General features: G+C 42.8%; 1 long non-coding RNA gene across 1 annotated transcript; it reads left to right on the top strand.

Annotated features, from left to right (window-relative positions):
• Positions 1 to 39,845: 39,845 nt before the first annotated feature.
• On the top strand, positions 39,846 to 49,660 carry LOC117366510. The gene is made up of 4 exons (XR_004540598.1): positions 39,846 to 39,970; positions 44,566 to 44,631; positions 45,358 to 45,414; positions 49,604 to 49,660. It is a non-coding gene; the product is annotated as an uncharacterized LOC117366510 (long non-coding RNA).
• The last annotated feature ends 22,429 nt before the right edge of the window (positions 49,661 to 72,089 follow it).

Raw genomic sequence — 72,089 nt, 5'->3', positions numbered from 1 at the left:
CCCGGATGCCTCAATCCGTCCTCCCAACTTCCATTGCTTTCAATGGAAGTAAACCTCGGATGTCTCAATCCATCCTATTTTTTCTAGAGCCATATGGTAACCCTAATCTGTCCTCCTCTACACTCTTTCTTGTGACACACCCTCTACTTCATTCTCTACCCTTTCTTCAGCCAGCTGTCTGTATCTCTCTTACTGTGTCTGTCTCTACTGGCAGAAGCAGCACCACCGCTTTCCTTCTCCTCCCTTCTTCCCTGGCTACTTTCTTAAGGCAATCCATTTATAGCAGACATGCCATACACCATCTCCATCCTCTTCAACCCATGACTGATACTTGCTCTCGTGCTGTGATTTCTTCCTGTGGCCTTTTTCATTGCTTAATTCATACTAAAAAAAAAAGGTTCAATAACAAGGTAACAGCATATCAAACCAGGACAAAAGCCCTGCAAGTAAACACAAGTTCTTCTGCTGATTATTAATAATAAACAGGTATGAAGCCAAGACATATTATTTTATTTTGTCACATAGTCTCATGAAGATATTGGATATTGACACTTGTACCAGTTTTGGTGCTTGGATAAAGTCCCAAGAACTTTCAGATGTTGGCACAAGGGGAGCTGTCACCTGAGATCCTGGGCAGAGTGAGGGGGGTAGTCATAGTATATTTATGAGCTCTGAGCACAGGGTTCTCTACCTACATTCTCTTATGTATTGGAGCTCAAGACTCAATATATAACCAATCCAGCCATGAAGATCGCAGTAGCCTTTCTGCTGGTGGCTCTGACCTGCTGCTTCCAGGGTAAGTAACCTTGAAATTATTACAGAACTTTGATCAGAAACCTCCATATTGACTGAGGTCTAAACTTGCAAATTATAATATGCCGAGAACTATATAATAGTTCTTCAAGTATACGCTAATTTGGAGTATAGGTTCCACTCATAAGATTATTTGTCAATGATAATAATGATTTTTAATTTGGAAGTCCTCAGTGTGGATTGCATAAGTCAGATAAACGTTCAATGCTTATCTCAAACAGGAGCACTAGGCTCAATGCAGCACACCATCTTGGACCATCCAGGGTGCATAATTAATAGTGCAAAAAAACACTCAAGAGGTTCAGTTTAGAACTAAGACATTTCTGTATGGAAATCAACATTCAGATGTTCATGTCAACTGAGCAACATAAATCTTTCCACTACTAGGCACATTGTGCAATAAATGCAAAACCTGTGGAAAAAAAAAAGCCTGACTTGGCATATAAACTGCACATTTTTTTTATACCAAAGCAGCACTGATCCTTTGATTCCAACAGCAGGAATCCTGTGAATATGTTTTCTCTCAGTCAAGAAATGCAGTCTGAAAATATCTCATGAATGCCAAAGGAAAGCTTTCTGTGGCTTATTATTTCAGAAAGGCTTTTGACTGTGAATCCTTACAGATGTTTCCTATCTCGAATAAACAAAACAAAACATAAAATCTTTATCTCCTTATGTTTAAACATTTTTATAGAAGGAACAAAGAGAAAATACATTCAGATAATATATAAAGATATTCTGTACAAATGAATTCACATATTTAAAAATTCCATTCCATACAATACATATTATCAAATAATATCATTCCTTCAATCATTTTATATTATAAACCATAATCCCTCATTATCAACCCCCTCTCTCCCCTTCCCTCCTCCCTCCCTCCCCTTTCCCCCATCCATCCTCCCCATCCCCCCTCCTTCCAACCCATTTCCTTCCCCCCCACCATTCCATTCCCCCTTCCCTCCATCCCATTTTCCCTTCCCCCTCCCCAGATGAAAGGTGACCAACCCCCCCTCCCCCCACAAACCAAGATCTGGAATGCAATTAAGACAACCATAGCTTCAATGTAATTAATTGAGAATTAAACTTCTTGCTTTAGGTGAAAGTTTTTGAACATAGGGATCCCAAGTCCTCATAAAAAGACAAATTCTTCTAGAAGATCAACGAACCTCCCAGACCTCAAATAAAAGGAAACGATGCAACTGGTTCCTCCAATGCCCAAAACTTGGAGATTCTTTCTGTAACCAATATTGCATAATACATTTATGCCCAATCATACATGCCTTCTGAAATAAGACATCTCCCTTGACCAAATACCCCACAAGCAGCTGCCTTACCAAAAATGACTCCCCTTGGAGAACCCACAACAGGACTATCCCATAAAGAACCCAAATATAATAGGTTGGCAGACCAGAAAGACTTAAAGGGCACAGTCAAAAAGCATGAGATAATATCCCCTTAACCTTTTGTGTTTTTCCTTTGTTTTATTAATTTTCCCTTTCCCTTATAAATATTGTAACTCATCCTTCTGAATATCCTTTTGTCCCAGTTTGTTTACAGTATCAGTCTCTTTTTTTATATCTTGTACCCACTGTTTTTAACTTTAACTGCCTTGTTTTGACTACAATGCTAAGAAATGCGGTATAGTACCTCCCCAAAATTCGCAGGGGTTACGTTCCAGGAACACCCACAAATTTTGAAAAACTGCGAATGCGGTGTAGGAGCTGATCGAAGGCAGGAGAGGCAGGAGAAGGCAGATGGAGTGCCGGCGGGTGCTGAAAATCATTCTCAGAATTTTCTGACCTCCTCTTCTTGGTACTAAAGTCAGGCTACATCAATCAGGAGCTGCGTTGACATGCCAGATAGCGTGTCATAACAACTCCTGATTGGTGTAGCCTGACTTTAGCACCAGGAAGAGGTGGTCACAAAATACTATGAATTACTGAGTCCGCGATTCACAAACCGTGAATTCGCTGGGGTTTACTGTATATCAAATAAACTAATTGCAACTGTTAGCAGTGAATTTGAGAGACTCTGAGATCAGACTCATTGCCCCTCAGAGTCAGACCCTATTTCCACTCCCCTACTGTTATCCCTCCCATCTGCCATATCCCCAACTATCCATTTCCACTGCAACTGCCCCTGATGCCTTCAAGCATGTGTTGGTTAAGCTGCTTCTCAAAAACCTCTCGCTAGATCTCACCTGCTCTGTCTCCCTTGTTCCGTTCCTATCCAAGATACTCAAGCGTGCTGTCCTCGTCGCTGCCTTGACTTCCTTTTATCTCGACAGACTCTTGATACGCTACAATCAGGCTTTCAACCCCAACACTTCACAGAGACTGCCCTCACCAAAGTCTGGCCAGATCTAAGGGCCTTTACTCATTCCTTTTTCTTCTTGGCCTGTCTGCTGCCTTTGATACTATTAATCACTGCTTACTCCTTGATACACTGTCCTCACTTGGATTTCGCAAATCTGTCCTCTCCATAAAGGGGTAAAATGCGGACCATACGGACCTCATGAATCTAAAACCACACATCCTTAAAATCTTCCATCGTTTACTGACAGGTCCGGTTTCCGATTTCATGACTGCAGGTCCGCCTTTTAGCTTATTCCACCACTTTCCCTGCACACTCAGCTCTGGTCCCTGTTTCTGCCTTCCCTAATGGCTAAGGAGGGAGGAGGCACACCATGGCTTTTACTAATTAGCCTGATCGTCCCATCCTCCAGATCTCTCCCTCCACGCCGATTCTGAGAGCCCCCGCGATATAACACTGGATGGTAAATAGCTGGGTTTTGGGGGTTTTAAAAAAATGTGTGCAAAGGTCTGCCGTACATCTGACCTCGCGGATCTGAACTGCACATCCTTATAAATCTGAGGTCAGTGCCACTTTTAGTCTCAGCATAAGGAGGGAATAGCATTAGAATCCATCAGAGCTAAAGTGTCATAGAGGTCTGTCTAATCTAATCTAATCTAAACCTTAAGAGCCATAACCTATGCTGAGACTAAGAGCCTGTTTTACAAAGCCGCGCTAGTGGCTGCAGCGCAGTAACGGCCCCAAAGCCCATAGAGATTTAAAGGGCTTCGGGGCTGTTGCCACGCAGCAGCCGCTAGCGCGGCTTTGTAAAATAGGCCCTAAAAGTAGCAGGGACCTCAGATTTTTAAAATTAAATCTTTATTCATTTTAAGAACCAACACAAAGTGTAACATATTATCAAACAGTTTACAAAATAGACAGCACTCAATTCCATCAATTGATATAACAAACACATATCCCTCCCCCCCACCCACCCTTTCATACAGTATAAAAACAATCAAGAATAACACAAATGATCAAAGTAAACAAATTTCAATTCAAAAATAAATTAAGTACATATCCCCCCACCTACCCTTCCTGGGTGTATAATCAACGGGCAAAACTAATAATTAATCTTTACAAAATTTTGTTAATGGGTCCCAAATTTCTTTGAATTTCTTATAGTGTCCCAATTGTAATGCACTCATACATTCAAATTTATAAGTTTGGCACAAAGATTCCCACCAAAAACTATAGTTTAACCTGTCCCAATTTTTCTAAATAAGCTGTATGGCAACTCCCGTCATGATAAGAAGTCTATTGTTATGTGAAGTTATTGGACTGTTGGCCATCAATAATGGACCAAACAGCACTCTATTTATTTGACCCCAAATGGATCGCAAAAAATTAAGTATCAAGGGACAAAAGAAGAGCAGATGATCCAGTGTCCCTATATCGAGATGACAGTGCCAGCATCTATTTGACTTAGAACTATCTAATTTTTGTAATCTAACAGGGGTCCAAAAACTTCTATGCAACAAAAAAAACATGTTTGTCTCATAGATGCTGACGCTGTACATCTCAACCTCCAAGTCCAAATTCGTGGCCATTGAGACGCAGAAATCCGCTGCTTTATCTCAATGCTCCAAATGTCTTTAAGACTAGTTTTTAATTTCTTATTAAAAAATTCAGATATTAATTTATACCACTTGGCTGCCTGATGCCCCAGGAAATCTGTCTGGAAGCACGGACCTGGTAAGCTATACTGAGTTTTTAAGGGCTCCTTTTACTAAGCTGCGCTAGCAATTTTAGTGCACGCTAAAATGTTGCACACACTAGATGCTAACGCCTCCATTGAGCTGGCGTTAGTTTTTCCGTGTAGCGCAGGGGTTAGCACGCGCTAACCTTCAGCGCATGCTAGAAACGCTAGTGCAGCATAGTAAAAGGAGCCCTAAGTTACGCCAATCAGGAAACCCCTTCTGAATGGTCTGCTTCAACTGCTATCACTTATATACTTGAGACTTTGCAATACCAAATGTTTGTTGCAGTTGAAAAGTCAAGCATCTTTCCATCTGATAGCACATCATCCAGTGCTTCCAGAGGATTTTAGACTTACCAATTTGAATCTTGGAGTTCAGCCACAAGGACTGACATGTGGATAAATGAATCGGCATAGGTATTAAGTTATTAGTAAGTTTCAATGTCTGCCATGTAGCAAATAAAATTCTATTGTCCTCATAAATCCTAGGTAACTTGTTACTTAAAATATGACACAATCTCAATAGAGACAGGAGTTGCCATTCTAAGATTAACCAATCTGGAAGATGTTCTAAGACTTCAGAAAGATCCAATGGTATCTTATAGAAATTGGGAAAATTTACCCTACCCACTGCAATTGGTTTTTTGCATGGATACTAAAGCAATTCTGATAGTTTTACCCAGCCAAATAAATTTAGTGAGAATGCCATTCAATTTCTTATAAAAGGACCCTAGAAAATAACTGGCAACATATCATTTGGTAGCAAACTATAGGCAGAATCATCATCTTGACAGTTTGGACTCTCCCCCACCAAGAAAATTGTAAAGGGTTCCAATGCTCACACATTTCTTTGACTTTCAGCAATAAGGATTTTTCATTTACTGCCATTGTATCTTCCAATATTTTCTGATGATAATGCCTACATATTTTATACCTTCTTCCTTCCAAAGTAATGGGAATGAATCAAATAATCCTTTCATACAATGCACATTTAGTGGAAAAACCTCCGATTTGCTCCAATTTATTTTTGTATCCAGAGAATTTACCAAATTGATCTATCAATTCCAGTAAATGCAGAATGGTAGATTCAGGATTCTTCAAATGAAGTAAGATATCATCTGCATAAGCAGAGATCTTATATTCCCGACCTGCATAAGGAATCCCCTGTACCTCCTTTGCCTGCTGTATAGCCAACAAGGGTTCCAGAACAATATCAAAAAGTAATGGAGAAAAGGGACATCCTTGTCTAACTCCTCTCCCCAGACAAAAACATTCAGAAAATGTGTCATTAATATATAGCCTGGCAGAAAGGGAACTATACAAGTTTTAAATCATTTGAATAAATCCGGATCCTATACCAAACCAATCCATTGCTTGATACATAAAAGTCCATTCCACACGATCAAAGGCTTTTTCTGTGTCCAATGAAACAGAAAAGGCCAGATCGTCCATTGTTTTTGCTAAATTTAACATATGTAAAGTTAATCTGGTATTATTTGAGGAATGTCTTGGAGCAACGAACCCCATTTGGTGCATACCAATCATATAAGGGAGAGCCTTGGCTAATCTTAAAGCCAATAGCTTAGCCAGAAGTTTTCCATCTACATTGATTAAAGAAATAGGCCTGTAGTTTGAAAACAACATGGGATCTTTATTTGGCTTCAGCAAATCAATGGTTAAAGACTCTGCCTTAGTACTTGAAATACAACCCTTAGTTAGTTGTGACTGATATAAATTGAGAAGATGAGGTAAAAGCATAATTTGAAATGATTTGAAAAACTCAACATCACTACCCGGAGCGGATCCAACACGGAGGGATTTCAATGATGTCTGGAGTTCCTTAAGCGATATAGATGCATCAAGATCACTTTTTATGTGCTCAGGAATTTTTGGCCCTTAAATTAACTTTGAAAATTCTATCCCATCTTTTTCTTTATTTGAATAAAGCTCAGAAGAATATAAAGCCTTGTAATATTTAAAAAATTGTTTTAAAATATTTTCAATTTGGGTATGAGATTGATCATTCTCATCCTTAATGGCCGCAATTTTTACTTTTTTTGCTTTGAGATAATTAGCTAATAATCTTCCCACTTTATTCAAGTTTCCATAATACAGAGCCTGCTGTGACAACAAATCTTTCCTAGCCAATTGTGAGGAAATCTCATTATATTTATACTTAGCTTTCAAAAGGGCCTGCAAAGTACTGTACTCCCATTTTGATGCCAATTGTGATTCTAAATTCAAAATAATTTTTTTCCAGATTAGAAAATTCAATTTTTAGCTGTTTTCTAACATGTGCCAAATAGGAAATTATTTGCCCTCTAGTTGTAGCTTTGAAAGCATCCCATATTATTTCCAATGAGATTTCCTCCGAGGTGTTGAATTGAAAATATTCATTCATTTTTATTTGAATTTCCTCTAGAAAGTTTGAATCCGTAAGCAATGCATTATTAATCTCCAAACAGGTCTAATAGAATCTTGTTTATTAAACTGATATTCAATCCAAATGCCAGCATGATCCGTCAAAGGAATCAGGTCTATGTTCGCCTTTGTAACCTGTTGAATTAGAGTATCAGAGACAAAAATATAATCAATTCTGGAAAATGATTTATGCACTTGAGAGCAAAAAGAAAATTCCTGAGAATTATAGTGAAAAAGCCTCCATATATCTTTTAATCCACATGAGTGCACCATATTATCAAGACCTAGCGACTTTATTTGCTTACTAGGCTGTTTGTCTAATATTGGATGCATGACAGCATTAAAATCACTGGCTACAGTTAATTTATTTGTAGCCAGTAACAGAATTAACTGTTGAAGTTTTGTAAAGAAATCAGCCTGATTTGAATTAGGGGCATAAAATTAAGGGCTCCTTTTATTAAGGTGTGCTAGCATTTTTAGCGTACGCACAAGATTAGCGTGCGGTATAGCGTGTGCTAACTGAAAAACTACCGCCTGATTAAAAGGAGGCGGTAGAGGCTAGCACGAGCAGCATTTTAGCGCGCCTTTGTAAAAGGAGCCCTAAGTAATGTCAGGGTAACTTTTCCTGAAGTCATTTCAACCTGAATCCATCTATCCAAAGGGTCAGCTTTAACCATACCAAATGTAGCAGAACATTGCCTATTAACCAAAAAAGCCACTACCGCCTTTTTCCCCAATGCAGGAGCATAGAAGCATTGCTTAACCCGGTCCCCTTTCAACTTGGCAGCTTTGAGAGATGATAAATGTGTTTCCTGCAAACAGTAAACATCTACCTCTTGTTTCTTAAGAAAATTCAATATTTTTTTTCCACTGTACAGGATGATTGAGACCATTAACATTGTGAGAATACATTTTTAAAGGCATCTTATTTGTTTTTCAAGTAGAACCAAGTGAGCACCCTTCAACTCATAAAGAATTACATTAAATAACCCCCTATATACATCCAGGACCCCAAAACACACATATCCCACCCAACCCCACCCTAATGAATAATTCATGTGAACTTGGATGCACATCCAATAGACCCACAAACCCTCCTCCACCTTGCAAATTATAAAAAACCCATCCACCACTTTTTAATAGGTTCATTCAAATTGTAGGATCACCTCAAATTACCCTGTATTCAATTGCAATAAATAGGAATACATCAAGCAAATTAATAAATATAGCAAGTACATCTATATTCGCCTAAGAACATTACCAGTCATACTTTCCTGAAATTTACTTCACAACTATATTACCCAAATACCCCCTTTCCCATTCATCACTACCCTCAATACAATAGATCCCCATAACTGCCCTGAATAAATTAGCTTAACATATTAAATAAATGCAATTATATCCTCTGTTTAAACCAAATATACTGACATGACCATGTGATCATATAATTAAATTCATAAATCAACTTATAATTTTTTTTATATACAAACTATAGGCTCCTTTTATCAAGCCATGCTAGCGGGGTTAGCGCGCGTGACTTTTAATCACGCACTAACCCCCGCACTGGCCATAAAACTACCACCTGCTCAAGGCAGACATTAGCGGTTAGCGCGACCAGCGGTTTGACTCATGCTATTATGCGCATTAAACCGCTAGCGCGGCTTGATAAAAGGAGCCCTATTACTTTAATTGAGTGGCAATCCAATAATTACAGCTATGAAAAAGAAAATGCTTCAAAATCCCCTATATCCACTCTGAATAATTTAGCTAAACATATTTCATAAATATATGGGTAACCTCAGCACAAATCAAGTATACTGACAGATCCATGCAATTAAATAATTAAATTCATAGATCAACTTGTATCGGTCAGTATAATTTTAGAGCATAGACATAACTTAGCCAAAAGAAAATAAATTCATAATATTACAATTCAATTAAATAAATTTAAATAAATCATGAAATAATAACCTGCCTTGACTAAATGCTTAAGTATCTGAATAAATTCATGTAAACCGTTCTGAGTTCCCTTGGAAGAACGGTATAAAAAATTGAATAAATAAATAAATAAAATAAAATAAATAAATAAATATTAAATGCAATCACCAAGCCAGTTACTTACAGTTTAATATAACAGTAACTACGTAAATATCAAGTTTAATCATGTTGTTTGAATATTTAAAGCGTATCTAATTAATTTAATAAGTTTTTCATTTTCCTCTATAAGCATGTTCCCTCCAGCCCAATGGCACAGGAGTACAGACATGGCTTTAACAAAATTTAGAAATGTTGGTATAATATTCCCATGTCTTTATCTCAATCTTACTAACATGTAATAAAATAAAAAAAATCAAAAATCAATGTGTTGTGGAACAAATGAATAAAGTTAAGAGTGACTCTAAGTTGAATTCAGAAACCCAACTGTCACTCTAACTGTCTAATCAATTCCACTGTTAAGACATTGGCTGCTGTTGATTATTAATAAACTCCTGTAAACTCTTAGGATCCCGATACTGTTTAGTACTGTTATTCAAAGTAACCCTCATAATTGCGGGATAAAGTAGCCCATATTTAGCCCCCAGCTCTCTGAGCTTTGGCCTAAGATCCAAAAATTGTTTTCTGAGATATGCCATGTGCTTCGCAAAGTCAGGGAGAAACAGAAGTTTTTGACCTTGCTAGATTACTGTTTGGCTTGCTGAAACTGCAAGACTTTAAAAATTAAAGGTCTGGGGCTCCTCTGATTATTAGGCAACCTAGATAGCACACGGTGTGCTCTCTCAATCTCAAATGGCTGAGCAAAATTGAGAGAGAAGATTTTCGGAATTAATTCAGTGAGGAAGTGTACTGCATTAATCCCTTCTGCTCCCTCATTCAATCCCAAAAGACAGATGTTTTTACATCTGGATCTCTTATTCGCCTCTTCCAGATCTTGAACTAGCTTAGACATTAAAGGCTCCTTTTACTAAGCTGTGTTAGGGCTTTAACACGCGGAATAGCGCGCGCTACATTGCCACGTGCGCTATACCTTAACGCCAGCATTGAGCTGGCGTTAGTTCTAGAAGCATAGCGTGTGGCAATTTCCTGCATGCGCTAAAAACACTAGTGCACCTTAGTAAAAGGAGCCCTAAATTATGATCTGTGGCAGACTGTGTTACATGCATTTCAGTAGCCAATATTCTCTGCTCTAATTGATCAACTCGAGCATTACTCACTTTAAGCTGTTTTGTCAGGGTAGATACTTCTAGCTAAAGAGAGGTTGGTTTTGAAGTAGTTTGGCTGAGTATATTCTTAATGGTAGAGAGATCTGTTATTACTTGCTCTAAAAGTTCAGTTGTGCCCTTAGGCAAAGGCACCTTTGATGGTGTCGGTGGGTCATGTTTTGATTGTTTTGCTGTTTCTCCAGACCCCATATTTGCCTCCAGTTTTGTTTGTTGTTTACCTGAAGCCATCCTACACTGAAAGTATAAACTTTAAAGGGAAAAAATGCAGTAAAAATCAGCTTTAATCAGCCAATATTACAAGGTAGAGGAGGAACAACTGATTCACAGGTCCATGCCTTACGCTGCCAAGTTCCAGAATCACGGACTTCAGATTTTTAAGGACATGCAGTTTTAGATCCGTGATGTCCTTAAGGTCTGTAAAGTCTGCATTTTATCCCTTCCCATCATCTCCTGGTTTGCCTCCTACCTCTTCAATTGCACCTTTACTATATGCTTTGGTGGGTCCTCCTTTGCTGCTATCCTGCTAGTGGTTGGCATACTCCAAGGTTCTGTCTCAGGACCTCTTCTTTTTTCTGTTTATACCTCTTCCCTCAGTGCCCTGATCTCTTCCCATGGCTTCAAGTATCACCTATATGCTGATGACTCCCAGATCTTTTCTTAGACTTTAGGTGAAAATTTGGGTGTAGAGAAGTAGGTCTGTTTGGCTGACATTACTGCCTGGATGTCTCACCACGATCTGAAACTAAATGTGTCCAAGACTGAGCTGCTCTTGTTTCCTCCTAAACCCTTCACTCCTCTCTCTCCATTCCCCATCTCTGTAAATAATACTACCGTGTTCCCCCCAAAACAAAACACTGTCTTATATTAATTTTGGGTCTAAAAAATGCACTAGGGCTTATTTTCAGGGGAAGTCTTATTTTTTCATGTACAATGATCATCTCTCCCTTCCTCTCTGCCACCCCAATTTTTCCTCTTTCCTTTCTCTCCCCCACATGTGCAGCATCTTTCCTCCCCTCTCACCCATCCCCTTGTGCCTTCCCTTAGAAGCATCTTTCTATCCATCTTATTCCCCCATGCAGCAGAGCCCTTGCACAGCATCTTTCTATCCCTCCCTCCTATCCCCCGTGCAGCAGAACCCATGAGCAGAATCTTTCTATACCTCCCGCCCATCGCCCCTGGCACAGCCGAACCCCACCGACCCTCCCACCGTGAGACCGACATATCTCCCTCCAAACAGCAGCATCGGCAACACTCTATACAGGCTGCTTCCTGACTTTCTCTCTCTGGGGCCTTCCCTGTACTGTGCCTAAGATTCCAGTTATCCCAGGTGTCTAAGTTCCCTACTATGGGAGGGGCTTTAAGCGCCTGGGACAATAAGGGCCTTAGGCCCCTCCTTGGTGCATCCCATGATGCACCAGGAAAGGGAAGGCCCACTATTCAGTTGAAGCGGGCCTGCCAGCTGGAGGGAGTAAGGATCCCTTCAGCCAGCCAACTCAATGAGGTACTTGAGGGGTCCAGATAGGCTTTGGGGGGGGTCGAGGTACTGGAGTCTCAGGGGCTGGGATTTTTTGGCAGGAGGTAACAGAAACATAGAAGATGATGGCAGATAAGGGCCATAGCCCATCAGGTCTGCCCACTCTACTGACCCACCCCCAAGTCTACTATCCTAGGGATCCCACTCCTGCTGACAGGTTCCCTTGGCTTAACCCTCTAAGGGATCCCACATGGGCATCCCATTTGCTCTTAAATTCTTGTAGTGGGCATCCCTCCTGCTGAGGGATGTCTCGGGGTGGGAGGGTTCTGGCAGGAGGGACTGGGCATCCCTCCTGCCGGGGGATGTCTCGGGGTGAAAGTGACAGGAGGAATTGGGCATTCCTCCTGCCGTGGACATTCGTGGATAGGGGTGGGGGGTGGCTTCAGGCTTACCAGCAGGAGGGACTGGGCATCCCTCCTACTGGTAGTCTTTTTTGTATGTGTGTGGGGGGGATGGGTTCCCTGCTTTTAAACTGATCTGATCACAGCAAGGAGATTCCCTTGCTGTGATCAGCTCAGCGGCAACCCGATTCTCTAACTGGTTCCTGTGACATGGATGCTGGTTAGAGACTTGTCTATTTCCTAAAAAAATATGGCCATATCACAGAGGCATACCATGACTCGCACTGGCTTCCAATAGAAGCGAGAGTGCACTTCAAATTCTACTGCTTACTTTACAAGGCTCTCAACGTAGAAATGCTTCTACAAACTCTCGATTTAATAGGAATCTCAGGCAAAGTACTTGCATGGTTCAAAGGATTCCTACAATCAAGAACTTACAGAGTTAAAACAATGCAAGAAAAATCAGAACCATGGTGCAACCCCTGTGGAGTTCCCCAAGGATCACCTCTATCACCTACATTATTCAATATATACATAGCCTCCCTCAGCTACTACCTAGATAATCATGGCATAATTTCATATAGCTACGGAGATGACATCACTATTCTCCTACCCTTCGACCAACCAGAACCCATCATGACAAGCACAATACACAAAACTCTCGATTCAGTTGCAATTTGGATGACAGAGCACAAATTAAAACTTAACTCTGACAAAACAAATTTCATCCTACTAGAAAACAACAAAACTCCAACATTAACTATCTTGTACTAAACTCGATCTCATACCCAATACAACCTACACTAAAATTGCTAGGAGTCACAATTGACAGAGGCTGCACCATGCAACCCCAAATCAACAAAATAATAAAGGCATCGTTCATGATCATGAGAAATCTAAGAAAAATCCAAACATTCTTCGAAAAGAAGCAATTTCTACTATTGGTATTGGGATGATAGACTACTGCAACATACTATACCTACCTTGTTCTGTGACCATGATGAAGCAATTGCAGACAATACAGAATACAGCCCTGAGACTTGTCTATTTCCTAAAAAAATATGACCATATCACAGAGGCATACCATGACTCTCACTGGCTTCCAATAGAAGCGAGAGTGCACTTCAAATTCTACTGCTTACTTTACAAGGCTCTCAACGGAGAAAGCCCAACCTACTGGAATAACCGACTAAATCAATCCTCCTCAACCAGATACAGAAGATCCCACTCACTATTCACTCACCCATCATCCAAAGATGTCAAACGAAAAAAACTTTATGATAACCTAATAGCCTCCAAAGCAGCTAAACTGGACAGACAAATCACCACTCTGTTATCTTTGACTACAGACTACAAAGCCTTCAGGAGAGATATTAAAACCATACTCTTCAAAAAACACATAAAACCTATCCAGCACAACCAATCCCAACCCAATATCCAACACTCTATTTACCCTTAGATCTCTCTAATACTCTTTTATCTACCAAACGTTATCTAAAACCCATAATTTCACCCTATTCTTATCTCCTAAAGACTTCCACTTCCCTTTGGTAACTCTTTACCCAACATATATTACCTTAAAAATTCTATGTCATCGCTTATTTTATTCCTTAAATTTTGAATGTAATTTTTGTTTTAGTTTGGATGTAATCCGCCTTGAACCGCAAGGTAATGGCGGAATAGAAATCACTAATGTAATGTAATGTAATGTAATCATAGTGTTAGGTCTGTGAGGACAGACATGATTCTATATAGGACGCCAGTATGTGATTCTCAAAAGCCACTTAGGTGGCTTCTGAGACCGGGCGTCCTATACAGAATCTGACCCTTAGTTTTCTTCTAAGCTGTGGTTCACATGACTCAGGTGAAGTTTTATTTTAAGAACTGTGCTGATAATGTAGTAAGCATTAGAATTTGAAAGTAGCCACAGAATTATAGTGTTAGTTTAATTTCTACACCAGGTTTCATGCAATGGCAGGGGAAGATGGGGACATTGGTGAGCCATAGTCTAAGGCTGTTGGCCTAAAATAATACATGGTGAACAGCTGAATCATCCCAAATTCCTATGCTAGAAAAGAAGATAATCTCTGAGCAGGTAACAACTATATCAATTAGCAGGATGTCTTTTGGGCTGGATTTGATTTTTATTAATTTATAATAACTTTTATTAATTTATAATAACTTTAATTTTATTCTGTAATACCTCGCAGTTCAGTATGATTTACAAGAATAACTGTGAAAACACAGTGATAATATATCAGGTTACATTATTAATAAAATCACAAATTTCTTAAAATTAACAGATCATTATATATATATATATATATATATATATATATATTTATTTATTTATTTATTTATTTATTTCCCCTAAGGCTTTATTTGGGATATTTTCTTTATCTATATATATATCTTCAATCAAAGAAATCAAATTTAGCACAGAGATTTCACTCTAGTCTGAAGAAATCAAAAAGCAAAATAGGGCTGTGGGCAAACCTTGAGCTAGATGCATTAAACAGATTGGTGTAGTAAGACAAGTAGGTCTGCTCCGATCTTATTTTTGGACAATTCTAAAAGAGCTACTGATACACTAAAAATTTTGCATGCAAATGATTTGCACAGAGATTCATCGTAATCCAAGTCCGATTGATTGCTACGAGAGCAACTCTCACACATGCACAGAGCTGGCAGGGGAAGCCCCAAAGCAGCCTCTTGCCACTCAGCTGTTCAGGGCAGGAAACCTTTTTTTTTAATGGACAAATGTGGTGGGAGTGTTTCACATGCACAATATTTGTCTCATAAAAAAAAAAAGATACAGCATCTCTTCTTTGCTGCTGGTGATGAGCATTGTATCATCTGCATAGCACAGGTTGTTTATATTTCGACCACTGACTTTGAAATCATTGCTCTCTTTTTTCAAATTTGCTTTTCTGATGTCGGCTTCACCGTAAAGGTTGAACAGGTAAGGTGACAAAATGTATCCTTGCCTGATGTCATGTTTTATTGGAAACAAATTACCCTAATCAGACAAATGATAGGGATGAGAAATAATATATTATATTTTTCATCAATTTTTCTTTTTCCTTATATCAATATTCAAAGTGAATGATTCCCTTCTTGAATTTTTCTTCTTTTTTTTCTTTCTTTCTCCGATCTTCTAATGAGTGTTCAATAACTTAAACTATAGATTATATGTACCACTCATGCACCATTCAACCAAAACCCAGGGGATGAAGAAACCTCAAGCGCTTGCAGCAGTTAAAACATTAGAACAAATCTTAATCAAAACTGCCTAATGCAAGCTATCACTGGTTTCAATGATCTCCCTGTAAGCTATAAGTACTATTTATTAGACTTTCTTATGTAAATATTTAAAGTACTTAGCTTATATTGATTTTAAATGTTTCTTGGTCCGATTGGAGTGGTAACAAAGCTATTTTATCAAATCAACTATGATCAAAAGTTGCCCAAAACTCTGGTATGTAAATTTCAAAATATCTTTGGAATCAATTTGGATTGCTATTTCTGATATTGAGTTTTAGGGTAGCCACTGATTTGATATAGAGCCTGCATTTTTGTTTAAAATCCTGTGTTTCAGGGTGGTATAGAGCCTGTATTTCTGACTTACTAGTTTTCAACCACTGTGTCTGCTGATTAGGAGGAGAAGGGTGGGGCTCTGATTTACTACTAAGGTTAACATAGAAACATAGAAAGATGACGGCAGAAAAGGGCTACAGCCCATCAAGTCTGCCCACTCCATTTACCCACCCTATTAAGTCTGAGTGCTAATGACCTAGTTCCTTAACTCGACTGTCGTAGGGATCCCACGTGGATGTCCCATTTATTCTTAAAGTCGAGCACACTGGTGGCCTTGATCACCTGCACTGGAAGTTTGTTCCAGTGATCTACCACCCTTTCTGTGAAGAAATACTTCCTGATGTCACCACTAAATTTCCCTCCTCTGAGTTTGAGCGGGTGCCCCCTTGTGACCGAGGGTCCCTTGGGAAAGAATATATCGTTTTCCACCTCTACACGACCTGTGACGTACTTGAATGTCTCAATCATGTCACCCCTTTCCCTGCGCTCCTCTAGAGCTGCAGTTTGCCCAGTCTTTCTTCGTATGAGAGACCCTTGAGTCCGGCGACCATCCTAGTGGCCATCTGCTGGACCGACTCAGCTCGAAGCACATCTTTCCGGTAATGTGGCCTCCAGAATTGCACACAGTATTCCAGATGAGGTCTCAGCATGGTTCTGTAGAGTGGCATTATGACTTCAGGTTTACGGCTGACGAAGCTTCTATTGATACATCCCATCATTTGCCTTGCCTTTGATGAGGCCTTCTCTACTTGTTTGGCAGCCTTCATGTCTGCGCTGATGATCACTCCCAAGTCCCGTTCTTCTGAAGTCCTAGCTAATGTTTCTCCATTCAAGGTGTATGTTCTGCATGGATTTCTGCTATCGAGATGCATGACCTTACACTTCTTAGCGTTGAAGCCCAGCTGCCACGTCGAGGACCAGTTTTCCAATGTGATCAGATCCTGCGTCATACTATCCTTGAGATTGCTTTCACCTACCATATTACACAGTTTGGCGTCGTCGGCAAACAGTGCTACTTTACCCTGAAACCCTCGGGTCAAGTCCCTTATGAATATGTTGAAAAGGGATGGTCCCAGGACTGAGCCCTGCGGCACTCTACTAGTCACTTCCGATGTCTCAGAGAGGGTGCCATTGACCACCACCCTCTGAAGTCTTCCACTCAGCCACTCCTTGACCCATGCAGTTAGTTTCTCACCTAACCCCATTGATTTCATCTTGTTTAATAGTCTACGGCACAGGTGTCAAAGTCGGTCCTCGAGGGCCGGAATCCAGTCGGGTTTTCAGGATTTCCCCAATGAATATGCATGAGATCTATGTGCATGCACTGCTTTCAATGCATATTCATTGGGGAAATCCTGAAAACCCGACTGGATTACGGCCCTCGAGGAGGGAATTTGACACCCCTGGTCTAAGGTGTGGGACACTGTCAAAAGCTTTACTGAAATCCAAGTACACTATGTCCAGAGACTCTCCCAAGTCCAGCTTTCCTGTCACCCAGTCAAAGAAGCTGATAAGATTGGACTGGCATGACCTGCCCCTAGTGAATCCATGTTGGTAGGGATCCCTCAGATTTCCCTCATCCAGTATTGTGTCTAGTTTGCCTTTAAGTAGAGTTTCCATGAGTTTACACACTATTGATGTGAGACTCACTGGTCTGTAATTCGCAGCCTCCGCCCTGCAACCCTTCTTGTGCAGAGGAACAACGTTGGCAGTTTTCCAGTCCAGGAGGACTCTCCCTGTTCTCAGGGAGAGATTGAAGAGCACGGCTAACGGTTCCGCCAAAACATCGCATAGCTCTCTGAGCACTCGGGTGCAAATTGTCCAGTCCCATGGCTTTGTTCACCTTGAGTCTTGACAGTTCTCTGTAAACATCAGCTGGTGTGAACTCAAAATTCTGAAATGGGTCTTCCATGCTTTGCTTTGCTTCCAGCCGTGGCCCGTGCCCTGGTGCCTCGCAGGTAAAGACTGAACAGAAGTAATCATTCAGTATTTTGGCTTTATCGGAATCTGTTTTCACATAATTCCCATCTGGCGTTCTAAGGCGTACTATCCCGTTTGTGTTCTTTTTCCTGTAGCTAATGTATCTGAAGAAGGATTTGTCCCCTTTCTTAATGTTCTTTGCTAGAGTTTCTTCCGTTCAAAGTTTGGCCTCCCTGACTGCTGTTTTGACCGCTGCAGACTTTGTCCTGTATTCAATGTTAGCTTCTTTTTCCCCGGTGCATTTGTATGAGAGAAATGCTTTTTTCTTCTCCTTGACTAGGTACGAGACCTCATCTGTGAACCATTGGGGTTTCTTTTTTCTTTGTTGTTTGGTTACCGATTTTATGGAGCAGATAGTTGCCTCATGAAGGGTCGATTTCAAGGTTGACCACATAGCTTCCACATTATCAGTTACTTCTTGAACCTGCAGCGTCTGATAGACGAAATCTCCCATGCGTGTGAAGTCAGTGCCCCGGAAATTGAGTACCCTTGTTTTTGTTTGTGATCTAGGGAAGCCTTTCTTAAGGTTAAACCATACCATGTTATGGTCACTGGTGGCTAGCGTTTCTCCCACCGAGACCTCCGAGACGCTTTCCCCGTTCGTAAGTACCAGGTCCAGGATGGCCTGGGCCCTAGTGGGCTCTAGTACCAGTTGTTTGAGCCATACTCCCTTCATGAACGTTAATATCCTCCTGCTATCACAAGTTGTCGCTGAGAGTGTGTTCCAGTCTACATCAGGCATGTTGAAGTCTCCTAACAGAACTACGTCCTCCCGTAAGGTGATATTCTCCATGTCTTCAATTAATTCTGTGTCCTTGTCCTCCGATTGTCTTGGAGGTCTGTATACCACACCAAGGTATAGGCATTTTTCTCCGCCTCTGGCCAGGTTTACCCAGATGGATTCCCCAGTATACTTGACATCCGTGATCCTGGTTGTCTTGATGTTCTCTTTGATGTAAAGTGCTACCCCACCTCCTAACTTACCCTCTCTGTCTTGTTGAAGCAGGTTGTATCCTGGTATAGTTATATCCCACCCATGAGAGTCTGTGAACCATGTTTCGGATATTGCTACTACGTCTAGATCTGCATTAACTATTTCTGTTTCTAGTTCTAAAAATTTATTCCCTAGGCTGCGTGCGTTAACATATATAGCTCTCCACTCTTTCTGTTTTTTAAGCTCCTGTAGTGAGCCACCCATTGGAGTTAAAGTGTCTCCTAACGATTCTTTTGCATTAAGGGTACTTACCTCAGACTTGGAAGCGGAGTTTTGGTTTGCCACCTCAGGATTGTTACTTACTGCTCCGGTGTAAAAATGGGTACCCTCCCCCGACTTACCTAGTTTAAAGCCCTTCGAAGTAGGCGGGCTAGTCTGTGTCCGAAGACATTCTTACCTCTGTTGGTCAGTTGGAGTCCGTCTGGTCCCTGTAGTCCCTGTAGTGCCTCTCCATGATTCAGGAATCCGAAGTTCATTTCCTGGCACCATCGTTGCAGCCACTCATTCGTCTTCCGGATGCGTTCATCCCTGCCCCTTCCTCTGCCCCTAACAGGAAGAATGGAAGAGAATACTACCTGTGCTCCTGTCTGCTTCAGTCTCTTTCCCAGTGCTCCGAAGTCTCTAGTTATGTCCTCCAGGGTGTTCTTGGCAGTGTCATTCGTTCCTACGTGGATGAGCAGCATGGGGAAGTGGCTTGCCCCATCTGTCTTCAACTTGCTAGTATTAAGGAGGAGCTTTGCAAACTTAAACAGGAATTGAATACAATTACAGCAGCTTCCATCACTCCACAAAATCATACCAACTTACCACATCTACCTCAAAGAATAAAACAGCCCAGGAATAAATGGGTCACAGTAGGCTCAGGAAGACTGCGACATGTAACAGAGAAACATCCACATTAACTAAAGAATTCCTTTGCTCCTCTAGTACACTGCGATACTCAAGAAAACAGAAAGGAGGTGGGACTGGAACCAATGAAGGTAACTCAAGAGAACAAGCGCACCCTAAGCACAAATAAAAAAGCCAAAAACAGAAAACTATTGCTGTTGGGGGATTCCATCATCAGAGGCATTAACCTTGGAACACAGGGCAAGGAGACCAAAATAGTGAAATGTCTTCCAGGATCCTCAGCTACCAGGAGTTCCAGGCAAATACTGACTATAATTAAGGAAGAAACTAAGGATTTTAAAACTGATGTTGTTATCCGTCTGGGAACAAATGACCTGGCCAACAACTCCACATTTGCAGCACAGAAAGCTTTTTGGGAGCTTGGTGAGGGTTTGAAACCTTTTATAAAGACTTTAGTTTTTTCTGAAATACTGCCTGCATATGGAAAGGGAGAGCAAAGCGTGAAAAACACAGAGGACTTTAATAGATGGCTCAAAGCCTGGTGTCATCAAGAAGGCTTCAGGTACATAGGAGGATGGGGAAATACATGGAAGGCAAGAAGCTATATTGCCCTGATGGGCTACATATTGCTACAACAGGAAAAAGAAACCTTGCAGAGAAATTTAGACAATATGGCCCTGATTCTCCAAAAGTGTGTCCCGATTTTAGGCAGCTGTAGACGTCCTACAGCTGTCTAATCAGCCAATCGGGATGCACGTTTTTTTAAAAAAATGCTCCCCAGGCAGGTCGCCTATATTGAAGGCGAGGCCCGCAAGACACCTAGACCCTGATTGTGTATAGGACGCCGGTGAGAGGCGTCCTATTCAGAATCGGCCTACACTAAACCCCGATTCTGTAACCGGCGTCCATGTTACAGACGCTGGTTAGAGAATCGGGTTAGATTAGACACGGCCCGCTACACTTATCGCGGCAAGGGATCTCTCTGCCGCTATAAGTATAGCGGGCTGCGGCCTGTCCGATCGCTGGCAGGAAGGGTGCCCAATCCCTCCTGCCCGAAGACGCACCCTCCCCCCCCCCCCCCCGACAATATTGATCGCTGGCAGGAAGGGTGCCCAATCCCTCTTGCCCGAAGATGCACCCTCCCCCCCCGACAATATCGATCGCTGGCAGGAAGGGTGCCCAATCCCTCCTGCCCGAAGACGCACCCTCCCCCCCCCCCAACAATATCGATCGCTGGCAGGAAGGGTGCCCAATCCCTCCTGCCTGAAGACGCACCCCCCCGGCGCTAACAACCCCCAAACCTCCACCCTACCAAACTAACCTGTTCTTATGGCCAGATGGGTCTTGACCGTCCAGCCGGCAGGCACACCTGGTCGAAATGAGGCGGGCCCACCCCTTCCCGGCCCATCTCGCCGAAGTCTAAGGCCTGATTGGCCCAGGCTCTAGAAGCCTGGACCAATCAGGCCTTAGGCATAGCGGATCCGCCCATCCCCACTAAGTCTAAGGTCTGATTGGCCAATCAGGCCTTAGATTAAGTGGGGATGTGCGGACCCGCTATGCCTAAGGACTGATTGGTCCAGGCTTCTAGAGCCTGGGCCATTCAGGCCTTAGACTTCGGCGGGATGGGCCGGGAAGGGGCGGGCCCGCCTCATTTCGACCAGGCATGCCTGCCGGCTGGACGGGCAAGACCCATCTGGCCGTAAGAACAGGTTAGTTTGGTGGGGTGGAGGTTTGGGGGTTGTTAGCGCCGGGGGGGAGGGTGCGTCTTCGGGCAGGAGGGATTGGGCACCCTTCCTGCCAGCGTTCGATATTGTCGGGGGGGGAGGGTGCGTCTTTGGGCAGGAGGGATTGGGCACCCTTTCTGCCAGCGATCGGACAGGCCGCGGCCCGCTATACTTATCGCGGCAGAGAGATCCCTTGCCGCGATAAGTATAGCGGCCGTGTCTACTTACAATGTAGACCAGCATTTTGCTGGCCTACATTTTAAGCTTCTCCTCTACTAGGGAGATGCGTAGGGCCGTCTAAGTTCGCCTAAGGCCCGCCTAAGGCCCTTAGGCAAGCTTAGGCATCTTGCGGGTCTCCCTAGGCTCCCGGAGGCGCCTTCAGGCCTGCCTGGGGAGCATTTTTTCAAAAAAACGTGAATCCCGATTGGCTGATTAGACAGCTGTAGGACGCCTACAGCTGCCTAAAATCAGGACGGCACTTTGGAGAATCAGGGCCTATGTTTCTAGGCATTTAAACTAGAAGGTGGGGGTGGTGTATGTTTGAAGGACAATTATAGAGACCACTCCCGGCAAAGGAAAATATGTGATAGTAGTAAAGATTGCAACATAAACAATATAAGAAACTCATTTCTTAGTATTGCAACGGAAAGTGAAACGAAACAAAAATCCATTCGAAAAAGGAGATTACCACTGAAAAATAGCTGGAAAGCGATGACCACAAATGCTCACAGTCTAAGCAACAAAGTTCATGATCTGCAAGCCCTGATGTTAGAGGCAGATCTAGATATTATCGCTATCACAGAGACATGGTTCAGTGAATCCCATACCGGGATATAATATTTTTAGGAAGGACAGAGAGGGTCAAAAAAAGTGGAGGAGTAGCTCTCTATGTAAAGATCAATATCCAAGCTACCGAAATGCAAGGGACCTGTGGAAAGGAAGAAGCGATATGGATCGCTCTGAAAAGAGAAGATAGAACTTCTATCTACGTGGGTGTAGTCTACAGACCGCCGACTCAATCACAGCAAATTGATAAGAATCTGATTGTGGATATCCAAAAGTTTGGAAGGAAAGAGAAGGTTCTGCTGTTGGGAGATTTCAACCTGCCAGATGCGGACTGGAATGTTCCGTCAGCGGAATCGGAAAGAAGTAGGGAGATTGTGGATGCCTTTCAAGAGGCTCTGCTCAGACAAATGGTGACGGAACCCACAAGGGAAAAAGCGATATTGGATCTGGTCCTCACAAATGGAGAGAGTATCTCTAATGTTCGAATGGGTGCTCACCTGGGAAGTAGCGATCATCAAACGGTTTGGTTTGATATAACGGCTAAAGTGGAGAGTGGCCGCACGTTACATAAAGTCCTATATTTCAAATGTACGGACTTTAATGCAGTGGGAGAGTACCTGAAGAAAGAGCTGTTAGGATGGGAGGACATAAGAGAAGTGGAAAGACAGTGGTCTAAGCTGAAAGGAGCGATAAAAATGGCTATGGACTTTAAGTGAAGAAAATCAATAAAAAACAAGAGAAAAAGGAAGCCAGTATGGTTTTCCAAACTAGTGGTGGAGAAAATAAAGGCAAAAGAGTTGGTGTTCGTGAAATATAAAAAAAAAACCAAGAAGAGGAGTGCAGAAAAGACTGCAGGGTGAAACTGAAAGAAGTCAAAACTCCACCTCACTCTATGAGAAAAGGGATTCAAAAGGGTATAAACGGCTAACTCTCAAAAATTGAGATATGCCAAACCATCCATATTTGATATGTTGTGTGTTTTTAACACTTGCTGTGATCTGTCATTCTCCAATCCTTCTAGAAGTAAAGCAAATCAACAGCATCTGATATTTCAATCATTTATTAATTCTTTATAATGCAGAGTTACTAGCATGTCCTTACGGGACCCGTTTCGCCCCAACAAGGCTTTCTCAAGGGTTCACAGTAGGCGCTCTAAATAATACAAAAAACTTTTATTACAACATATCTTAATTATTATAATAATATCTTTTTAAATAAATCATTTTATTCAATATTATCCAAATCTCTAAAAACTGTGTATACTGTTTTTCAATTTCTATTAAGACCCAAATCATATTCAATTCTTCTAATTTTCAAGTTTTCAAGTTTTTCAAAAAAAAATTTCAAAACATTTTTAAATGGAGAAGTATGACACTTAAAATAAAATGTGTTCTTAATTCCTATATTAACAACTTATGTTTAAATCAACATGTTATCAAATCAGATGGTTTTCAATTGTATCCATATTAATAAATACATAATAAATAATAAATAACTACTTCAAAAAATTTTTTAGTAATAAGAATATAAAATGATCAACTCCTTTCCTTTAAAATTACTTAAATCTATTCTATAAATTCATCATCAATCTTAAAAAGTTTACTAAAACTGTGTATTGATTATCTTAATTACTCTATTACTCTAAAGCTCACCATCTCATTACTTCTTTACAATTAATTCCAAGAAGTATTTACTATATAAATTAAATGGTCTTACTTTGTAAAAGCTCTTAAGATAATTGTGTAGTACTTTAACATATAATTTAAAACTCATCACGTCTGTGGTTTTCATATAGTTAATTACATATTTCAAAAAGTTACCTATTTCAAAAAATTGCTAAAATTATGTGCCAACTACCTTAATTAATTGTATACTAACTACCTTAATTATCTTAATACCTCTTAAGCTCACCATCTCATTATTTCTTTATAATTAATTCCAAGAGGTACTTGTTATATAAATTAAACACTTTTACTTTAAAACACTCTTATTTTATGACAATTCTTAAGATACTTGTATAGTACTTTAGCATATCATTAAAAACTAATTATCTCTATTTTAAAATCACTTAAATTAATTATACTTAAAAATTATTAAAACTGTATATCAATTAACTTAATTATTCTATTACTTTAAAACTCACCATCTCATTACTACTTTATAACTGATTCCAAGAAGTGCTTATTGTGTAGATTAAACTATCTTACTTTATACCAGTTCTTAAAATACTTGTATAGTACTTAAACATATCATTTAAAACTAATTTTCATATAATTACTTACCTATTTCAAAAAGTGCTACTTCAAGTGTTAAAAACACACAACATATCAAATATGGATGGTTTGGCATATCTCAATTTTTGAGAGTTAGCCGTTTATACCCTTTTGAATCCCTTTTCTCATAGAGTGAGGTGGAGTTTTGACTTGTTATGGTTTGAATAACCTCACTTTCATCTTCAACTGGGACTGAGTGAAACTGAAAGAAGCCAAGAGAGGGATAAGTCTGGCGAAAGCACAGGCGGAAGAACAAATGGCTAAAAATGTAAAAAAGGGAGACAAAATTTTTTTCAGATATATTAGTGAAAGGAGGAATATGAAAAATGGAATTGCTAAACTAAAAGATGCTGGGAACCGGTATGTGGAGAGTGATGAGGAAAAATAAAATGTGCTAAACAAATACTTCTGTTCTGTGTTCACAGAAGAAAATCCTGGAGAAGGACCGAGATTGTCTGGCATAGTTACAAGAGAAAATGGAGTAGATTTTGCGCCGTTCACGGAGGAGAGTGTTTATGAGCAACTTGAAAAACTGAAGGTGGACAAAGCGATGGGACCAGATGGGATCCATCCCAGGATACTAAGGGAGCTCAGAGAGGTTCTGGCGAGTCCTATTAAAGACTTGTTCAACAAATCTCTGGAGACGGGAGTGATTCCTGGGGATTGGAGGAGAGCGGATGTGGTCCCTATTCATAAAAGTGATGAATAGGGATGAAGCAGGAAACTACAGGCCTCACTTCAGTTGTTGGAAAAATAATTGAAGTGTTGCTGAAAGAAAGGATAGTGTACTTCCTTGAATCTAATGGGTTACAGGATCCGAGGCAACATGGCTTTACAAAAGATAAATCGTGCCAAACAAACCTGATTGAATTTTATTGATTGGGTGACCAGAGAGCTGGATCGAGGACATATGCTAGATGTAATTTACTTAGATTTCAGCAAAGCCTTTGATACAGTTCCTCATAGGAGGCTGTTGAACAAACTTGAAGGGCTGAAGTTAGGACCCAAAGTGGTGAACTGGGTTAGAAACTGGCTGTCGGACAGACATCAGAGGGTGGTGGTTAATGGAAGTCGCTCGGAGGAAGGAAAGGTGAGTAGTGGAGTCCCTCAGGGTTCAGTGCTGGGGCCAATCCTGTTCAATATGTTTGTGAGTGACATTGCTGAAGGGTTAGAAGGAAAAGTGTGCCTTTTTGCAGATGATACCAAGATTTGTAACAGAGTAGACACCGAAGAGGGAGTGGAAAATATGAAAAAGGATCTGCAAGAGGAATGGTTTAATGCCTAGCAACTAAAATTCAATGCACAGAAATGCAGAGTAATGCATTTGGGGATTAATAATCGGAAGGAATCATATATGCTAGGAGAGAAGCTGATATGCACGGACGGGGAGAGGGACCTTGGGGTAATAGTGTCCAAAGATCTAAAGGCGAAAAAACAGTGTGACAAGGCAGTGGCTGCTGCCAGAAGGATGCTGGGCTGTATAAAGAGAGGCATAGCTAGTAGTAGGAAGAAGGTGTTGGATGCCCCTGTACAGATCATTGGTAAGGCCCCACTTGGAGTATTGTGTTCAGTTTTGGAGACTGTATCTGGCAAAGGACGTAAGAAGACTTGAAGCGGTCCAGAGGAGGGCAATGAAAATGATAATTTGAGGTTGAGGGGTGGTAGATTCAAAGGCAATGTTAGGAAATTCTACTTTAGGGAGAGGGTGGTGGATGCCTGGAATGCGCTCCTGAGAGAGGTGGTGGAGAGTAAAACTGTGACTGAGTTCAAAGGAGCGTGGGATGAATACAGAGGATCTAGAATCAGAAAATAATATTAAAAATTAAACTAAGGCCAGTACTGGGCAGACTTGCACAGTCTGTGTCTGTATAGGGCCGTTTGGTGGAGGATGGGCTGGGGAGGGATTCAATGACTGGGAGGGTGTAGATGGGCTGGAGTAGGTTTTAACTGAGATTTCGGCAGTAGGAACCCAAGCACAGTACCGGGTAGAGCTTTGGATTCTTGCCCAGAAATAGCTAAGAAGAAAAAATTAAAAAATTTAGATTGAATCAGGTTGGGCAGACTGGATGGACATTTCAGGTCTTTATCTGCCGTCATCCACTATGTTACTATGTAAAAATTTGGTAGAGCTGTTAAAAAGACATCTAAAAACATTCCAGTTTCCAGCATCTTGACATTGCTGCTATCAAAACTTTCCAACCTCACCAGAGATAAATCAAAAAGTGTAAATCACAAGAAAAGAAAAAATTATAATAATAATTGAAAAAAATGAATGAATGAAATAAAAAAGGAAAATCAAAAAGAAAAATCAAAGATTGGGTCAGTATTTACAGAAAATCAAAAATTAAGTCAGCATTTACAGAAAAGCACGCCACTCAATTTCACTATTCAACCCTCCAGGAAATAGAGTTCGTAATCTGAAAATCCAACTTTTTTCTTTGACAAGTAATTGTGCACCAAGATTGCCTCCACGTGGGAGGACAGGAGCCTCCATTACTGAAAATCTTAAAGATGAGGTTGGATGACCTTTATCCAACCAATGTTGGATCAATGGGGCTTCCAGCACTTGATGGTTAATTTTGCTTATGTGTTCTCCAATACACACTCGGACACTTCGACTGGTGTTCCTAATGTAAAGTAGCTTGCAGGGGCACTGTATAACATATACAACTCCAACAGTTTTACAATCAGTGCCCCTCTGAAACCTGCAGGCCTTAGCCCACTCTGGAACTGTATTGGCACACTTTACTGTTGTCACATGGCACATGCCCACACGTCTACCTCTCTGCTGGAACTAAATTACGCTCTCATAAGAAGCTGTTTCAAGTTCCGTCCCCAAGAATAGGCAAATTTTGGTGGTTGCTCAAAAATAGTATGATACTTCTCCAACAGGCAAACTGTCATACACAAAATTTGGGCCCTCATTCTAAACTTTTAACATTCCTGTGCTTTCATATTATGGTTTGCTCCTCTTGAAAAAACTTTTTCTTTAAATATCTTGACTGCTCTTTTATTTGGTTTTTAGTTGAGTACACTATGAGTTATATTCCCCCCTCCTCACTAAATCCTAGTTCCTCTATGCGATACCCCTCATTGCATAGTTTGCCTGTTTTTCTCTCTCCCGGTTACCTGTTTGTTATCTGGAGGTTTGATGATATGTGTGTCCTTTGTTACTTGTAATCCCATTACTGCTGATAGTATTATATGTATGGTTGTGATGTATATGTAGATCACCTCCACTTTCATTGGACGTGGGGGTTTTTTCCCCTTCTGCATTTCCATTTTTACAATAAAAATTTTATGAACTTAAAAAAATAAGTTATTGAAGGGACATCTATTTTGTAATATAAAATATGGGCATTAAGGCATTTGCCCTTGTATAAGTGCTGGTCACTTATATTGTTTGTTTTTACATGTATTTTTTATTATGTATGTTTACATTGTGAGCCGCCTTAGGAAAGGCAGTTTATAAATAAAATAAAACAAAGACACAAAAACTCCCTCTATCCAATTCTCTGGTCACCCAGTCAAAGAAATTGATCAGATTTGTCTGACAAGTGAATCCATGTGGCCTTTGGTCCTGCAATTCACTGGATTCCGGAAACATTGCTATTCTCTGTTTTAAAAGTGTTTCCATTAATTTACTTTCCACGAAAGTCAGACTTATCGGCCTTTAGTTTCCTACCTCTTCCTTCCACTTTTGTGAAGAAAGACCACATCTGCCCTTCTCCAGTCCTCCGGTACCACTCCTAACTCTAGAGACTCATTGAAAAGGTCAGTCAGCAGAGCCACCAGAACTTCCCTCGGTAACCTCAGATGTACACAATCCTCTAAAAATCGATTAGGGTTCACTACACCTCCATCCCTATTTGTGTTTGTTTTCTGTGGTCCTGCTCCTGGTGCTTCAACTGTGAACACAGCAAATATTTGTTAAGCAATTCAGCCTTTTCTTTATCAGCTTCTACATATTTCTTTCCTTCACCTTTGAGACTCACAAAGCCACTTTTGCATTTCTTCTAATATATCTTTAAAAAAATGTCTTGTTCCCACGTTTTACCATGTTAGCTATTTTTTCTTCCTGCTTGCCTGTCTTCCTCTTTCTGCGATCTTTTGTAATTTATGAAAGCTAATATCTTTTCCCCTTATCTTCTCAGCTACTACTGTTGAGAACCAAAGTGATCTTCTTTTCCTCTAACTTTTACTTACTTGCTTCACAAAAAGGTTTGTCGCTCTTACAATTACTCCTTTCAGTTTTGCCCACTGCTTTCCTACTTCTTCCAGATGTTCCCATCCAGACAATTCCTTGACGTAATCCCCATCCAAACAAAGTTAGTTTTTTAAGTCTAGAACAGTGGTTCTCAAACCCTGTCCTGGAGGACCACCAAGCCAATCGGGTTTTCAGGATAGCCCTAATGAATATGCATGGAGCAGATTTGCATGCCTGTCACTTCCATTATATGCAAATCTCTCTTATGCATATTAATTAGGGCTAGCTTGAAAAACCGATTGGCCTGGTGGTCCTCCAGGACAGGGTTGGGAACCACTGGTCTAGAACCTTTGCTTTTGAATGAGCCCTCTCTATACCCATCTTAATATTAAATCGTACCATGCAGTGATCAGTGGATGCCAGATGATCACCCACACTTTCCCCGTTTGTAAGCACTAGGTCCAGTATGACTCCTCACCACATGGGTTCCATTACCAACTGCTAGAACAGTTCTCCTTCTAGAGAATCCAGAATCTCCCTACTTCTAGGATATTACTCCCTATTTCTATTAATATCACCTATTAATAATACATCCCCTTTTACATCTATATTTTGAATGTCTACTATTAAGTCTCTATCCACTTCTCAAGTTGACTTTTCTAATATTTCTATTTTAGTTCTAATCCCAGAAACATCTTTAATCAGTGTTGTTTGAACTTCTTGACATGATGACACTGAAATCTCCACAGATTCTAGTCTACTTTCCAAACTGCGAATCTTCTGTAATTCAATACGATAATAAAAACACAGCCTTATCATAAAAGGTGATGGAGTTCACCACAGGGAACATTATGTTAGCAAGATCAGAAATAGCAATCCAAATTGATTCCAAAGATATTTTGAAATTTACATACCAGAGTTTTGGGCAACAAATTCTAGGGGATCAACAGCATTGGTTCATCTGGAAAGGTCTGATTGCCAAGAAAACCCCTTCCATACAAATTCTACAGCAGGGGTGCCCAATACATCGATCGCAATCGACCAGTAGATTGCGAAAGCTGATCATGGAGCCCATCCTGGGCCCGGAACTTCCTCTCCGTCAGAATTGACGTCGGGGAGAGGAATGCTGGTCGGCCCAATGCTTCTGCAGTGAGAACTTGGGGCGGCAGTGACTTGGGGGCCTGTTCCCCAATGGCGGCGGCAGTGGCTTGGGGGAGGGCAGGGAGACAGAAAGAAAGAAGGGAAACAGAAAGAAATAAAGGGGGCATAGGGAGACAGAAAGAAAGGGGGCATGGAGAGAGAAAGAAAGAAAGGGAGGCAGGGAGATAGAAAGAAGGGGGCAGGGAGAAAGAAAGGGGGAGGGGGCAGGAAGAGAGGAAGAAAAAGTTGGGGGAGGGAATGAGGTCTGGAGGAGAGGAAGCATACAGTAGCCTGAAAGAAGGGAAGATATATTGGATGCACAGTCGGAAGAAGAAAGTGCAACCAGAGACTCATGAAATCACTAGACAACAAAGGTAGGAAAAATGATTTTATTTTCAATTTAGTGATCAAAATGGGTCTGTTTTGAGAATTTATATCTGCTGTCTATATTTTGCACTATGGCCCCCTTTTACTAAACCACAATAGCATTTTTTTTAGCACAGGGAGCCTATGAGCGAGAGCAGCTCCCTGCACTAAAAACTGCTATAATGGTTTAGTAAAAAGGGAGGGGGGTATATTTGTCTATTTTTGTATGATTGTTACTGAGGTGACATTGCATAGAGTCATCTGCCTTGACCTCTTTGAAAATCCCCCAAAATATAAATGATAATTAACATTTTCTCTGCGTACAGTGTGCTTTGTGGGTTTTTTAAAAAATTTTATTGTTGGTAGATCATTTTGACTTAAGAACATAAGAACATAAGAAGTTGCCTCCGCTGAGGCAGACCAGAGGTCCATCCTGCTCAGCGGTCCGCTCCCGCGGTGGCCCATCAAGCCCATTGCCTGAGCAGTGGTATATATCTATCTATACCCTTCAATCCCTTTTTCTTCTAGGAAACTATCCAAACCTTCTTTGAAACCATTTAATGTGTTCCTGTCTACCACAGCCTCTGGAATCGCGTTCCATGTATCCACCACCCTCTGAGTGAAGAAGAACTTCCTAGCGTTTGTTCTAAACCTGTCCCCTTTCAGTTTCTCCGAGTGCCCCCTTGTACTTGTGGTGCCCCTTAATTTGAAAAATCTGTCCCTGTCTACTTTTTCTATGCCTTTCAGGATCTTGAAGGTTTCTATCATGTCTCCTCTAAGTCTCCGCTTTTCCAGGGAGAAAAGTCCTAGCTGCTTTAATCTGTCGGTATATGGGAGATTTTCCATTCCCTTTATCAGTTTAGTCGCTCTTCTCTGTACTCCCTCTAGTATCGCCATGTCCTTCTTGAGGTGTGGCGACCAGTACTGGACACAGTACTCCAGATGCGGCCGCACCATTGCACGATACAGTGGCATGATGACTTCCCTCGTCCTGGTCGTGATACCCTTCTTAATGATACCCAACATTCTGTTAGCTTTCCTTGAGGCCGTGGCGCACTGCGCCGATGCCTTCAGTGTTGCATCTACCATCACTCCCAGGTCTCTCTCCAGGTTACTGACCCCTAGTGGTGTTCCCCCCATTTTGTAAGTGAACATCGGGTTCTTTTTCCCCACGTGCATGACCTTGCATTTCCCTACGTTGAAGCTCATTTGCCATTTTTCGGCCCACTTTTCCAGCTGCGTTAGATCCTTTTGGAGATCTTCGCAGTCTTCCCTCATTTGAGCCCTGCTGTATAGTTTGGTGTCATCTGCAAATTTTATGACCTCACACTTGGTTCCCGCTTCTAGGTCGTTTATGTAGATATTGAACAGGAGTGGTCCCAGCACCGACCCCTGTGGAACTCCGCTCGTGACCCCTTTCCAGTCCGAGTAGTGGCCCTTTACGCCAACCCTCTGTTTCCTGTTTGCCAGCCAGTTTTTGATCCATCGGTGGACCTCCCCTTGCACCCCGTGGTTCCATATCTTTTTGAGCAGTCTCTCGTGTGGTACCTTGTCGAAGGCTTTTTGGAAGTCGAGGTAAATGATATCTATAGATTCCCCTTTATCCACCTGGCTGTTCACCCCCTCAAAGAAGTACAATAAGTTTGTGAGGCAAGACCTACCCTTGCAGAAGCCATGCTGACTCGGTTTTAGCTGCACATTGTTTTCGATATATTCACAGATGCTGTCCTTAATCAGTGCCTCCATCATCTTTCCTGGGACTGAGGTCAGGCTCACCGGCCTGTAGTTTCCTGGGTCGCCCCTTGAGCCCTTCTTGAAGATGGGCGTGACATTTGCTATTTTCCAGTCCTCCGGGATCTCTCCGGTTTTTAGGGATAGGTTGCATATTTGTCGGAGTGGCTCCGCTATTTCATTTTTTAGTTCCTTGAGTACCCTTGGGTGAATGCCGTCCGGACCTGGCGATTTGTCGCTTTTTAGTCTGTCTATCTGCTTGAGTACATCCTCTTGGCTTACCTTTAAATTGACCAACTTATCATTTTGGTCTCCTATTACGATTTCCTCGGGTTCCGGAATGTTGGTTGTATTCTCCCTCGTGAAGACTGACGTGAAGAACTCATTTAACTTGTCAGCTATCTCTTTCTCTTCTTTTACTACTCCCTTTCTATCTCCATCATCCAATGGTCCCACCTCTTCTCTTGCCGGTTGCTTCCCCTTGACATATCTGAAGAAAGACTTTGTTGCTTCCTCTGCCAGTCTCTCTTCGTATTCTCTTTTTGCTTTCCTAACCAGTCGGTGACACTCCTTCTGGTGTTCTTTGTGCACTTTTTGGTTCTCCTCTGATTGGTCTTTTTTCCATTTTCTGAATGATGCTTTTTTGTCGCTTATCGCCTTCTTCACTGCATTTGTTATCCACACTGGGTTTTTTGTTCTATTTTTTTTGCACCCTTTCCTGAACTTGGGGATGTACAGGTTTTGTGCTTCGTGCACAGACCCCTTGAGTAAGGTCCAGGCTTTTTCTACGGATTCCATCTTTCCTATGTTGCCTTTGAGTTTCTTTCTCACCATTTCCCTCATGGCATCATAATTTCCTTTTTTGAAGTTGAGTGCCGTCGTTGTGGTTCTTTTCCCCTTTGATGATCCAATTTCTAGCCTGCACTGGATCGTGTTGTGATCGCTGTTACCTAGCGGGGCTAATACCGCCACCTCCTTTGCTGGCCCCCATAGTCCGTTGAAGATTAGGTCAAGAGTGGCATCGCCCCGTGTTGGTTCCGTGATCAGTTGCTCCATGAAACAGTCCCTCGTGACCTCTAGGAATTTGGTCTCCCTTGCGCAGTTTGAGTGTCCAATACTCCAGTCTATCCCAGGATAGTTGAAGTCCCCCATCACCACCACATTTCCGCTTCTGCATACCTGCCTCAGTTCAGCCTCCATGTACTGGTCGATTTCTTCCGGTTGTCCAGGTGGGCGGTAGTACAGACCCAATTTAATGTCTGCCCCAGTTCCTCCCTGTAGCTTAACCCATAGTGATTCCAAGCCATCCGCCCGTACTGTTGTTTCCATCCTGGCTGAGGGTATGGAGTCTTTTATGTACAGTGCTATTCCTCCACCCTTTTTATGTGTCCTGTCTCTCCTGTATAGTTTGTACCCTGGTATGGCCACATCCCACTGATTGTCCTCAGTCCACCACGTTTCTGTAATTCCAATTATGTCCAGGTCCTTTTTGCTGGCAATGATTTCTAGCTCACCCATTTTGGCTCTTAGGCTCCTAGCATTTGTGTATAGGCAGTTTAAGACCCAGGTTTTTGCCCTCTCTTTTGTTTTTCTTCGTGTTTTGGGTCTCCTGCAGTCCTCCTCGTGGTTCGCCAGCCCCCGAGCTTCATCTCGGTCATCCTCCTCCTGTTGTGTGTCTGTGATGTCCTCAGTCTTCTCTGTTGGTTTTCCTCGTGGTTTGGTGCTCCTGCCGATCTCCTCATGGGCTGCCAGTCCCTGAATCTCTTTCCGCTCATCCTCCTCCTGTGGTGCGTCTGTTTCGTCCTCAGTCTGCTTCCCCATTTTTGGCTCTGACTGTTTCCTCCTTTTTCCACTTTTTAGCTTCATTTGTTCCTTAGGCCCCTGCATTGCATCCTTGGTTTTATTTACAAAAAATGTCCACTCAGTCTCGAGCTCTCTATCGCCTGTTCCCTGTTCAGTATCTTTGTTTGATACTCTGGTCCGATGTGTCGATGTCAGATCGACTGTCGGCTTTCCCCTTGTCCTTAGTCATTTTAAAAGTAGCTCGCAAGGCCAAAAAGTGTGGGCACCCCTAGTCTACAGCCTACTGTTTCTCCAGTTGTAATGCTTAGATTTGTTGAGTCATAGGTCAGGAATCAAACTGAGAGAATGGAGCTAAACTAAAGAGAAGCTTAAAGCCATGGCACCAGGTCATGAACGAAGTAGTGAGAGTGAGCAGCCACTCCCCCCCCCCCCCTTGGTGCTCTGTTGACACCACATCTCCAGAAACCTGACATACTAGTGTTCTGGTAAGGGTTAGGGTAATGGGATTTGATAAACCACTGGTTTACAATGATTATATGTGGTATTTTCTCTGTTCTTAGTGTGTTTGAAGTCTACATATTATACCTAGGGCAATGGAAGGTCACAAGTTAAGTGTTATAACACATTTTATTTCTACTAGAAATTATTTGAACAATTTTCATAAAACATAAAGGTCATATCTTATAAAGATAAGCTGCAATTCAAGGAAAGAAATTGAATTATTGAAAATTGAGCACGAATTTGGACTTGGAGGATGAGACATCTATGAGACAAACTTGTTTTTTTTTTTTACTACATAGAGCATTTTGGACCCCAGTTCATTTACAAAAGTTGGATAGCTCTAAGTCTAATAGATGTTGGCATTTTCATCTCGAAGCAGGGACTTTAGATCATTTATTATTCTATTGTCCATTCATATTGGCTTTTTGGAAATCAATCTGGGGTCAAATAAATTGTTGGAAAATCCGGTGGCATTATCGTATGATACTTTTCTATTTGGCATGCCAATGAGGGCTAAGAGCTAAATATCTTCAAATAATAATACTTATTATGACAGGGGATGCAATACAACAGATTACGAGCAATTGGAAGAATTGGAATAGATTGAACTATTGTTTCTGGTGGAATTCTTTATGTCATATATACAAAATGGAAAGGGTAATAGCTACACAGCAGGGGTATTTAAGAAAGTTTCAAGATGTTTGGAAGCCCTTAACAAATTATTATAATGAGTAAATACCCTTTTTTCCCCCTTTAATGGTGCATGTCCAAGGAGGGGGGAGGGGTTGTTTATGGTCTTTGTATAGTTATAAGGAATGTTAAGAAAGAATTTATGTGATTTTAAAATTGATTTGGAATGGGAGGGAGGGGGGAGATAAGTTTTTTAAAATGGATTATTGCAGAATATTAAGAACATAAGAATTTGCCTCCGCTGGGTCAGACCAGAGGTCCATCGCGCCCAGCAGTCCGCACCCGCGGCGGCCCATCAGGTCCTTGACCTGTCATGTTATCTTGATTTAGCCCTATAGCCTTGTTTTCATCTATACTCTTTCCATACACTTATCTACCCTTATCTGTATCCCTCAATCCCCCTATCCTTCAGGAATCCATCCAATCCCTCTTTGAATCTCTGTAGCGTACTCTGCCTGACCACTTCCTCAGGGAGCGCGTTCCATGTGTCCACAACCCTCTGTGTGAAGAAGAACCTCCTGGCATTTGTTCTAAACTTATCCCCTTCCAATTTCTCTGAGTGCCCTCTTGTGCCTGTGGTTCCCCGTAGTTTGAAGAATCTATCCTTGTCTACCTTCTCCATGCCCTTCATGATCTTGAAAGTTTCTATCATGTCCCCCCTAAGCCTCCTCTTTTCCAGGGAGAAGAGCCCCAGCTTGTCCAGCCTGTCAGCGTATGAACAGTCCCCCATACCATTTATCATTTTCGTAGCTCTTCTCTGGACCTTCTCAAGTATCGCCATGTCTTTCTTGAGGTACGGCGACCAATATTGGACGCAGTACTCTAGATGCGGGCGCACCATTGCACGATATAGTGGCATGATGACTTCCTTCGTCCTGGTTGTAATTCCCTTCTTAATGATGCCCAGCATTCTGTTAGCTTTCTTCGAGGCCGCTGCACATTGCGCTGATGATTTCATGGTTGTATCCACTAGCACACCCAAGTCTTTTTCAAGATTACTCTCCCCCAGCAATGTTCCCCCCATTTTGTAGCTGTACCTCGGGTTCCTTTTCCCTATATGCATGACCTTACATTTTTCTATGTTAAAGCACATTTGCCATTTGTTTGCCCACTCTTCCAGTTTGCTTAGGTCCCTTTGCAGGTCTTCGCACTCCTTTGTGTTCCTAACTCTGCTGCAGAGTTTGGTGTCATCAGCAAATTTTATAACTTCACACCTCGTCCCCGTTTCCAAGTCATTGATATATATATTGAACAGCAGTGGTCCCAGCACCGACCCCTGCGGAACACCGCTTGTGACCCTCTGCCAGTCGGAGTATTGGCCCTTCACTCCAACCCTTTGTTTTCTGTCGGCCAACCAGTGCCTGATCCAACTGTGTACATCCCCTCCCACCCCGTGGTTCGACAATTTCTTAAGTAGCCGTTCATGGGGGACCTTATCAAAGGCCTTTTGGAAGTCGAGATAAATGATATCTATGGATTCCCCTTTGTCCATCAGGCTGTTTATCCCTTCAAAGAAGTGCAGTATGTTTGTTTGGCATGATCTTCCCTTGCAGAAGCCATGTTGGCTCGGTTTCAGCTGTCCATTTCTTTCTATGTGCTCACAGATGCTATCCTTTATTAATGTTTCCATCATCTTGACCGGAATCGAAGTCAAGCTCACCGGTCTGTAGTTCCCCGGGTCACCCCTCAATCCATTTTTAAAGATAGGTGTGACATTCGCTAGCTTCCAGTCCTCCAGTACCTTCCCAATGCTTAAGGATAGATTACAGATTTGTTGGAGTGTGTCCACTATTTCCGTCCTCAGTTCCCTTGGGTGGATTCCGTCCGGACCCGGTGATTTGTCACTTCTCAATCTGTCTATCTGTTGGAGGACATCCTCATAGCTTACCTCTAAGGTCTCCAGTTTTTCATCCTGATCCCCACTTATGGTCTCCTCGGGTTCCGGTACATTGGAGGTGTCCTCACTTGTGAAGACCGACGAGAAGAATCGGTTTAGCCTATCGGCTACCTCTTTTTCCTCTTTAATCACTCTCTTTCTGTCTCCATCGTCTAATGGACCCACCTCCTCCCTCACTGGTTGCTTCCCTTTCACGTATCTGAAGAACACTTTGAAGTTCCTTGCTTCCCCAGCAAGCTTTTCTTCATATTGTCTCTTAGCTTTTCTAACCAATCGGTGACATTCCTTTTGGTGTTTTTTGTGTTCCTTCTGGTTTTCCTCAGTTTGGTCCTTTTTCCATTTTCGGAAGGACACTTTCTTGTCACCTATCGCCGCCTTTACTTCTTTTGTTGTCCATACTGGGTCTTCTGTTCGATTTTTTTTTGCACCCCTTCCTAAACCTGGGGGATGTACAGGTTTTGTGCTTCTTGCACCGTGTCCTTGAGAAGGGACCATGCTTCCTCTATGGTCCCCCATCTTTCTAGAGCTGTTGCTGAGTTTCTTTTTCACCATTTTCCTCATAGTATCATAGTTCCCTTTCTTAAAGTTGAGTGCTGTCGATGTGGTTCTCTTCACCCTTGAGGTTCCTACTTCTAATTTATACCGGATCATGTTGTGATCACTGTTGCCTAGTGGCCTTACTACTTCCACCTCCTTTGCAGGTCCCCCTATTCCATTGGGGATTAGGTCGAGAGCGGCGTCCCCTCGCGTTGGTTCCTTGACTAGCTGTTCCATGATGCAGTCCCTCACAGCGTCTAGGAATTCCTCTTCCCTTGCGCAGTTGGAGTGACCAATGCTCCAGTCGATCCCCGGGTAGTTGAAGTCTCCCATCACCATCACAATTCCGCTTTTGCATTCCCGTCTCAATTCTGCTTCCAGGTCATGGAGGTTTGCTTCTGGTTTTCCAGGTGGGCGATAGTACAGTCCCACTTTTATGTCAGCTCCATTTTTCCCTGTTAATTTGACCCATAGTGATTCCAATCCTTCAGCCTTTGCTGCCGTATCCATCCTGGCCGAGTGGATAGAGTCCCTTACATATAGTGCTATTCCTCCACCCTTCTTGCAAGTCCTGTCTTTCCTGTAGAGTTCGTACCCTGGCAGTACCACGTCCCATTTGCTGTCCTCTGTCCACCATGTTTCTGTGATTCCAATTCTGTCTAGATCCTCTCTTTTGGCCATGATCTCCAGTTCTCCCATTTTGGTCCTTAGGCTCCTTGCATTGGCGTATAGGCAATTTAAGTCCCGGTTCTTTTTTACTCCTGTTACTTTTTCTTGTGATTTGTTATTCTTGCTGTCCCCCTCACGGGCTGCCATCCCCTGAAATTTGCTTTGATCCTCCTCTCCTTGTGGTGCGTCTTTTTTGTCCTGTAGTTGGCTTTCAGGTTCTTCCCAACATTTTTCAAGCTCCTGCTGTTTCCTCTTCTTTTTGATCTCTAGTTTCACTTGGTCCCTTGACCCCTGTAGTTTGACTTTGACCTCTTCCCCGCATTTTTCCTGTTCAGTATCTTTATTGGATACTCTTGTCCGAAGCGTAGACATCAGGTCAGCTGTCGGCTTTCCCCTTCTCCTCAGGTTAAAGCCTTCTCTATTTCTCTCTCGACGTTGTTTGCCAGCAGTCTTGTCCCTACTGCGCTCAGGTGTAGTCCGTCCCTCCTGTAGAGCTTGCTTTTTCCCTAGAAGGTTGTCCAGTTTCTTATGAAGTGGAAGCCTTCCTCCTCGCACCATCTCCTCAGCCATGCATTTATTGCTTTTAGCTCGGCCTGCCTCTTCACATCCGCCCTCGGTACTGGCAGGATCTCTGAGAAAGTTATCTTCCGCATCCTCAGCTTCAGTTTCCTTCCCAGGATCCTGAACTGGTCAGTTAGTGCAGTCCTGCTGTAGTGTCTTCTGTTGACATCATTGGTCCCAATGTGGATTATCACCGCTGTCTCTTCTGTCTCAGCTCCATCCAGGATCCTCTCGATTCTGTCGGTGATGTCCTTCGTTCTTGCCCCTGGGAGACATGTCACCAGCCGGTCCTCTCTTCCTCCTGCCACATGACTGTCCACTTCTCTCAGGATTGAGTCTCCTACTATGATAGCAGAATTTCCCTTCTTCAACTTCCTTTTCGGTCTCAGGTCTGTGTTCTCAGTGTGGTACGTCACTTCTCCCTCAGGATTCTGGTGAGTCTTTGCCTCCTCTGTATTCTCGGTTTCTTCGTAAGGTCCTACTCCCCCGGTGTCTGGTGATTTATGTCTTCCATCTGTTGGTTCCTGTCGTGTTGCTAATGATCCTGTATCTCCACCATCCTGCAGGCCTCCTCGATGAATTTCTCGAGCTCCCTAACTTGCTCATCGAAGTGGCTCTCTCTTGCGGTGTCTTCAGTCGCCCAGCACGGTTTTTCTGAGATGCGGAGTCCCTCCAGCTCCTGGACCCTGTCCTGCAGTCTACCGACCTCTTTCTTCAGACTTTCCAGTTCCTGACACAGACCGCATATGTACGCCTGCCTACCCGAAGGAAGGTAGTCGTACATATGACACTCAGTGCAGTAAACCGGGAAGCTCCTCTGGGTTTCTGCTGCCTCCATTAGTTTTCCTTCTTCTTAGTCTCCCTGTGTGTGATGTGCTAAGGTGGCTCTTGATGCGCCCTGCTGATAGCCTGCCTGCCCGCCTTCTGCCTCCTTCGGCGCTCCCCTCTCCTGCTTCTCCGGGCCTCTCCCGCTTGTTGCCGCTCTCCTTCTCTCCCTGCCTGCCCTCAGCAAGCGGTCCGAGGTGCAGGTCGCGCTCCGGCTCAACACTATTGTAAGTTTTAAAAATGAATAAAGATTTTTTTTAAAAAGAAAATTGAGCAGTTTTATTAGTCTTCGATTACATTTTCATATTTTGTATTGTAGATACCTTTGGTCGTGCTCTCCTTTGTGGAGGCAGCATCACTAGTGGATTAACTAATAGGCTCCTTGTTAGTCTTTTTGGTGATAAGAGAAGGAACATTGATGTTTCATCCATTGTTCACTGCTTCAGAAATATTATGGTAAGTTTTGTACAAATTATAGATATATCCAGCATTTGCAGGGTTCTTGATCTATAGCATTTATTTCTCATTCTCAGCCAAAACATTCAACTTGCGTAGTTCAACATTTTTACTGTATGATCTAAAAATCTAATGATATCCAAGTCCAAATATATTTCACTCATCTAGACAGAACAGCAGGTTGAATGATTTACAATGGGGGGAGGGGGAAGAAAGAGACAGCTTATGTAGGTAAACATACAGTAAAATGCTTATAATGAAATGACATTGATAATCAGCATCAGGACAGGAGCAAAAAGGGAATCTCATGTCCTATGAAAACCACAAACATTAAAAGGATATTGTTCATGGGGTGGGAAGGGTAGGTGAAAGGCCAGTAGACATCCAGAGGAAGTTATTTTAAAGCAGTTTAATAGAGAGCTTGGAAGGGTACAATCATTTTTCCATTGTACTTGCTAGGTTCTATTTTGGTTTGGTTTCTTCATTTTAAAGAAAGAAAATAAGAAATAAAATGGGAAAATATTGATTGTTGCAGTTGTTTGGGCCTTGCTGCATCTGGGTAGGTAGTAGAGTGACATGGGGACAAAAATTCATCCCTGTCCCCGCAGTCTTAATTTTCTTCCCTGTGTCTCCTCACTCAAAGCAGAAACATGATTTCATGCAATTTTATGAGCCTAGGGCATACTCATAAGGAAATTGGAAGGAATGCCATACTCTGCATGCTTTCCCTACCTATTCACATGCAGTTTATAGCAGTGGTTCCCAACCCTGTCCCGGAGGACCACCAGCCAGTCAGGTTTTCAGGATAGCCCTAATGAATATGCATGGAGCAGATTTGCATGCCTGTCACCTCCATTATATGCAAATCTCTCTCATGCACATTCATTAGGGTGATCCCAAAAACCCGACTATCTGGTGGTCCTCCAGGACAGGGTTGGGAACCACTGGTTTATAGCTAACTCTAAATAAAATTCAGATACTGGATGTTTAGTGCAGCTTAAAAAGAATACTATGCCCCCTGTGTGAGCCCCACTCTTTAAAAACTTCTGTTACTGATTGTTTTATGCACTCCAGGGAATTATGTATTTTTACAAAAAAAAAATCATAACAATGTTCAGAAAAACAACATATTAAACAGAATAATATTTGCAGTATTCTGGAGATATATGGGAGTATGTTAATACTTAGCTTGCCAGTCCAGGATCTTCCTGTTGGCCATGTAAACAGTGATATTTCAGAACCACTTACCATAAGTCCTGAGGATGCTAGCAACTATAAACCTTAGTATTTTTTGGTAGGTTGCCAAATGGCCACCAGGCTTCATTCAGCTCTGCTAGCTGTTCCTTGAAATCTTGGACAAGTCACTCCAGCAACCATTCAATTAGGTATAAAACTTAAAATGTAAGCCATCCAGGATGATGAAAATACCTACTGTACCTGAATGAGACTTGCCATAAACTATTACTTAGAAAGGTGTGGTCTACACCCAAATCTAGTAACCCAGAGCAATTTTACCATACCATAATAGCAGTTAACATCCTCGAGACATGCCGATCACATGTGTTGAGCCATTGAGCAAAGGTTGTGAAAAGTTCAAAAAATGTATGTGTCCACACTAAAAATGTCATTTATGAACCATTTCCAGATGTATATATACTGGAAAAACTCAGCTAGATAAAGAAACTGATCTCAAAAGAACTCACATATAGACATGCAATTGTGACTGACATAGTGACACCCATCGCAATGCCTTGCATTTGCATGTAAAACTTATGGTTGAACATAAAATAATTTCGTTCCAGAGCTATTTTTCCTATGTTTACCAAAAACTCAACAGACAGATCAAGGCGCTGTAGATGAATCCGTACAATCTCGATAGCCCAATTTTAAGGGATATTCATGTAGAAGGCTGTAATGTCACGTCACATGTAAAAAAATTTAACATGCTGGTGGTGTCTAATATATGATCTCGCCTTTGGTACTTCAGATTTCAAATGAAAGTCCACAAAGTCAGACAGTGGCTCTAAAATCGAGCCAATGCCTGACACAATGGGCCAGCCCGGATAGCTCTGTAGATTTTTATGTATCTTTGGCACAAATAATAGGTATAACCAGTTGATCCTGTTTCAAGAAATTATACTCTAGATCACAGTTCTTCAACTACTGGTCCGCAGAAAATTCCTGCCAGTCTGCGCAGGGCCGGCGAGATCGATGCCATTAAATTTCCTGCCCTGTGGTGTTCACGGAAATCTTCTGTTCCTCCCAGCCTCGGGCGATCAAGACAGGCTGCCGACGTCGGGCATTCCCTCTGTGAGTCTCGCCTATGTGGAAACAGGAAGTTGAAAAAAATAGGCGGGACTCAGAGAGGGAATGCCCGACATCGGCAGCCTGTCTTGATCGCTGCCCCTGCTGAGTCGCCGAAGAGGGCCGCGGGGAAGGTGCAAGTAGAAGGGAGATGGTCAGCTTGCGCTGGGGGGTCAGCATGTGGAATGGGGCTATCAGCAGCGTCTGTGCTGAGAGTCTGCCCACGTGCAGGATGCGGTAGGTAGGGGCCTCCGGCTCGTCTTGGGTGGCAGGGCCTGCGGTGCAAAGCTGTTTTTGCCGGCTTGGGGGGGGGGTTGCGAATGTGTAGGGCACAGCAGGAGTAAGATCATGGGGAGCCTTCAACAGTGGCTGTCTCCTCTCCTAGCAGCTCTGTACTTACCAGGGCAGTGATTCACTCGGCAATTTCCCCTTTCCTCAGAGGCGACAATGGACCCAAGGCTGCCTAAAGAAATCACTGCTGCAGGCAAGTACTGAGAGCTGCTGGAAGGAGAGGAAGCCACTGTTGGAGGCTGGGAAGCTGCTGGATAAAGGGAGAGCTGCTACTACACCTGGAGGGAGGTAGAAGGAGAGATGCTGCTGGGAGGGGAAGAGGGAAAGGGATGGGAAGAGAGCTACTGTTGGATAGGGGGAGGAGGGAAGGGAGAAGGAAAAATTGAAGGAAACAGCTGGCAGAGAGATTAGAGAAGGGAAAGGAGAGAGACAGGAATGAGAAAGTAGAGAGAGATTGATGCTGGAAAGGGGGTCAGCAGAGAAACGAGAGAGGGATAAAGATGCTAGATCTGGTGTAGGAGAGATAAAAATGAAGAAAGCAGTGAAGCTGGAATGAATGATGTAAAAAGGAGAGAGGAGGCACAGGCTGGATGGAAAGGGGAGGGGGGCATAGAAAGAAGTCAGATACATATGGAAGGGGGAGAGGGCAGACAGTGGATGGAACGGGCAGACGCTGGAAGGAAAAGAGTGAAAAAAAGATGAAAGCAGAGACCACAAAAGGTAGAAAAAAAATCATTTTATTTCTATTTTGTCATTACAATATATCAGATTTGAAATATATATCCTGCAAGAGACATAACTGGGGACTGCAAAGCCTAACACTATTCCTGTCATGTGTGACTGCATTATTCTGTTAGCTTGATATTTCTGTGTAGCATTTTGTAATAATTTGGCTTGTTCAGTTTTCTTGATATTAGAGGGGATATATGTGAAGTGAAGGGGAAGGGAGACAGGGGTTTTGTTGTTCCTTGCTCTGAATATTTATATTTATAAAATGACAATTGTACAGAATATTGTTTCTTTTTATACTTTAATAAAATACGTTCAATATAAAATCATAACTGGGATCAGATGGTTTGTGGGGACCGAGCTTGCGGAGACGGGGCGGAAATGTATTTTTTTTTATTTCGGTCTTAGTAGTTTGCCGGTCCACAAAATAATCCTTTTATTTCTGCCGGTCCACAGGTGTAAAAAGGTTGTAAAAACACTGCTCTAGATCACTAATGATGTGTTCTAAAGCCATCATGTAATGGATGTAATGGATGTAATGGATCATATCTGCCAACTTCCTTGTGGGATCCCCACTGAGTTCTTGATAGTACTCCATATCATTGAGTTGTCGTATGACTTCCAAAACAAAATCTTCCGTATTTAAAGTGACCACCCCCTTTATCAGCTGGGCAGATAATTATGGAGTTATCCTGAGACAAGGTTTTCAAAGCTGTCCATTGAGCTGATGTAACATTGGTTTTAATTTTGCTTGGACAAGTTTCTAACCTACAGCATTCTCTACCAAATTCTGAAAGGTCAACAAACGGGGGTCCATAGGTCCTGGGAAATTCCATGTGGAAGGTCTATACAACATATTCGGTATACTCTCATCATTTGTATTCCCATGCCATTTGTATTCTAATGTTTTTTTTGGGGGGGGTTGTCATATATATTATGTTTTTTTTTCCTTTCCTAGTTATTAATAACAAAAGGTTTCAGCTCCTATTGTTTTTTTCTGAGCTAAAAAATATGGTGCCATTTTACTGAATCTGGCCCATAATTTTTGCACAGTGAACAAATAGGTGGAATGAACATGCCCAAAAATCTGAAAATAAAAAATTTCAAATTAATTCAGATGAAAACCTTTATTTATTATCTGTGCAAAGACCTAATTCTTAATAGCTTGCATACTTTTAGCCGGAGAAGAGGTGAGCAATGTTTAAAAGCCAATATACCCACTATTTCTGTGGAGAAAGTACTTTTGAAAATTCACACACTTCTTTTTCTAGGTTGAAGAACCGGAGAGGGTTATGGAAGGAATAGAGAACTATCTTGTGGCAATATGTAATTTTCAGGTAAACCTTTATTTAGGTCTTGCTCTCAGATCTTAATATAATTCAGGGCTCCAGATCCAGAATTGGGGGGAGGGGGAGGGACTAGAATTGGAAGGGATGAATACCTGGAAGAGGGAGAAAATATAAATTTGGGGGAGGGGAGAAGGGAGAACAAAAAGGAGGAGGGGTAGCTAACTGGAGAGGGAGAACCTCCCTCCCATAATTACTAGATATGTGCCCCACTCACCTATCTCCTACGCTCAACAACCTTCAGCCTGCCTCCTAAACAATTCTCAGGCAATTTATTTAATTTAATATTTAAATAAAATAGATCATCTGATCTCAGTCTCACAATTATTTACTTATTAACTTACATTTCTTATAAACCTCTTCTATTCAAAGTGGTTTACATTCAGGTACCCTTAAGAATTTCTCCATATTTGTTCTGGTGGGCTCACAGAGTCACAGGAAGCTGAAGAAGGGATTGCACTCCAAAACTATTCCAACAATTTAATGATGCTGAAGGATTTCTGTTGTGAATATATTAGTATGTGAAGTCTTTCTAGAGAACCTGCTTATTCCTAGGATAAGCAGCATAGAATCTGTTTTACTACTTGGGATCTAGCTAGGTACTTGGGAATTGGGTTGGCTCACTGTTAGAAACAGGATACTGGACTTGATGGACCTTCGGTCTGTCACAGTATGGCAATTCTTATGTTCTTATTACCTCTCTTCAATCTCTTTTAGGAAATGAAAACCCCACTAGCTCAGAGAAATCTCGGCAATTCAGCCAAGAATATTCTGGTAAAACTGTTGTCTTCTCTGTACTTAACATAGTAACATAGTAAATGACAGCAGATGGTCCATCCAGCCTGCCCATTAGTTATATCCATTAAAAATACATGATTAAATTAACTTGTCTCTTCTTTGATATTTCTGGGTCATAGACAGCAAAGTCCACCTGGTATTGTCTTAGGTTCCAAATGCTGAAGTTGCCGTCCAAGCTCACTCCAGCCTATCCAACCATCCTGTTTGCAGGATATCTTCCATGAAGCCTGGACAGTAACATCCTCATGTTGCAAATTAGTGGAGTTCCCATTGATGCCCTCCCCAGACCATCTTACACCAAATCACCACATATGGGACACAGACCGTTCAAGTCTGTCCAGTACCAGCCTTAGTTCTTTAATTTATATCCTTCATTTTCTAATTAGAGATCCTCTATGTTTATCCCATGCTTTTTTGAATTCCATCACTGTTTTCCTCACCACCACTTCCTTCAGTAGGGCATTCCAGGCATCTACCACCCTCTCAGTGAAAAATAATTTCCTTACATTGTTCATGAGTATTCCTCCCTGCAACTTCAAATTATGCCCTCTAGTTTTACCATTTTCCCTTCTCTGGAGAAGATGTGGTTCTATATTAATACCTTTCAAGTATTTAAATGTCTGTATCATATCTCCCTTGTCCCTCCTCTCCTCTAGAGTATACATGTCTAGGTCTTCCAGTCTCTTCTCATACTTCTTTTGGTTCAAACCTCTTACCATTTTTGTCACCTTCCTCTGGACTGCTTCAAGTCTTTTTATATCCTTTGCCAGATATGGCCTCCAAAACTGAACACAATACTCCAAATGTAGCCTCACCAATGACCTATACAGGGGTATCAACATATCCCCCTTCTTCTGCTAGTTATTCCTTTCTTTACAGTCTAGCATCCTTCTGGCTACAGCAACCACCTTATCACACTGTTTAGAAGCCTTTAAATCCTCAGACACAATCACCCCATGGTCCCTCTCTCTACCTGTGCTTATCAGCCTGTCACCACCCAGCACATACGGTTCCCTCAGATTTCTACCCCCAAATTCATCACTCTGTATTTCTTCATATTGAATTTTAGTTGCCAGACATTATACCATTCTTATAACTTTTGCAGATCCTTTTTCATGTTTTTCATTCCCTCCAGAGTGTCCACTCTGTTACAAATCTTGGTATCATCTGCAAAAAGGCTAATCTTACCTTCTAACCCTTCAGCAATGTCGCTTACAAATCTATTGATCAGATCCGGTCCCAGCACCAATCCCCGAGGTACTCCACTACTCACCTTTCCCTTCTCCAAGCAAATTCCATTAACTACCACCCCCAATCCAGTTCACCACTTGAGCCCTAACCAGCCCATGGTGTTTGTTTATGATAAAGTGCCAGGTTTTGAAAAGCTGTCCGGACTCAAAAGGAGGACATGTCCAGGGAAATCAGGATGTCTGGTAACCATAGCCAGGGGTGGTCTGCCCCACCTTCCTTATGTCACTGACTATATGTAAACCGCTTTGAATGTGTAACCATAAAAAGCAGTATACAAGTTCCATTGCCTTTCCCCTTTCCCTACTACAGGGTCAGGAGAATGGGACTATGCAATATATTTTCACAATTTGGTACTTTTTCACTTAGTGGGTTGCAATCTGTTACACGTCACCCTTTTAGATTGCTTGTAGGTTTGTCTGAGATGAGGTATAATGTTATTCACCTTGGAAGCTCTGGCTGTAGTGGGGTCTGTTGCATTTTTCTGAAAACAGTGTTGGAGGGTTTTCAAGGTACCAACAGGCTGAATTTCTAGTATGCAAATAAAAGTACTTAGCCTAGAATCTTTAATGTCAACAGATTATGTTCTTACCTTGATAATCTGGGTTCTGTTAGGATACACAGGAGTCCATACTGTAGCTGTTGATTCCCATTGCCCATGAACTGCAGAAGGGTATCACTTTTAAGAACTTGAAATTCCTCCCCTACTGCAGTGGAACACAACACCCTCCTCAGTTGGTATCAAAGCAATCAAATTCCACTGAAACATAAGAAAAGAAGGAAAGGCATAGGGAACTCCCCCAGCAATAAACATATTCTTCTCTGAAACTTAGGGCTCCTTTTACTAAGGTGCACTAGTGGTTTTAGCATGTGCTACATTGCCACGCATGCTACACACTAACGCCTCCATAGAGCTTGCGTTAGTATTTTTCTTGTAGCGCGAGATTAGCGTGCGCTAAAAACGCTAGCGTACCTTAGTAAAAGGAGCCCTTAGAAAATAGAACAATAATTAAAAACCAATTAATGAGTAAATAGTGAACAATAAACCACATATATGAGTAACTGAAAGCCAATCCCTCCCAATAGGAAAGAGAAAGGGAAACACCTAATACCTGAAACACATCTTTTCTTAATCTTAGGCACTGAAGAAGAGGTCCTGAGACAGACACCGGCAATATCCAAGGTAGAAATCAGGCGAATCACAAAAATCCGCACAATGAGGCTAGTACAGACTCCTGTGTATCCTAAGAGAACTCGAGGTGACAAACTAATCTATTGTTCTGTTGCAGATACACAGGTGTCCGTACTATAGCTGACATACCAAAGCGGTGCCATATTTCTAGGGAGGGACAGATGAGCCCGCTGAATTGAGGACCCAAAGGCGGCATCATCTCGAGCCACTACATCCACTCTGTAGAACTTCATAAAAGTGTGAAGAGTAGCCCAAGTAGCTGCTCTACAGATTTCATCAGGCAAAACAGCCTGGGACTCAGCCCAGGAGGTCACTACACTTCTCATGGAATATGCTGCAAGAGAAATAGGCAGATGTTTTCTGCATGACATGTAAGAAGATGAAATAGCCATACAGATCCATCTGACAATAGATGTTTTGGAAGCTGGCCTTCCCCTTTTCAGGTGACTGGTCAGCACAAAAAGATGATCAGAAAGCCTGGAGAGAAAGTCAGCTTGGATGTTCTGTATTTCTGCCACATGTGCAGCAAAGAGAACTTGCAAGTGAAGTTCTGCTCACAGGAATAATATCTGGGCTTCCAAGTGAAGGGAAGCATTTTTGTTGCCACCCTTTATGTTTACATAAGACACCACAATGGCATTGTCCAAAAACACCCTGACTTCTTTCCCTGTCAGGAAAGACTGCAACTGGCTCTCAGTTCCAGATGATTGAAGGACCCTTTGTTCTCCAATAGGGACCACTTGTCCTGGAGGGGGTAACCGCAGAAGAGAGCCCCCAGCTGCTGAGGCTGGCATCAGTTGTTATGGTTACCCATGAGTCAGTTCCAAGAGACATGCCTCTTATAAGGTTCTACCCTTGGAGACACTAACACAGGAAATAATTTATGCCTCTGAAATTGCTCAGCATTCAGTCATCAAAGGAATCCTTCTGGCTGCCAGTCAGATAGACCACAATCACACTTTCACCCCCAAGAATCTTCACGTGGCGGAGAAATTATGCAGCCAGTTCTCTGATACCCCAAGGGTTCGTACTCAGGGGACATGCATCCTGCACTCAAGCGTTTGATCAAATCAGCAAGTGAGCCAATCCCCCCAGGAGGACAGAACCTGAGCTCCTGACAGGACCCAAAGCAGGCTGGCTCTGCAGGCACTCTATGAGATTGGCCTGGGAGCAGCAGTTTTCCCATGAGGGACTGCATCTTTTCCCTGACAGAATATGCCCAAGCAGGGGACCTCTGAGCACCAAAGCCACAAATAATTTTTTTTTAAAAATCTGACAGAAAATACCCAAAATAATAAAAAGAAGCACAGCAGAGCAAAACTCACCTTCAGAGTTCACTTGCAGAAAGAATAATTGAGGAGAGTGCTATTCTCCACTGCAGAAGGGGAGGCATTTCAAGTTCTTAAAGTGATACCCTTCTGTAATTTGTAGGAAATGGAAATCAACAGCTGTAGTACGGACTCCTTTGTCTCCACAACAGAACCAAATATTTCTCATAAAGAATTCAATATCATATGTCTCCACTCCCTTTACTTTACTTTTGGGGGTCCAACTGTTTAATTCACTTGAATAGAGGGTACCCCAACATGATATCAAAACCAGATAAAATTTACTCAGAACTACTCAACCAGCAGGCTCTGGCTGTGCAAAATAACCTCTTGTAGAGATGAATTGCCTAATCTATATTCACTGATCTTTACTCTCAGTATTTATGTATTTTTTTAGCTGAATTCAGGATGTGCTACTGATAAAAGTTTGAAAGACATTGATTTCGATATAACGGTAAGCTGGCTTTGATCTGTATCTGTTTACACTGTTTGGTAGTGATTTACATCATTTTAGGAGTTTCACTCTTTGCTGGTTATCTCTGCTTTATGAGTCTGGCTCGCCTTGAGAGAAGTGCAGGAGAAGGGGGAGGGGCAGTTACTAGGGCACTATATCAGCCACAACTAAAAAACAACTTGGGGCACAAGAGCCAACTTTTCAGAATGATTGGGGTGCTATACTCAATAGAAATTACCCCTCCCTGGACACAATCAATGAGTTTGCTTGACCACCCACACCTATAGCTTTGGGGGCCCTGGCAGAGGCAAACAGGGTCCTGAGTAATCACACAAACAGTTCTGAACTACTACCTAGGGTTAGGAAAAATAATTTTGAAAATATGAACTGATATGTACAATAAAATTACAAAGATGATAGATCTTAAGGAGCTCATAATAATAAAAAAAACCAAACATCTAAAAAGTGGCCTAAATGGGTACTTGAACAATCAAAAAGCATGATCGGCCAAGTACCCATAACCAAAGCTGGTTTTAGACGTATCTAAAACCAGCTTAGGCCTTTTCCCTGCCTCTAAATGCATAGAGCAAAAAGAGGCATTTTTAGAGGAGGGGAAAGGGCGGGAGGTGTACAGCAGGTATAGCCAAAACTTTAGACAAGTTGCCTAGTTGGCACTTATACGTTTTGACTTAGACCAAGTCAAAACAGGTATAAGTGCCAAAAAAGGGCCCACTGAGCAGATGGCGGCTGGCATGATCAACTCAGCGGTCCGGCAACCTACCCACCCCCACTGCAACCATTGCAGCAGGAGAGATGGCTCATCTCCCCTGCCGCGATGGCAATCACCCTTCTACCCGAACTGCTGTGACTCATGGGTTTGTGGCAGTTCAGGTAGAGGGGTGATCGCCATCACGGCAGGAGAGATAGTCAATCTCTCCTTCCGCGATCCTTCAACCTCCCCCCCCCCCCGACAAGAAAGGGTAGGAGGGAATCCAAGCCCTCCTGCCCCAGAGACTCCCCTACCCCCCCACTAAGATCCAGGCAGGAGGGAGCCCAAAATCTTCTGCCCCAGTGACAACCCCCCCCAGCCTGACACCGATCTGGGCAGGAGGGAGCCCAAGCCCTCCTCTCCTGGAGAACCCCCTACCTCCCATCCCCACTAAAATACAGGCAGGAGAGATCCCAGGCCCTCCTGCCCCAATGCAGCCCTCCCCACGACTGCCCCCCAAACCCCTGATCAGCTCACCAAAAAGCCCCCCACCGCTGACCCTGCGATGCCACCCCCCACCCCCAACAACCCCCCTTTATCTTAAAAAAAGTTGCCAGACAGACGGGTCCCAATCCATGCATCCAGTAGGCCCGCCATCCTCAGAATGGCGAGCCTTAGGACCTGATTGGCCCAGGCACCTCAAACCCCACCCACAGGTGGGGCCTGAGGTATCTGGGCCAACCGAAATTGGCCCATGTGCCTCAGGCCCCACCCACAGGAGGGGCCTAAGGCTACTGGGCCAATTCCGGTTGGCCCAGGCGCCTCATGCCCCAATTGTGGGCAGGGTTTGAGGTGTCTGGGCCAATCAGGCCCTACGGCCCGCTATGCAACGGATGGTGGGCCTGCTGGTCAGACGGGCTTGGGACCTGTCCGTCCGTCCAACTTTTTTAAGGTAAGGGGAGGTGTCGGGGGGGTCACAGGTTGGCAGAGGGGTCTCACAGGTCGGCAGGTGGGAGGGTGTTCAGCAGGTCAATTGGGGGTTTGGGGGGTGGTCATGGGGGGCTGCATTGGGGCAGGAGGGCCTGGGATCCCTCCTGCCTGTATCTTAGTGGGAGTGGGGGGTAGGGGAATCTCTGAGGCAGGAGGGCTTGGGCTCCCTCCTGCTCAGATCGGTGTTGGGTGGGGGGAGGTCGCTGGGACAGGATGGGTTGAGCTCCCTCCAGCCCGATCTTGTCGGAGGAGTGGTGATAGATCGCGGCAGGAGACATTGGCTATCTCTGCCTCGATAGTGATCCAAAGTGCCAAGGTTGACGGCACTTCGGGATTGTTAACGCGGCAGGGGAGATGAGCCATCTCTCCTGCCACCATCATTGCTGGGCTGGGGTGGATTCTGTAACCAGTGTTCTTTTTGGCGGACACCAGTTACAGAATCCAGCTTTTAGGCGAAGGACTGGCTCCTCCTTCACCTAAAAGCTCTTGTGTTGGGCGTTTGGGACTTAGGCTTTTTTTGGGTTCATTATATGTGGTAAGTGTAGATGTAGTGGTGGTCTGGGCATTTAAACAGCTGAGCGTAGAGGCAGGCCATTATCAAAAAAAACCTCCTTTTGGACGTTTTTTTTTGATAATGAACATTTTCCCTGCTTCTACTTTCAATGTTTAGGGCCTTAGGCCAAAAGGGGACTTAGACGTTTTTTTAAATTATGCCCCTTCACGGCTCCCATTTGGGCATAGAATGCATTCTTGTATTTTAGAAATACAGAGATATCTCAAAGGTAGGGACTAATTCCTAGCACAGTGAGATTTTCAAAAATTGTCCAAAGCAGCATAAACAATATAAGAGACCAAGAGTCAATGTCAACTAAAAGCCCAATAGTAACATCCTCTCTTTTCCACCTCCCTCCAAAAACATTAAGTTCATTAAGGAAGGGACCAGGTTTTTGTATTCTTCCAGAATATTCTGTAATTCTGCTCTAATCTTCATTTCAAGATCTGAACTTGAAGTCTTGCTTACTATTATGCATGAATTGAGTGTAGCGTGTGGTGTGAAATAAGTTTGTAACTAGATTAAACAGTTCTTTTGTATTGATTCCTTTCGAGCTAGTATTGGATGAGTCAATTTTGGATGAGTAAAAAGCTTTGTTTTTCTTTTATCAATTGTTTGTAGATTTTTTATGTTGGATATCCAGTTGTTCCGGTCTGACAATTTTCTCGTTTTTTCCAGATCCTTTCCAATTGTTTTACTACTTGTTTCATTTTTAAAAGTGCAGCTTTTACTATTTCATTTAGGGGCAATTTTATCTAAAATGGATTTGCTTGTTTTCATCCAGTGATCCCAGAAATCAACCCCTTCTCCTATCTGCATTCGTAATTCGTATTGTGACCAATATTCCTCTGGATTGATATGGCCCCTTGTGAGATGTTCTTTTTTTATCCTTGGATATGTTTTAGATTTTAGATGAGTCCAGATTAAATTAAAATAATAAGTAAAGTGATCAGGCCAGATATCATAACACCAAGTACCGTCAGATAGAGAGATGAAAGGATCTGGAATCTCCTTTGTGGACATAGCTACCACATCTAGATGATGGCCTTTTTCATGTGTTTGCGTGGTTAAAGGGAGATTAAAATTAAGCAAAGATAGAAAGTTTTTAAAATCTTTCGCATCTGGATTGTCCTCTTTGTCTATGTCTCTTTGTTTATGTCTCCTGCAATAATATTATATGAAGGAGTAATTGAATGATGTAGAACAAATTCGCAGAAGTCCTCTCTAGCTTTTGTGCAACTTTTCGGTGGGACATAAAATAATATGCAAGAAAGGGATTCTTCTAGTTCCTTATTGCTAATTTTACAGGCTAATATTTCTAACTGATTAGACATTTTGGAATCCAATAGTTCAAATTCAAATCCTTCCTTAAAAATAACTGCTAATCATCCTCCTCTTCTGCCATCACAATTTAGCATGTGAATTTTAAAATTATCTGGTAGAAGGTCATTTATTATTGGATCCTTTTCAGACAATAGCCATGTTTCCGTTAAAAAAGAGACAGGCTATTTGTTTGCTGATGATCCAATCTTTGATTTAAAAAGCTTTATTCCCTACAGATCTAGTATTAAGATATGCACAAGGAACAGAAGTGGATGTGGTATGTCTGGTAGATGTGGTGGTTCTGATAGGTTTTACTTCCCTCGCCCTTTTTTTAAAGGTACGTTGATGTCTTCCATTACTTGTAATTATATTTGCTCTATCTTCCTGTTGGTTAATTATGAGCCTAATGGGTACCTCAGGATAATGGACTATGTGTAGTTGTGGATAGAGTGAATTAACATCCTTAATGCTACCGCTTATTAAATAGATCAGTAGAATCAATAGGAAATTCATTAATGTAGATTAATGTGTCTCCTTCCTGTCACAATAACTATATTGATTTCCCCTATCACTTCCAATTTCTAGGTTATTAATTGACACTCATCAGACTGCTCGTTCCTTAACGTAGTCAGTTTCAGATAGTACTGATTATGTTGAGGGAGTTAGCTCTCATGACCCAGATCTCTCACAATTCATCTTGGACAAGTCCTAATTGAGAGCTTTTACTTAGTAGTACACTCCAGGTCTTGGCGACAGCCCTTAGGTCTATTAGTACCAACCCTACCCCCTGAAGAGGCTGGAAGTTTAAAGTTAGAGCTGCTGGGGTGTCAGGAGGCGGAGCTGGTCACCCACGCTGACCCGATCTCCTTCCCCTACAGTGGAAGGTAGGGCTTTCATTGGGGCAACTCCCGGTTGAGGCAGCTCCCTGCTATTAGCCCATTGCTCAGATATTCCTTAGCCAGCCAATAAGCTGCAGGGTATGCAAGACCAATAACGGCGGGCGGGGCTATGGCGAGCTTGGGGGCAGGATTAAGGCGGGGATAGGCAGAATTAGGTGGATCTGGAGGCGGGGCTAGGGGGGCTGTATTTTCCAAAAGGAAACTCTGGCAACCCTAGATGAGGGTGAAAGAGACTGGGTAAAGCCTTGGGGTGTACATGAAAGAGAGCAAGTAGACTAGATGAAGACTGCAGGTAGATGAGACAGAGAAAGGGACTGGCTGGGAGGAGATAACGCACCGATGTAGTTTGCCACTATTTGACGAAGCATATAGAAAAATACAAGAGTGCATCTTTTGGCCATCTGAATGTTACAAAATATAAAATGTGGTCCCTGATAGAAAATAGTGGTTAGAGCAGCTGCCTCAGCACCCTAAGGTTGTAAGTTCAATTCCCACTGGAGCTCCTTGTGACTTTGGGCAAGTCACTTAACACTTCATTAACCCAGGCACAAAATAGGTACCTTTCTAAAATATGTACACTGCTTTGATTATGTAACCACACAGAAAAAGCAGTATATCAAGCCCCATCCACCCTACATATGCTGACACTTTAATAATTGCTCAGAACAATCCTGCATCTTATGGGAATATCTCTAGCTGCCATTCTGGCCAATAAGAGTGCTGCAATCATATATTACTGACTACTGCACTGCATAAATTGCTGGTCATTTCTTTCTTTTGAGGATCTGTTTTATTCTGTTGGGTTCACTGTGCTCATAAATCTGTTCTCTTTCAGAAAAGTATATTGCTGCCGATTTCTTCACTTGACTGTCTTTGTTATCTTAAACAGGTAAGAGCAATATACTGTTTTGAAGTGTTTGTATTTGACAATGTTCATTTTGGATCATTTGGGGGGCAAGGGATTCAGGAGTTTCCCATCATAGCTAATGATAAAAAGGAAATAGCACTTGCTTGCAAAAATCTCTGTCATGTTAGGAATTAAAATGCTCAAAGATCTGTTTCCAATGAGCGGCCTGGTGACCCAGGAAATCCGCATGGAAGCATGGGAACGGCAAACTATACTGATTTTTAAGATTTTTCCAATCAGGGAACCCCTCCTGAATGGCCTATTTCAACTGCAACCACCTATAACTTTGAGTTTTAACAATACCAAATTTTTGTTGTAGTCGTGAAAACTCAAGCAGCTTTCCATCTGATACTACATCATCTAAAGTACATATGCCCGCCTTCATCCAGTACTTCCAGATGACCTTAAACCTGCCAATTTGAATCTTGGGGTTCAACCAAAGGGACTGACAAGTGGATTAATGAATTGGAATATCTGTTAAATTAGTAATAAACTTTAATGTCTTCCAAGTATCCATTAAAATTCTATTGTCCTTATACAGCCTAGGCACCTTGATACTCAAAACGTGACACAAACTCAATGGAGACAGGAGTTGCCATTCCAACCACAACCAATTTTCCATGAGCTCATGGAGGATCCAATACATACCTTGACGCATTATATAGGCTTGATGGTACCTATAAAAGTTGGGAAAAATTTACCCCACCCTCTGCAATTGATCTTTGTAAAGATACTAGAGCAACTCTCACAGTTTTCCTTAACCAAATAAATTTGGTGAGAATACTATTTAACTTTTTATAAAAAGACCCCTGAAAAAACACTGGTAACATACCCATTTGGTAACAAACTACAGGCAAAATCATCATCTTAACTGTTTGGACTCTCCGCCACCAAGCCAGATGTAAGGGGTTCCATTGCTCACACATCTCCGTGACCTTTTGCAATAAGTATTTAGGGATTTGGATTTATAAAACGCTGTAGGAAACGATGAAAGATTTTTCATTTACTTTCATCGTTTCCTACAGCGTTTTATAAATCCAAATCCCTAAATACTTTATACACTCTTCCTTCCAAAGAAAGGGGAATGAATCATACAATTATTTTGGGCAAGGGACATTTAGCAGAAGAATTTCTGATTTACTCCAATTTATTTTATATCTTGAAAATTTTCAAAATTTTTCAATCAAATCTAGTAAATGTGGAATGGTTATTTCAGGATTTCTCAAATGAAACAAAATGTCATCTGCATACGTAGAGATCTTATATTCCCGACCTGCGTAAGGAATACCCTGTATCTCCTCTGCCTGCTGAATAGCCAATAACAAGGGTTCCAATACAATATCGAACAGTAAAAGAGATAAAGGACATCCTTGCATAACTCCCCTCTCCAGACAGAAATGTTCCAAAAAAGTATTATTAATAATCTGGCAGGGGGGGAGCTGTACAAGGTTTGAATCATTTGTATAAATCCAGAACCTATACCAAACCAATTCATTGCTTGATACATGAAGGTCCATTCTACATTATTAAAGGCCTTCTCTGCATCCAAGGATACAGAGAAGGCCAGATCATCCATGGCTTTTGTTAAATTTAACACGTGAAAAGCCAGTCTAATGTTGTTTGAAGAATGTCTATGAGCAACAAACCCCGTTCGGTGTATTCCAATAATATAAGGGAGAACCTTGGCCAGGCGCAAAGCCAATACTTTAGCCAGAGGATTTCCATCTACATTAATCAAAGAAATAGGCCTCTAATTTGAAACCAACGTAGGATCTTTATTTGACTTAGGCAAAACAATTGTTAAAGATTCTGCCATAGTACCTGTAATGCAACCTTTAATCAGTTGAGCCTGATATAATTTCAGTAAATGTGGTAATAGGGTAATTTGGAATGATTTATAGAATTCTAAAGTGAAACCATCCCCATCTGGAGCGGATCCAATTCTAAGGGACTTCAATGCTGCTTGCAGTTCTTTCAATGAAATAGAAACCTCAAGATTTCCTTTTACATGATCGGGAATTTTTGATCCCTTAAATAACCGTAAAAACTCTGAACCCTCTATTTCCTTATTTGGATAAGACTCGGAAGAATACAAAGCTTTATAAAAATCCAAAAACTGTTTTAATATATCTTCAATTTGAGAATGAGTTTTACCCTTCTCATCTTTAATAGCTACAATCTTTAGTTTTCATTTTTTAGCTTTAAGATAATTAGATAATACTCTTCCCGCCTTATTCGAGTTTCCATAATACAGAGCCTGCTGAGAAAACAATTATTTTCTAGCCAGTTGAGAGGAAATCTCATTGTATTTATATTTAGCTTTTAAAAGAACCTGTAAAGTAGATTGTTCCCATTTCAAGGCCAATTGTGACTCCAAAGGCTCCTTTTACAAAGGTGCGTTAGGGCATTAACACGCACAATAGCACGTGTTAAATTACTGGCCGAAAATCTACTGCCTCCTAAAAGGGAGGCGGTAGTGGCTAGTGTACTCGGGAATTTAACACGTGTCACAATTCAATCACTAAATTGAAAATAAAATCATTTCCCCCTACCTTTGTGGTGATTTTGGTTTTCAAATCATCTTTCCCAGTCTCTGGCTGCACTTCCTTCTGTCTGTGCTCTTAACTGTGTATCCAGGGCCACCTTATCCATTTGTTGTTTTTCTCATCTTTACTTTCTGCCATACATCCATCTTTGATCCAAACAGATCGGGGATTTTCAATTACAGTCCACTCGAGGGAACAATACTTTCAAAATAGAACAGAACACAAAAGACCCACCTCTCATCAATACTGGGCAAGTTTCTCAAATATTTAAAGGCTTTTAAATATTTAAATGAGCTCATAAGCTCTTCATAATGGCGCTACAACAGCGGTACATCGCTGGAAAGGTGCTTGAATTTTAATTATAACACATTTCATGGAGCAAGGAATCTTGCTTCTACTGGAGTGGCAAATGTTATGGCTTTACAAAAGCTGTTTATTAGACCACTTATCTGAAAAGGTCAGTTCACGGAAGGGTAAGCTTTTTATATTGACTTTATTTGCAGTGTGCATTGCCTAAGAAGAACAAAAATGTGCTATGAAAATTGTGCTCCTAGTTAAGAAACAAAATTCATTATAAATATATAACAACCATGTATTTAAAAACATTGTTTTAGTCTGGCAGCGAGGCAGGTTTCTTAACTATGAGCACAATTTTCATAGCAAGTTTTTGTTCTTCTTAGGCACTGCACACTGCAAATAAAATCAATATAAAAAGCTTATCCTTCTGGCTTCCTGATGTAGCTTAGCGAAACACAGACTGTGTTGGAGCCGTGAACTGACCTTTTCAGATAAGTGGTCTACTGTTAAACAGCTTTTGTAGAGCCATAACATTTGCCACTCCAGTAGAAGCAAGATTCCTTGCTCCATGCAATGTGTTATGATTAAAATTCAGGAAAACACAGGAGAGTCAAATCCACAAAGATCAGCACCCAGACACAATGAGACTCATGGTAGGGAAGAAGATTAAGAAGAGGATAAGCACTGTAAAAATGCTAGAGCAAGCTTGGTCCCTTTTTAAGGACACAGTCACCGAGGCGCAAAATATATATATTCCGCGTATCAACAAGGGATCCAAGAGGAAAAAGAACAAAGAACCAGCGTGGCTCACTGTAGAGGTAATGGAAGCGATCAGAGACAAGAAAACTTCATTTAAGGAATGGAAAAGGTCAAAAACGGATGAAAACTGGAACAAGCACAAACAACATCAACGCAGGTGCCATAAGGCAGTAAAAGGGGCCAAAAGAGACTACGAGGAAAAAATAGCCAAGGAGGCGAAGAACTTCAAGCCGTTCTTTCGATATATTAAGGGGAAACGACCCGCAAAGGAAGTGGTGGGACCGTTGGATGACCATGGAATAAAGGGAGCACTAAAGGAGGACAAAGCAATCGCTGACAAACTGAACACATTTTTTGCATCTGTATTTACCGAAGAAGATGTACACAGCATACCGGAACCCATCAGGCTATATGCTGGAAACGAAGACAGAAAGCTGACAGGATTGACGGTCAGTCTAGAGGAGGTATGTAGGCAGATTGATAGGCTTAAGAGCGATAAATCCCCGGGACCGGATGGCATCCATCCGAGGGTCATCAAGGAACTGAAAGGGACCATAGCTGAACTGCTTCAACTAATAGCCAATCTGTCGATCAAATCGGGAAAGATTCCGGAAGAGGAAGGTAGCGAATGTTACACCAATCTTCAAGAAAGGTTCGAGGGGAGATCCGGGGAACTACAGAGTCTGACCTCTGTACCTGGAAAGATGGTAGAGTCACTGATAAAGGATAGCATCATTGATCACCTTGACGGAAACGGGCTGATGAGGACCAGTCAGCACGGTTTTAGCAAAGGCAGATCGTGTTTGACGAACTTGCTGCACTTCTTTGAGAGAGTAGACAGACAGATAGACAAGGGCGATCCAGTCGACATTGTATATCTGGATTTTCAGAAGGCGTTCGACAAGGTTCCGCATGAACGATACTTCGGAAAATTGCAAGCCATGGAATTGAGGGTGAAATACTCACGTGGATTAAAAACTGGCTGGAGCATAGGAAACAGAGAGTGAGGGTAAATGGACAATACTCGGACTGGAAGAGCTTCACCAGTGTGGTGCCGCAGGGCTCGATGCTTGGACCCGTGCTCTTTAACATCTTTATAAATGATCTGGACATAGGTATGACGAGCGAGGAAATTAAATTTGCGGATGATATGAAGTTATTCAGAGTAGTAAAGATGCAGGGGGATTGCGAAGATCTGCATAATCAAGCTCAAGGAATGGGCATCGACATGGCAGATGAGGTTCAACGTGGATAAGTGTAAAGTGATGCATGTCGGTAACAAAAATCTCATGCACGAATACAGGATGTCTGGGGCGGTACTTAGAGAGACCTCCCAGGAAAGGGACTTGGGAGTTCTGATCGATAAGTCGATGAAGCCGTCCACATAATGTGCAGCAGCAGCAAAAAGGGCAAACAGAATGCTAGGAATGATAAAGAAGGGGATCATGAACAGATCAGAGAAGGTTATCATGCCGCTGAACCGGGCCATGGTACGCCCTCACCTGGAGTACTGCGTCCAGCACTGGTCGCCGTACCTGAAGAAGGACACGGTACTATTTGAAAGGGTCCAGAGAAGAGTGACTAAGGGGCTGGAGGAGCTGCCTTACAGTGAAAGATTAGAGAAAATGGGCCTCTTCTCTCTCGAACAGAGGAAATTGAGAGGGGACATGATCGAAACATTCAAGGTACTAAAGGGGATAGACTTAGTAGATAAGGATAGGTTGTTCACCCTCTCCAAGGTAGGGAGAACAAGAGGGCACTCTCTAAAGTTGAAAGGGGATAGATTCCGTACAAACGTAAGAAAGTTCTTCTTCACCCAGAGAGTGGTGGAAAACTGGAACGCTCTTCCAGAGGCTGTTATAGGGGAAAACACCCTCCAAGGATTCAAGACAAAGTTAGACAAGTTTCTGTTGAACAAGAATGTGCGCTGGTAGGGCTAGTCTCAGTTAGAATGCTGGTCTTAGACCAGAGGGCCGCCGCGTGAGCGGACTGCTGGGCATGATGGACCACTGGTCTGACTCAGCAGTGGCAATTCTTATGTTCTTATATTCTTTTTTTTTCAGTGACCCGCACGCGCGGCTGCTCAGTGTTCAATCTTCAGCTCTGACGCAACCGGAAACAGGAAGTTGCAGCAGAGCAGAAGATTGAACACTGAGTAGCCGCGCGTGCGCGGCTCTTTGAAAGTGTGCAGGTCGCCGAAAAAGAAAGCCTGCAAACTAAGGTGAGGTGAAGGGAGGGAGCTGTCTAAACGCTACGATCGATCGATCGGGCGGGTGGGGGCTGCGGGGACCACGTGATTGCGCATGTTCCTGGCTCACACTGGAAGGAGGGAGTGAAAGGGAAAAGGATTCTGGGCCAAGGGGATGAAGAGGGAAAGAAAAACCCACAGCAGGAAAGAAAGGGGAGGACAGGCAGGTGAGCCATATACTGGAAGCAGGGGGGGGGGAAGAAAGAGGGAAAGAAGCTAGATGGGGTTGAAAAGAAGAGACACGCTGGTATGGAAGAGGAAGATAGGGGAAATCTGGACACAGGAAGGTAACAGAAAGAGGGGAAATTATGTGCATGGGGCATAGGGACAGAGACATAAAGGGGACATGCCATGTGTATGGTATATGGACACGGGGGGGGGGGCAATGGCAGATACATAGGGGAGATATTAGAAATGGGGAAAATAGCACAGAAGCGAGATGGTTTGTGGGGATGGGACAGGGTCCTAGCTCGCAGGCTCCTGTGGCTTGCACAAATTACATTGTAACGTGCCACGAAAATAAGAGGGAGGAAGGTAGATATATAGGCCATGCGAGAGGAACTGAAGGGTGGTAGAAAGGAACAGATGGTAAAGGAGGGAGGGAAGGGTGGTGGTGGAAAGGAATAGAACAGACATTGAAGGAGGGTGGAGAGGAACAGATCCTGAAGGGAAATGTGGAAGACAGAGTGGGGAGAAGATGCTGGAAGGGAAGACGACAGATGCCAGACTATGGGGGAGCAGAGGGCGAAGATGGGTGCTAGACCAATTGGGGGGGGGGTGAAGGGAGAGGCACAGTAACAGCAAATGGAAGACGCAGAGAGAAGACACACAGTGGATGGAAGGAACCTGTCACCAGGAGTGGGATCCCTAGGATAGTAGACTGGGGGGGGGGGGGTCAGTAGAGTGGGCAGACCTGATGGGCTATGGCCCTTATCTGCCGTCATCTTCTATGTTTCTATGAATTGAATGAGAAGATGTGGAAAGCAGAAACCAGACAACAAAGGTAGAAAAAAAATTCTATTTATTTATTAATTTTTTGCTTTAGGATAAAATAGTATATTAGTTGTGTTGATAAAAATTTATAAACAAAGCCCTGCCAGCTGAACATCTCTTTCTCTAGTTCAGCAGCAGGAACTTTGATTTATAAGAAAGGAATAAGCTAAATATTACAGTAGGCTTATATCGATGCTGCGGGGACGGTGACAGGGCGGTGAATGGGATGGCAGTGGCGGTCATAGTAACATAGTAACATAGTAGATGACGGCAGATAAAGACCCGAATGGTCCATCCAGTCTGCCCAATCTGATTCAATTTAAATTATTATTATTATTTTTTTTTTCTTCTTAGCTATTTCTGGGCGAGAATCCAAAGCTTTACCCGGTACTGTGCTTGGGTTCCAACTGCCGAAATCTCTGTTAAGACTTACTCCAGCCCATCTACACCCTCCCAGCCATTGAAGCCCTCCCTTGCCCATCCTCCTCCTGATGGGGCTGTGAAAGGGATGGCGGTGATGGTGATGGGGCGGTGAAGGGAACGGTGGTGATGGGGCGGTGCAGAGGATGGTGGGCCGGGGACGGGGCGGTGACGGGGACAGATTTCTCCCCCGTGTCATTCTCTAGAACAGGGGTGCCCAATACGTCGATTGCGATCGACCAGTAGCTCAGGAAGGCAACGTGAGTCGATCACTAGACTCGTGTTGCCATCCTGATCTACCGGGCCGATCAGCCTTCTTCTGTATTCTCCCTAGGGCCCAGCTGTCATCTTCTGCTGCCACCGGTGCTGAAAATTTTAAAAAAAACGGCTTGGAGATTTCAGCCCGTAGCGAACTTATGCTCCGGGCTCTAACGTGTGCGTGCCGGCTTCTCTTCTCTTCCCTCCGAAACCAGAAGTTATATCCGGGGGGGGGAGAAGGGAAGCCGGCACGCACATGTTGAGAGCCCTGAAGCAAGCATTCGCTATGGGCTAAGGCGGGAGACAAGTTAATAAAGCATTTCCTCTTCTTGCTGCCGAGTCCTGCCTACTTTCTGTTTCCACGAAGGCAGGACCCGGCAGCATTTCCCCCAATAGGTCGATCGCGATGCTGGTTGGCTGAAGCAGGGAGAGTTTGGGGCGGCGTCGGCTTTCGGGCCTGTTATTGGTGGCGGTTTGGGTCTTGGTCCCCGATGGCAGTTTGGCTCCTGGTCCCCGATGGAGTGGCAGTGGCTTGGGGGAGGGCAGTGAGAAAGAAAGGAAAAGGGCAGACAGGGAGACAGAAGGAAAGAAGAGAAACAGAAAAAAAAGAAAGGTAGGCAGAGAGAAAGAAAGGGCAAGGAGAGAGGAAGGAAAAGTTGGGGGAGGGAATGAGGTCTGGAGGAGAGGAAGCATACATGCTAAAAGAAGGGAAGAAAGATTGGATGCACAGTCAGAAGAAGAAAGTGCAACCAGAGACTCCTGAAATCACCAGACAAGGTAGGAAAAATGATTTTCTTTTAAATTTAGTGATCAAAATGAGTCTGAATTTATATCTGCTGTCTATATTTTACACTAAGGTCCCCTTTTACTAAACCGCAATAGAGTTTTTTAGTGCAGGGAGCCTATGAGCGTCGAGAGCAGCGCTGGGCATTCAGCGCAGCTCCCTGCACTAAAAACTGCTATCGTGGTTTAGTAAAAAGGGAGGGGGGTATATTTGTCTATTTTTGTATGGTTGTTACTGAGGTGATAGTGCAAGGAGTCATCTGCTTTGACCTCTTTGAAAAACCCTTGAATAGGAATGATAATTAACATTTTCTATGCGTACAGTGTGCTTTGTGTTTTTAAAAAATTGTATTGTTGGTAGATCATTTTGACTTGGTCATTTTAAAAGTAGCTCGCAAGCCCAAAAAGTGTGGGCACCCCTGCTCTAGAACATGTGCTATATACCACTCTTCACTCTGCTCGCCCATTAAAAAATCAGGATATTCTAATGTAATGTTTAAATTAATATCTTTTAAGCACGAAGGAAACATATTCAAAATTAAAAGAAAAGTGTACAACATGAAAGTCTATTTATTTCATACCAAAAGCACAAGGTTATATGCAAACTTTGCACACAATTAAAGAGCTAAGGCCGGCACTGGACAGACTTGCACGGTCTGTGTCCCGTATGTGATGATTTGGTGTAGGATTGGGCTAGGGAGGGCATCAATGGGAACTCCAGTAACTTGGAACATGAGGATGTTACTGACCAGACTTTATGGCAGATATCCTGCAAACAGGATAGTTGGATAGGCTGGAGTGAGCTTGGATGGCAACTTCAGCAGTTGAATCCTAGGACCATACCAGGTGGACTTTACAATCTATGACCCAGAAATATCAACGAAGAGACAAGTTAATTTAATTATGTATTTTTAATGGGTATAACTAATGGGCAGACTGGATGGGCAGTTCACATCGTTATCTTGTCACAACCCAAGGTCTCTGATGAGCACAGCAGACCACCTGGGCTGCGACAAAATACTGGCCCGGTGTGTCCCCTTTAGCTTGGGGTACCCTTCAGGCCTGACAATGGCTATTGCTGTGGTTAAACCTCAATATTTTGGGTAAGGATTTCCCTTTCCAGCAAAAAGAAGGAAACTTCCAAAAGTTCAAGTTCTTAGAAAGATTTATTATTCTTGGCCACTGGCCAGACTTTGTGTTTGGGTTCAAAGCACCCTGTTTCTCACAGAACAATTCAACTGTTTCAAAAGTAACAAAAGCAAAGAATTTCATCAGTAAACAAAAATACAGCTTTTCCTCCAGCAACTGGCCAACAGCTACCTCAGCTATTGCAATTAGGTAAACTTCAAAAAATCTTAACTTCTTGGCCAGCCATATGCCAAGTAAAGACACGGCTTACAAAGAGGTACAGTATAGCAATACTTTCAGGCAGGTTCTTAAGGTAGCTAGTAGCAATGCTTAACTTTATCAAGGTATCTTGCCCCTGGTAGCAAAAGCTTATGTTTATCAAGGTATCTTGCCCCTTTATATAGACTAAGCAGGTTCTTTGCATGCAGGCAGCTTTTTGTCCAAAGAGTTCTTAAATAACTCTCTCTGATTATAAGTGAAACAAAAGGTACAAACATCAGCTTCTCAATCTTACAGTCCAGCAACTTGTAGTCATACAAAGAACAATTCTGAGGCACAAGCTGTTCCAGCATTCAGAACAGCTTCTGGGCACAGTTGCTACACTGCACTGCTGCTAATTAACTGCCTCTGTAAAGTATTACATGTGGGGAGCAGAAACTCAAGGTACAACTATACAATGGGAGGGATGTTATTGAATAAGAGTACCCAGGAAAGGGACTTGGGGGTAATGGTGGACATGACAATGAAGCCGTCGGCACAGTGTGCAGCGGCCGCTAAGAGAGCGAATAGATTGCTTGGTATAATCAAAAAGGGTATTACAGCCAGAACGAAAGAAGTTATCCTGCCGTTGTATCGGGCGATGGTGCACCCGCATTTGGAGTACTGCGTCCAATATTGGTCGCCGTATCTTAAGAAGGATATGGCATTAGTCGAGAGGGTTCAAAGGAGAGCAACACGTCTGATAATAGGTATGGAAAACCTGTCATATTCTGAGAGATTGGAGAAGCTGGGTCTCTTTTCCCTGGAGAAGAGGAGACTTAGAGGGGATATGATAGAGACTTACAAGATCATGAAGGGCATAGAGAGAGTAGAGAGGGACAGATTCTTCGAACTTTCGAAAAATAAGAGAACAAGAGGGCATTCGGAAAAGTTGAAAGGGGACAGATTCAAAACAAATGCTAGGAAGTTCTTCTTTACCCAACGTGTGGTGGACACCTGGAATGCGCTTCCAGAGGACGTTATAAGGCAGAGTACGGTACTGGGGTTCAAGAAAGGATTGGACAAATTCCTACTGGAAATGGGGATAGAGGGGTATAGATAGAAGATTACTGCACAGGTCCTGGACCTGTTGGGCCGCCGCGTGAGCGGACTGCTGGGCACGATGGACCTCGGGTCTGACCCAGCAGAGGCATTTCTTATGTTCTTATGTTCAAATGTACCTTAATGCCAAAACCTCAGCAAAACAAAAAATAGGAAAAACCAAACGTTTTATCTCAGCTAGTTTTGAAAAGTCAAAAAACCCAAAAGCTCAGAAATGTCATAGTTCATAAGCAGGAAAACTTCTGCCAGCCTGTCACTTTCTTCTAGGCAAAACATTCAAAACAAAAACACAGTTCAAAGTAATGTCCTCCTCAGAGAGTTAATGGCGCAATCCACACACTCACTTTTACAGCAGTTGATTCTACTCAGTTTCACCCTAGATTCTAGCACACTCTCTGCTGTTTCAAAATCCTTAAGCTCCACATTATTCACTTGTCAAGCCCTCCAGCCTCTCACAGTATGACTATTAAAATCAATGTCCTCTTCTGGCAGGGGGGGAGGGGTGAATCAGTTCTCTAGAACAGTGGTTCCCAACCCTGTCCTGGAGGACCACCAGGCCAATTAGGTTTTCAGGCTTGCCCTAATGAATATGCATGAAAGAGATTTGCATATAATGGAAGTGATAGGCATGCAAATCTGCTCCATGCATATTCATTAGGGCTATCCTGAAAACCCAGTTGGCCTGGTGGTCCTCCAGGAGAGGGTTGGGAACCACTGCTCTAGAAAACTGCTATGTCTTTCAGAGGTCAGATTCCCCTGCTCCTTTCTTAAAGGAACAACAAGCATTTCAGGTAAAAGTCTCCTGCCAGGATTCCAAGGCTCTATACAAGAGTGCAAACTGTCCTGCAGAACCTTCCATCTCATACTGGCTCTTCCAGAGATAGTCATCGCCTGCCTGTTCCAGAGCACTGACCTGGTCAGCTCTTCTGTACTGAGGCTGTCTAAACTTTACACCTTTCACAGGAACAAAACCCCTGCTGGAAGTGGTTTGTTACACTTAAACCACAGGTGTCAAAGTTGGTCCTCGAGGGCCGGAATCCAGTCGGGCTTTCAGGATTTCCACAATGAATATGCATGAGATCTATTTGCATGCACTGCTTTCAACGCATATTCATTGGGGAAATCTTGAAAACCCGACTGGATTCCGGCCCTCGAGGACCGACTTTGACACCCCTGACTTAAACGATGACTATCTTTTGTTCTCATGGACCCCCCCAAATTCTCTAATAATCAGAATAACATATCAATGATGTTTCTTATTCTTACTTTTCTTTTCAGGTGTACATGTAGCAGGAACAGGGTCCTGAAAATCCTCCGGCCAGTATATGACCGGGTATTGAGCAGTTGTTTATGTTACTTCCTGCTTCTTTTCTGTTCTATCTCCTCCAAATTCTTTACCCTTATGTCTAAGACTGTCATATTCCTGACCATATCCTCCTCACTTTCATCTCTCACCTCCTCTACCAGGGTTTGCAAACTTTTCAGTGTACCCTCCATTTTATTAAGCTGTGAATTATTTTTCTTCATTTGTGTTTCAATGGCATGTTTCTGTTTCACCCACTTGCCACTTTCATCTTCCTTCTCTTACCAGTTAACTGTCAGGTTTTCTATCCTGGTTCCAAGTTCTTTCTGTTGTTGTTGATTTCCCTCTATTTCTTTACAAATCTGACTGAGTTGACCGATACTTATGCCAAAGCCTTATTAAAAGCTTCAGTATCTTGCCTATGGTGGTCCAAAATTTCTTGCTTTTCCTTTCCACTAAGGGTTTCTTTATCTACTTTAAGGGTCTTTATTTCCTCCCTTAAACCTTCCAACTCTTTCTTCAGAGCTGCTCCCTGCTCTACATAAGGTTGTTTACTGGAGCAAGACCTAACAACTGGGGTCAATGTTTCTAGGATCTGCTCTTGGTTATTCTCCTGTCTAACCCTACCAGTTTGATGGGATACTGTACGTGACACTCCCTGTCTCTGCTGATTATTGGAAGCTGGGGAATCAGTGGAACCGAAACCTCTTGCTCCCCTCCCTGTACCTGGCAGTTGTACCCACTGTAAACAAAACAAGAACAAAAAATGCAGACAGTATGTACAAGATGCAGACTATGTTTATTTTACCCAATATTAAATGCGGTAACTAATACCACCTTTTTACAAACCAATAGACCCAACACGGTCCATGTTTTGGAAAACACACCTTCTTCAGGGGTCCATGGTAAATAAGGTTAACAACAAACCGCAATATAAATACATAAAAAACAACAACCTATATTCGCTATGAACCGGCAATGCAGCGGGCCAGATACGCTTGCACAGCATTTGAGCTTCACAGTTTCTCGTCTGAATCTAATATGGCTCAGTCCCATGATTGACTAAAAGAATCCCCACATTACCCTGGAAATCAGAGTCAATGACATCGGCTGCCACATCCACAGCCTTATATGCTAGCCCTTACTAGGAGGCAACTCTTAAATATGATCCCGGCAGAGGGGATACCTGTATGTCTGTGTACACTACAGCCCTTTACCCAGCAGGAATCTTTTGTTCCCGCTGCTTGCCTATAGGCCCGAGTAGGTTCCTTGGACAAAGCTACCCACCTAATTGTGGGTTGCTACCCTCAGTATCTGTTACTAGGTTGTCACCCTCATTCTTTTCCAGGATCCTAGGGCTGACATTGACTCCTTCTGGACCACATGCCTAATACCTGGCTGCTTCCAGTCTGTCCATTCACCCCTTCCTTGTCTTGGACAAAAATACCCTGTACTTTTCCCTCCTCAGGTTCTTAACTAATCCTGTCCCAATATCAAGGGATAGGGAAGCTTTGGGGCTATTGCTATTTTTAATGTAGTTACCCCATTCTCAGCCCTTAGGTCAATCTGATGACAAGGGTACTTCCTAACCATTCCATGCACACACCCAATCTCCACTTCATCCGCTCTCAAATGCTCTACTTTTGTATTCCTTATTTGTTCCCACAAGCTGGAGTCCATGACCACTCTGCTCTCCGCCAGTATCTAACAATGCAGATATCGCTCTATTGGCTACCCAGACTTTCTGAAGATATATGCCCTTGGACTTTTTTTTCCTACCACAGGTTATTGTAAAGTCTCTTTCTTCCCTACATTCCATTTGACAATGTCCTTTCTTCTCTCAACGAAAACATTGTATGGATGCAGAGGTAGAGGGCTTTCTTGAACTAGTAGCATATGTTCTGAGTGTACTACCTGTGGTGGGAACAGTATCTCTAGGAGTATATGTCTGGGATCTACCTACACGTTTTATGGGTTCAGGTGGGTCTTGGGCATCTAGATATGCCTCAGCTACTGTCAAACACTGTACAAGGTTCTGACAATTCTACCTAAGCATCGACCTTTTTAGCTTTTGGGATAATGCTTCCAAAAACTGTTCTCACACAATCTCTGAAAATATAGCTCAGGGGTCAGTGAGAAAGGGTTTCAACCACCTCTCAGCAAATTTAGTGAGGCACTGCATGAGAGCTTTGGGCCTTTCCTTACCCTGTGGGTCCCTCAGAAAGCTTGCTTTAATATTCTCTTGTATAACCCAAGAAGTCCAAAATGTGGGTCTTAATGGCAGGGTAATTGTTTGCTTGATCAATGACTCCCCAACAAGACAAGGCAAAAGGCGGACAGCCCATTGTTCAGGAGACCACCAAACCGCTGTGGGGATCCTCTCAAAGGAATTGAGAAAATCGTCTGGGGCGTTCTCCGGTCTAATTTTACACAGATTTAATGAGTTCTGTCCTACCGTGGGTGCTGTAGGTGCCATACTCGGTACTGGTGCTGCAACAGGACCTTCTGTCCTTGACTGTAGCAATTGTGCATTATCTGAGTTTGTGCCTCTATAGCTTTAATGAACTCAACTTGAGTCCGCTGTGAAGTATCTTGGTTAGTGTGCCACAGTCCTTGGCTAGTCTCTAGCACTTTCTTCAGCTCTTCATTTTGGCGCCGACAATCCCCAGCCCTAACTGACAAAACCTATAGTTCCATCTTGGCCTGTAATAGGGATCAAAAAAGAAACAAGATCGAAGTGAAGTACCTTTTTTAACTAAGGTAACTCTTTCACCAACTCTCACCAGCCACTGTGCCTAGCATGCTTACCAGGACACTGGTGAGTCTTTGCAGGTGTACTCTTTCAGGGTGCACTGCCCTTCTTCTGGAACACCCTCATTCCTTCTTCTTGGTTCATTGATCCCACCAATATCTGGATTCTCCTTGCTGGAAACTCTCTCTGGTTGCACCACCATGGTGTTGACTGTGCTGGTCCACACTGGTCCTCCAGATGACTCCGGTGTTGTTGTGCATTCAGGAAAGTGTTACTTAAGAACATAAGAAGTTGCCTCCACTGGGTCAGACCAGAGGTCCATCGCGACCAGCGGTCCGCTCCCGCGGCAGCCCATCAGGTCCATGACCTGTGAAGTGGTTCCTGACCATTCTTCTAAACTACCTCTGGTTCTATCTGTACCCTTCAATCCCTTTATCTTTTAGGAACCTATCCAAACCTTCCTTGAACCCCTGTACTGTGCTCTGGCCTATCACAACCTCTGGAAGAGTATTCCATGTGTCTACCACCCTCTGGGTAAAAAAGTACTTCCTAGCATTTGTTCTAAACCTGTCCCCTTTCAATTTCTCCGAGTGACCCCTAGTGCTTGTGGTTCCCCACAGTTTGAAGAATCTGTCCTTATCCACTTTCTCAATGCCCTTCAGGATTTTGAAGGTTTTTATCATGTCCCCTCTAAGTCTCCTCTTCTCCAGGGAGAATAGCCCCAGCATTTTTAACCTATCAGCGTATGAAAGGTTTTCCATACCTCTTATCAGTTTAGTCGCTCTTCTCTGGACTCCCTCGAGTACTGCCATGTCTTTCTTGAGGTACGGCGACCAGTACTGGACACAGTACTCCAGGTGCGGGCGCACCATTGCACGATACAGTGGCATGATGACTTCCTTCGACCTGGTTGTGATACCCTTTTTGATGATACCCAGCATTCTGTTTGCTTTCTTTGAGGCTGTCGCACACTGCGCTGATGGTTTTAGTGTTGTGTCCACCATCACCCCCAGGTCTCTTTCAAGGTTGCTCACCCCTAGCAATATTCCCCCCATTTTGTAGCTGAACCTCGGGTTCTTTTTCCCTACGTGCATGACCTTGCATTTCTCTATGTTAAAACTCATTTGCCACTTTTTTGCCCACTCTTCCAGCCTCGTCAGGTCCCTTTGCAGGTCCTCACAGTCTTCCGTGGTTTTGACCCTGCTGCAGAGTTTGGTGTCATCTGCAAATTTAATGACTTCACATTTCGTCCCCGTCTCCAGGTCATTGATAAATATATTGAACAGGAGCGGTCCCAACACTGATCCTTGTGGAACTCCGCTCGTGACCCATTGCCAGTCTGAGTAATGTCCTTTTACTCCAACCCTCTGTTTTCTGCCTGCTAGCCAGTGTCTGATCCATCGGTGGACATCTCCTTGCACCCCATGATTCCACAGCTTCTTAAGCAGCCGTTCGTGGGGTACCTTGTCAAAGGCATTTTGGAAGTCGAGGTAAATGATGTCCATGGCTTCCCCTCTATCCATCTGGCTGTTTATTCCCTCAAAGAAGTACAGCAAGTTCGTGAGGCACGACCTACCCTTGCAGAAGCCGTGCTGGTTCGTCTTCAGTTGTCCATTTTTTTCTATGTGCTCACAGATTGTGTCCTTTACCAGTGCTTCCATCATCTTTCCCAGGACCGAGGTCAAGCTCACCGGCCTATAGTTCCCCGGGTCTCCCCTTGATTCCTTTTTAAAGATGGGCATGACATTTGCTATTTTCCAGTCCTCTGGGATCTCCCCAGTTTTTAAGGATAGATTACATATTTGGCGAAGTATTTCCGCTATTTCGTTTCTTAGTTCTTTCAGTACCCTTGGGTGGATGCCGTCCGGACCTGGTGATTTGTCGCTCTTCAGTCTGTCTATCTGTCGGAGGACAGATGCAAAATCCAAGATGATAATCCAAGCAAAATCCAAAAATTTTTTTTTTAAAAACCCACACACAAAAAAATCTGTGCTGCTGTTAATTCTCCAGGTGGCCTGAAGGGGCACCAGATCCACACTCCTGACACTACTTATGTCACAACCCGGGGTCTCAGATGAGCGCAACAAAATACTGGCCTGGCATGTTCCCTTTAGCTTGGGATACCGTTCAGGCCTGACAATGATAGTTCTGAGGCACAAGCTGTTCCAGAATTCAGAACGGCTTCTAGGCACAGCTACTGCACTGCTGCTAATTAGCTGCCTCTGTTCAAACATACCTCAA

This window comes from Geotrypetes seraphini, chromosome 9, assembly GCF_902459505.1.
Source record: "Geotrypetes seraphini chromosome 9, aGeoSer1.1, whole genome shotgun sequence".
In the NCBI taxonomy this organism is placed as follows: Eukaryota; Metazoa; Chordata; class Amphibia; order Gymnophiona; family Dermophiidae; genus Geotrypetes; species Geotrypetes seraphini.
This window is presented reverse-complemented; position numbering and strand designations above follow the sequence as displayed.